Genomic DNA, 72,089 nt, shown 5'->3' with positions numbered 1-72,089 from the left:
AATCGACTCCCCACGACTGTAGAGGTTGGATGCCGCCCTAGGGAGTTGTGGAAAACATGGATAGATGTTCAGCCTCTCCACTCAACACTTCTGGAGGTGCAGGCCATAGGGCACTCCATGATCAGGGATGCTACTATCTAAGCAACATTGTAATATTGGCTTGGTCGGTGGCTCCCATGCTATTCTTTCCCCATTGTAATATTATTCATAATGCCATTTTTTATTTAACTAACTTCAACTTATACCTCTGTAGGTAACAATTTACAATAATTTTTCCATACCTAGCTACCTAATTTAGGCTAATGTGCCTTTTTATATTTTATTCATGTTTTATATAATTAAGTAATAATTCATCATAATTATTCCTGCCAATGTTTTCCCCCTGATCTTATGAATGCCTTTTCATCTCCATCTCCGGCATTGACTTTAATGTCCTTTACATGCTCTTGTCCAGTCTCCGCAACACCCCTGGATCTAAACTACTGTTGCTAGGCCAACGGTTACCATGGCAATTTGATGCTCGGAGAACTACAGCTGTCCAACTCCAGAGTTTGTATTAATTTGCCTAGATGTACACAGGAATGTACTCAATAAAGAAGCATTAACAGCTCAGCCTGCTGCTGAGTAAACTAGATATCTTCATCCACCTGTTTTTCTTTACCCGTCCAAGTCTCGTGCAGAATTCCCATTGCTTTAGCTAAACAACTTCCAGATTATTTTACAAATTACTATTGAGTCATGGGCCTCCGGAGACTGGCCTACATGAAGAAGGTCATATGCTAGTCTTTGGTCTATAACCTCTGTCAATCATCCAATGTAAGCTCTCTACTTGATGACTTTGGCTAGACCAGGCCATATGTGGCATGTTAATCTACGTCTAAACTGGAATCAATGGTCAGATTCCATTGGCCTATAAGAGAGAAGTGGCTCTTCTCCACTTTAATCTTTCCATTTTAGAAAGATGTGTCATCACGCATGGACCAAAATGAACCCAGTCTTGAATTTTTCTCTGCAATTTATTCAATTTGGAGAAGTTATCCTGTCGCATGACTGGAGTGATAGGTGCCGTATTCCCATTTCAACTAATATCGGTATACTTGTATTTGCCTCCTTTTTCTGATATGCTGCTCTTTCCATCCCATTGTTGACAGCTCCTTGTCTAGGGTACCGACCACCACTCTGCTCTAAAAGCAGTAGTCTGTCTGGTGAATATATTGTTATAGTACACATAGTTACATATATTATGCAGTATATATACACTAGGGGGGACATATATATAGGCGCAGATGGGACAAATCGGCGTCAAAATATTATCAAATGGTATTTTTGCGAATATTTTTTTTGCATCTGCCCCATCTACGCCACCTTCGCCAGTGGGGTGGAGGGGGGGGGGCGTTACGGGGGGTGCGGCTACACGCAGAGTAGGTGTGGCCTCTGCGTGCAGCTGCATTTATCATTTTTATGGTGAAAAAAATGATACTGAAACCTACGCCAGCTCTGAGCTGGGGTAGGTTTTAAAATGTTCACATGGACAGGCTCCGTGCGATCAGAATTTATGTAAAGGCAATGTGCCTCAACGTAAATCTCCAGAGCTGCGGGGACATTTGTAAGCCCAGTGTTTAAACAACACCGGACTACATAAATGTCCCCCTTTATCTCTATACATCTACATTATAGCTATATATACACCCACCAGGCTACTGCTTTTACAATAGAGTGGAGGTCGGTAACCTAGACAACATGCTGTCAACAATGAACACAGTAGAATATCAGAAGGCAGCAGGTTTTCTTAATCAATGCATTTGCAAATACATTTAAAGGAGAACTTTTTCCGGGACCAATTTATTAAGAACACTCAGGGAGGGGGAGGGTGAAAACAATAACACATCCACTTACCTCCCAGGCTCCAGTTCTGCCTCCCATATTCCACCTCTCAGACCTCCAGTGTCTGGCCACTTCCTGGTTTTGAGATGGTACTTGAGACATGACGTGGTTCCTGGATGGAGTTCTCCTGTAACTTGACAAGTCCTACAAGGTTAATTTGAAGAAAGGAATACCCCTTTAAAAAAGGGCTAAAACATTGCACTAGTCTAGTCTGGCATACTGTATATCTGTGTGTGATGATGTTGATGATGTTCTGCCTTCCACCCTAATGGATCAATAGTTGAACATTTCTTATTTGGACCCACTGGATGTATAACAAACTCCATACTCTACAAAGTTTCCATTGGTCTCCATATTGTCATCCTCATCTCAAGACATAGGTAATGCCCATATGGTCTGGAGAACATTGCCGAACCTGAACAGTTTGACAGCTCCGGTCAACACTACCTGTGTGTCAAGATGTGGACTCAGAAGTGCTGATCAGTGGGAACACCCTCGGGTGATGGGGCAGCTTATTGTAGTCCCATGAGGGTCATACATCAATCAGTGAGCCGGGGAGTGAAGAACTCTGCCAGGTGAAACTTCCACTTCTATCCAGCGATTGGGAGAGGTCTACAACTGATCAAAACTTTTGACATGTAAGCATAAGATGTCAAAAGTTTTTTTTTAAGTGACAATAGCTCTTTAATATTTCAACAATAAGAACATGAAAGCAATCACCCGATTGGCTAGACGATCTCGTAAGTCTGTTCTTTTTATTCTTCACTTTTCCAATTATCTGGCAGGAATATTCATTTCAACTTTCCCCAGGTGAGCTGCTTAGGATTTATTACTAATACACTTGGCTAATGTTGGTATTAATAATTGTAACAAGACATCTGAGCGTCGTCTCATGTTCGGCTTGCCTTACAGCCCATTTGCATTATCTATGACTTTTGACCCAGTTTTCATCGAGAAAGAGTTTTTAATGTAATTTCAGAGTCCAACTGTGATTTTTAACATGTTCATTAGCATTGGCTTTGAAAGTGAATTGCGTGCTAGCGAGTATCACTTACTTTTTTTTTTACAACTAACGCTCCCCTTTTCTGATGAGACGTTTACTGTGGCAATTAACACTTCTCAATCAGTTCTTATGGTATGCAAATGGAAAATTTTGATATTTCTAATAAATCTTTTTCTATTTTAAGGCCCAAGTGTCAACACAGCTCTGTGTCAATGACAGCTCTGACTAATCCTTAGTCTAGTATTATATGTAAAGTGTAAGCTCTTCAGCCCATCATTCGATTTAGTAAGGATAACTTTTTTTTTTTTTTTTAATAATAATAAAACTCTTTAAGCTGTGTGTAATCTCCTGGAAACAGATTCAATAATGAGAAGAAAAAAAAAATCAACATATCAAATTGCTATCGGTAATGGTAACCTATTTATCACATCGTCTCCCACACAAATATGCGTATAATAAAAGAACATCTGTTGCTGTTTTTTCTTTTTTTTTCAGTTAAAACCAATGTGATATAACAAAGTATTCTCACGGGAGGATTCGGTTTGATGAGGTCTATTGCTTTTACAGTATTCTGTTAGACTGTTTTCCCCCCAGAAATTTTTACTAAAAAGAAGAGATGAGCAAGCTTAATGAAATTAGATTCAGGTCTGAATTGTTAGAATTAAGCCACAGATTTGATTCTGTCTGAACAAATTTGATTTGAATCAAAAGTATATTTATTGCCCTTAGAGGTTATGTATGACATGGTTAACACCCTGAGGTTCCCTAGATTTTAGATGGACCAATAGTTATCCTTTATAGCATCACAGTAAGGTGCATGAAAGACAAGGTAGGAGCTGTGTGGTTGTATTCCCATATAGTAGTTAGGCTGTGCTTCTGTATGCACCTCCACTTAGTAGTTAGTCCCTCTCTGTGCCTCCGTACAGTAGTAAGGCGTCTCTGTGAAGGAAAGTTCCCAGTAGATAGCATCTTTATGTAGCAATCTTCACCCGTAGTTAGCCCTCCCTCTAGTACAGTGTATTCCCCATGTTGGTAATCCCCATGTAGGTAGCCCCCCAATATGGGAATCCCCCTGTAGGAAGTACCTGTGGTAGTTGCCCCCATCTCTATAAATAATATCCCCAATGTAGGTAATCCTTCGTAGGTATCCACCATATAGACATTCCTTCTGTAGGTACACTGACAAGCAAAAGAAAACAATGTTTGGAACTTTTGACTTTCAGACGCCATTTCTAACCATTTACTACAGCTTTGAACATGAGACCACCATAATTTTTATAAACAATCATCTTGGCTATCTCATACATATGTTTAACGATTAAGCATATGCTCAGTTATGTAGATTCTTATCCAGTCAATTTATTGTTACGGTTTTGTTCCTAAAAATGCTAAGTTAAAATTTTTATTATTTTGTTAGTATGTTGTAAATCTGCCTTTGGCTTTAAACACTGCCTTAATCCTTCTGGGCTGCCAAGAAAGCAGCCATGTTTTTCTAATCCTTTCTATCTTCTTTAATAAGAGCCAGAACAGAAAGATTCTGCAAGATGGGATCTTCAGTAATGATTAGTATAAAGGAGACCTGTCAAACTGTTCGGGCTCGACAACATTCTTAGAACTCCAATGCTCAGCATTTGAATAGCTCTGTTAGAAAAGTTACCTCCCAAGGGCTGGCAGGAAAACAGGACTTCCTAGGATGCCATCAAACTTCTGAAGCAGCAGGGGAATTAAATCCACAGTGTTAGGGTTTGGAGAACATTGCAGAACCCAAAAAGTTTTACTTGTTTGCTCAACACTAGTGATGGTGGCTCATAGCAAAGTGGTGACCATTGTAGGCAACCAGCAGGAAAAATAGTGGAAGGTAGATATGTGCCAAGCAAGTTATTGTGCTCTGTATGGAAGTTTCAGGGAGTTCAGGGTTGCCAGTCCGCTTGTACATCCCAGACTTTCCACATATCTGAATTGCAGGAGAACTACAATGTATGTGCCACAGAGGTCCTGGGACTCTGTGGGGGAAAGACAGCAGTTCGTGGTCAGTAACTATAGGTTACTGACATTTGCTATTTAGTATAGCTGCTGTGTGGCTAAAATGGGCTGTCTTTCTTGGAACGGCTGTAGCGTGGGTGGGAGGCCGTTCCCATATTCCGGTCCAGGCTTTACTGGGTTTTTTAAAAGCCTCTGACTTGGTGCATGAGGTATGGAGAGACAACCTGCTGAGAGTGTTTGATTGAGTTGATCCACAGTGAATCTGGCAGACAGGAGCTGGAGAGAGAAGCCCTGCAACAGAGCTGCTACAGACTTGCTGGTCTGAATAAGGACATAACTACACGGTGGTGTGTATATGCTTTCTGTTAATGTTCCTGAAAGTCAACTGCTTTGTGTTTGAAGCTAGAACGGCTGCTGTAAAAGCCTCATGCTGGACTATTTTTTTTCTGGTTTGTTACCAATAAACGTTTTTAGTTGCATCCAAAGCCTGCTTGTGCCTACCTCTGGTGACGCTAATTCCCACACATGGTGGAGGATGCGGGCATTTGGTTGCTAATGGTAACAACTGCATGATTTTGGTGAATTCAGTAATCAGCATATGTCCTGGGTAAAAGCTGCTGCAACTCTGCCAAGCCAGTCCCCTGCTATGGAGGAGCTCTGCAAGCAACTGGTGGAGGCCAATGCTGCCCAGAAAGAAACAAATCGTTTGTTGCTGGAACAAATTGCAGTCCTCAGGGACAATGTTTCTGCTCAGAGGACAGAGGACTTATCTGGGCTCATACAGGTGAAAAAGGCAGTGCAACGCGCCTTGCAAAAGATGACCCAGGACGATGATGTAGAGGCTTATCTGGCAGTTTTTGAGAGACTTGCTGAAAGAGAAAAACTCCCTGCTGCAGTATGGACTGAGGTTCTGGCACCTTACTTGATTGGGGAGCCTCAAAAAGCATACTTTGATTTGACTGCAGAGCAAGCCAAGGACTATGACCTCCTTAAAGCTGAGATTATGGCCCGGCTGGGAGTCACCTTAGCAGTTCGGGCTCGCAGAGTCCATGATTGGCGGTTTGAGAAACATAAGCCGCCTCGCTCTCAGTTGTTTGACCTGCTACACCTGGTGCGCAAGTGGCTACAACCAGAGTTTCTGGATCCCTCAGCAATTGTTGACCGGATCGTTATGGACCGCTACACAAGTGGACTTCCTAGAGACATTAATCGCTGGGTTTCCCAGGGAGACCCCAAGTCACTGGATGAGCTGATTTCCTTAGTGGAACGTTATACCACTGCAGAGACCTATCTGGGGCCTGAAGGTAAACTCCAACACTCCATGGGGCGCTCCGGGGATCGCTTTCAGAGGACAAATGCCAAAGCCTACTCGGCTGACCAGGAGAGCCGAGCCAGCCGACCAACTCAGGGTGGTACACCTAAAGGAGAAAGGTTTGTTGGCCCAGGAAAGGTACCCTCACCCTTTAAAGTCCCCTTGGGTAGCCGAGCAGAGGTACGTTGTTGGAGGTGTCAGCAACAGGGGCATATTGCAGCGCACTGTCCTCAGCAAGAGGAACCAATGGAGTGTGGTGCCACCCGTCGCCTTTCCATGTTTGCCCATCCTGCTTGCAGCGCTACACCCCTGCATGAACATGGCCCCCAAGAGAGCCAACTTTGGGTAAATGGGGTCAGTGTTGTCGCCCTGTTGGACTCTGGCAGTCTGGTCACCCTCTTAAGAGCTTCTATTCCCCATGTTCTGTTATCTCCAGAAAAACGGGTGGGGGTGGTTTGCATTCATGGGGACATTAAGCACTATCCTCTTGCCAAAGTGACTATAGAGACTGGCTGCGGGACACTAAACCATGAGGTGGGTGTGGTGAAAGACTTGCTACATCCTCTGGTTGTGGGCCGGGACTTTCCGTTATTCTGGGAACTCTGGTCTCAGCCCCAAGGTGTGTCTGAAAATGTCTTGTGTCCCCAATCTCTCAGTCCGATTCCCCTAGATGAAGATGTCCAAAGTGATGCAGTAGGGGTGACCCCTAATATACCGGACAATTTTCCCTTAGCAGTGTTGGCTGGGGATGAGGGTGAGATGTCTACTTCTGAGCAAAACGTTCCTGAACTAGAGGTATCACGAGAGAATTTTGGAACTGCTCAGTTGCGAGACCTCACCCTAAAAAATGCTTGGGAAAGTGTAACAGTACTAAATGAGGTTCCACAAGAGCCTGATGCTGAGAAAAGGTTTCCACACTTTTCTGTCCAAAATAATTTGTTGTATCGTGTCAATAAGGTACGGGAAGAATTAATAGAGCAATTGTTGGTGCCAGTGCCTTATAGGAGGATGGTACTAGAAATGGCACACAGTCATGTGCTAGGGGGTCACTTGGGGGCAGAAAAAACACAAGAGCGAGTCCTGCAAAGGTTTTATTGGCCAGGCTGTTATCAGGAGATTGTGAAGTTTTGTAGGTCCTGCCCAACGTGTCAATTAACTGCTCCTATGTCCCATTTCCGGAGCCCTTTAGTCCCCCTACCAATAATTGAAGTACCATTTGAGAGGATAGCGATGGATTTGGTAGGCCCATTGCTAAAGTCTGCCCGGGGTCACCAATATATTTTGGTAGTGTTGGACTATGCCACCAGGTACCCTGAGGCCATTCCCCTGAGAAATACCTCCTCAAAATGCATTGCCCGGGAGTTAGTTCACATTTTTTCTAGGACTGGCTTGCCAAAAGAAATTCTAACTGACCAAGGTACGCCTTTTATGTCCAGGGTGATGAAGGACTTATGTAAACTGCTGAAAATTAAACAGCTTAGAACCTCTGTTTATCATCCTCAAACAGACGGCTTAGTAGAGAGGTTCAATAAAACCTTGAAAGGAATGTTGAGAAAGGTAGTAGAAAAGGATGGGAGGGACTGGGATTGTCTGCTGCCATACCTCCTGTTCTCCATCCGGGAGGTCCCTCAGTCTTCCACGGGCTTCTCCCCATTTGAATTGATATATGGGAGACACCCCAGGGGTCTGCTAGATATTGCCAAAGAATCTTGGGAGAGTGAGGCTACCCCTTACAGAAGTGTGATAGATCATGTCACCCAAATGCAGGATCGCATCAGCAGTGTTATGCCCATTGTGAGGGAACACATGAAAAGGGCCCAGGAGTCCCAGAGCAGGATATATAATAGGGCAGCTAGGGTGAGACAATTTAACCCTGGTGATCGTGTACTGGTGCTTGTTCCCACAGTTGAGAGTAAGTTCCTAGCAAAGTGGCAGGGTCCTTATGAAGTGATGGAGAAGGTTGGAGAGGTAAATTATAAAATCCATCAGCCAGGGAAAAGAAAACCTATTCAACTGTACCACATAAACTTAATTAAACCTTGGCATGATAGAGAGTCCTTGGTAGTGTCCCTGACATCCCAACTTGACACTCACTCAGATATTGGGAAGGTTACCATTGGTGATGCCCTGTCCAAACCCCAAAAACAGGAAGCTTGGGAGTTACTACAGCGTAATAGGGATATGTTTACCGACCTTCCAGGTACTACAGATGTTGTTCAACATGAGGTAATTACCGACCCTGGGGTGAAAATACACGTTAAGCCATACCGAATTCCAGAGGCCCGGAGACAAGCTGTCTCTGATGAGGTAAAGCGCATGTTAGCCCTACAGGTTATTGAAGAGTCCAAAAGCGGTTGGTCTAGCCCCATTGTATTGGTCCCTAAGCCAAATGGGACCTGGCGATTCTGTAATGACTTCCGCAGACTAAACGAGGTCTCTAAGTGGGATTCCTACCCCATGCCCAGGGTGGATGAGTTAATCGAAAGGTTGGGGCCAGCCAGGTACATTACTACTCTCGACCTCACCAAAGGTTACTGGCAGATTCCCCTTTCAGAAGAGGCAAAGGAGAAAACTGCCTTCTCCACCCCAGAGGGGCTATTTCAGTATACTAGGATGCCGTTTGGTTTACAAGGGGCCCCAGCTACCTTTCAGAGAGCAATGGACAAGGTTTTGAAGCCTCATACCAGGTACGCAGCGGCCTATTTAGACGATATTGTGGTCTTTAGCAGTGACTGGGAATCCCATCTGAGCAAGGTACAGGCAGTACTTGATTCACTCAGGGAAGCTGGGTTTACTGCTAACCCTGAGAAGTGTGCTGTTGGCTTAGAGGAGGCTCGCTATTTGGGCTATATTGTTGGTAAGGGTACAATAAGGCCCCAAATAAACAAAGTAGAAGCGATTCAGAGTTGGCCCCAGCCTCTTACAAAAAAACAGGTAAGGGCGTTCCTAGGGATAGTGGGCTACTATCGTAGGTTTGTGCCAAATTTTGCCTCCATAGCTGCACCATTGACAGACCTAACAAAAGGGAAAAAGGCAATAATGATTCAGTGGTCCGAGGAGGCAGAAAAGTCGTTTCAGGCCCTGAAAAAAGCCCTCTGTAGTCAACCAGTGTTAGTGGCCCCTGATTTTACTAAAGAGTTTATTGTGCAGACTGATGCCTCAGAAGTGGGTTTGGGCGCAGTAATGTCACAGGAGGTAAATGGAGAGGAGCACCCCATTACATATCTGAGCAGGAAGCTCACTTCCTGCGAAAGGAATTATTCTATTGTAGAACGAGAATGTCTGGCCATAAAGTGGGCTCTGGAGTCCTTGCGGTACTATCTGGCTGGTAGGAAGGTCAGATTGGTGTCAGATCATGCTCCATTACAGTGGATGTATAGAAATAAAGGTAATAATGCCAGGGTGACAAGGTGGTTCTTGGCATTACAGGACTTTAAGTTTGTAGTAGAACACAGGGCAGGGAAAGATCATATAAATGCAGATGCCTTGTCAAGGGTCCATTGTCTGATGGGATCAAGTGCCCAGTCTCCTGGCCTTGGGCAGAGGGGGGGGATATGTAGGCAACCAGCAGGAAAAATAGTGGAAGGTAGATATGTGCCAAGCAGGTTATTGTGCTCTGTATGGAAGTTTCAGGGAGTTCAGGGTTGCCAGTCCGCTTGTACATCCCAGACTTTCCACATATCTGAATTGCAGCAGGAGAACTACAATGTATGTGCCACAGAGGTCCTGGGACTCTGTGGGGGAAAGACAGCAGTTCGTGGTCAGTAACTATAGGTTACTGACATTTGCTATTTAGTATAGCTGCTGTGTGTCTAAAATGGGCTGTCTTTCTTGGAACGGCTGTAGCGTGGGTGGGAGGCCGTTCCCATATTCCGGTCCAGGCTTTACTGGGTTTTTTAAAAGCCTCTGACTTGGTGCATGAGGTATGGAGAGACAACCTGCTGAGAGTGTTTGATTGAGTTGATCCACAGTGAATCTGGCAGACAGGAGCTGGAGAGAGAAGCCCTGCAACAGAGCTGCTACAGACTTGCTGGTCTGAATAAGGACATAACTACACGGTGGTGTGTATATGCTTTCTGTTAATGTTCCTGAAAGTCAACTGCTTTGTGTTTGAAGCTAGAACGGCTGCTGTAAAAGCCTCATGCTGGACTATTTTTTTTCTGGTTTGTTACCAATAAACGTTTTTAGTTGCATCCAAAGCCTGCTTGTGCCTACCTCTGGTGACGCTAATTCCCACACAATGTATGTATATGGTATATGGTCATTCTCACAAAATACGAGTTACGAATGGCCAGGTACTGTATGTTTATGAGTATGTTTAGGGTTATTGAGGTAGCTCACCTGAATGGGTTGTTACTGAAATACACAACCTACATCACCCATCATTCCTTTGTGGCCATGGCCAGTAGTTTTTGTTTCCCCAGTAACTAATAACTATCATTTCCTGTTATACGGATTATAAGACCCCAAGGAATCAAGAATGCGGATCTGAATGACACAATAGAGATTGTGAAATTACGCAGCTACGTAATATCTCCAAAATGTTCCTGTTTAAGTTAAAAAGACAACTTGTATTTTTGTAAAAAGGACAATTCTTCGTACAATCCCGAGTCCTGGGAGAACTACACAGGGGAACACTCCATTATTCTCAATAACATACTTGTGCAAAGTCTTTAGAAAATCTTTGATACGAGACAGAACATTTCCTAACGAACCCTTGTTTCACACGTAGTAATAGTGCGGCCGTATGTACGGATGTAATAGTGCGCCCGTATATTTGAGGGTTCGTGTGTATGCTGTGAAGTATAGGATATGCGGCTGCACAGTGCACACTATGTATGAATCTACGGCCCTATCGTAAACGGACCCGTAAAAAATGAACAAGACCATTATTTGCGGCTGAATATGCGGCCGAGGATTGACAGGCGGTCCGTACAAAGTACTTCAAAAATAGCCGGGAATGATGCCGAATGCCGATGCCTCTAATAGTTACTATATTAAATTAATCAAAGACATTTTATTTGTAATCAAGACACTTTCGTTGATCAATAATTTATTTCTAACGAATCCATCATTTTGCAATTAAATATACTGTTAAAAAAAATAGATATATAAATAAATGTATATTTATCTATATATTTATTTTTTGACATTATATTTAATTGCACAATGATGGATTCGTTAGAATTAAATTATTGACAAACGAAACTGAATTTATTTCCAAGAAAATGTGTTTTATTCATTAAATATTAATTAGTACAGGAAGCACTATAAGCCGGTAATTCATATTCCCGGTAATAGAGCTTTCTGTACTAATCATCACTTTACTTTAATGAAAACATCAAATGTTTCTTCTAATTATGTTATGACAATAACATTATTAGAAGAAACATTTAGAATTATATGTGCGCTCAGCTGATTGGCTGATCGGCTCAGCGCACGTATAATGAGCCGGTCCGCAGTACAGTGACTTCATTGTGCTGCGGACCAGCGAAGAGGACACATCGGGGTGAGTATAGAGCTCTCCCCACCCCCTCCCCAGCACTGCACCCCTCCCAGCAAGGAAGGGGGGGTCAGTTAACCCCTTCCTTGCTGGGATGGGTGCAGTCTGACATCAGTCTGGCCCCCCGGGGGTTAAGGGGGATGCAGTACATCCTCCCTTAACCCCTTGGGGGTCAGACTGTAAGCAGCGATCTGTAAAGATGCTGCATACTGTAAGGAGCACAACACCGCTCACAATGATGGGTGTTGTGCTCCTGTTTGTGTGTTTTTTGTGTGTTTCTCCCTTTTTGTTTTTCAGATATCGGTATCCTGGGGATTACGTCGGATTCCATGGACTACGTCGATGACCAGCGGTTGTTCTTTGAATTTTTTTTAATAAAATGGTCAATGAGGGTTGTGGGGGTGTTTTTATTTGAATAAAAAAATTTGTAAACTTGTGTCTTGTCTTTATTTCTTTACTTTATAGACTTAGTAGTGGAAGCCGTCTAATAGACGGAATCCATTACTAAGTTGGGGCCTAGTGTTAGCCGGTATAAAATGGCTAACACTAACCCCCCATTATTACCCCAGTACCCAATGCCACCAGGGGTACTGGGAAGAGCCGGGTGCCAGTGGTCCCGGAGCGTCAATATTGGCGCTCCTGGACCGGGCGGCAGCAGGCTGGTAAGATTTAGGCTGGGGAGGGCCTAAACCAATGGCTCTTCCCACCCTGGTGTTACCAGGCTGCTGTCGTTTGGTTTTTAACCCGGCTGGTTATAAAAATAGGGGGGACCCTATGCGTTTTTTTTTAATTATTTATTTATTTAAAAAAAAAACGCATAGGGTCCCCCCTATTTTGATAACCAGCCGGGTTAAAAACCAAACGACAGCAGCCTGGTAACACCAGGGTGGGAAGAGCCATTGGTTTAGGCCCTCCCCAGCCTAAATCTTACCAGCCTGCTGCCGCCCGGTCCAGGAGCGCCAATATTGACGCTCCGGGACCACTGGCACCCGGCTCTTCCCAGTACCCCTGGTGGCATTGGGTACTGGGGTAATAATGGGGGGTTAGTGTTAGCCATTTTATACCGGCTAACACTAGGCCCCAACTTAGTAATGGATTCCGTCTATTAGACGGCTTCCACTACTAAGTCTATAAAGTAAAGAAATAAAGACAAGACACAAGTTTACAAATTTTTTTATTCAAATAAAAACACCCCCACAACCCTCATTGACCATTTTATTAAAAAAAATTCAAAGAACAACCGCTGGTCATCGACGTAGTCCATGGAATCCGACGTAATCCCCAGGATACCGATATCTGAAAAACAAAAAGGGAGAAACACACAAAACACACAAACAGGAGCACAACACCCATCATTGTGAGCGGTGTTGTGCTCCTTACAGTATGCAGCATCTTTACAGATCGCTGCTTACAGTCTGACCCCCAAGGGGTTAAGGGAGGATGTACTGCATCCCCCTTAACCCCCGGGGGGCCAGACTGATGTCAGACTGCACCCATCCCAGCAAGGAAGGGGTTAAGTGACCCCCCTTCCTTGCTGGGAGGGGTGCAGTGCCGGGGAGGGGGTGGGGAGAGCTCTATACTCACCCCGATGTGTCCTCTTCGCTGGTCCGCAGCACAATGAAGTCACTGTGCTGCGGACCGGCTCATTATATGTGCGCTCAGCCGATCAGCCAATCAGCTGAGCGCACATATAATTCTAAATGTTTCTTCTAATAATGTTATTGTCATAACATAATTAGAAGAAACATTTGATGTTTTCATTAAAGTTAAGTGATGATTAGTACAGAATGCTCTATTGCCGGCATATGAATTACCGGCTTATAGTGCTTCCTGTACTAATTAATATTTAATGAATAAAACACATTTTCGTTTAAATAAATACAGTTTCTTTGTTCAATAATTTAATTCTAACGAATCCATCATTGTGCAATTAAATATACTGTCAAAAAATAAATATATATATAAATATACATTTATTTATATATATATTTATTTTAACAGTATATTTAATTGCAAAATGATGGAATCGTTTACATTTAATTATTGAACAATAAAAGGGACTTTATTAGACAGAAAATGTGTTTTATTAATTCAATATATTAACCATGAGAGACATCGGCTATAGTGCAGAGGATCGCAAACCCCGGTAATAGCGAGTCATGTAAACTGTGTTCCCTGCTTTCCCAGATGCATCCAGAGGTGTTTCCATCACTTTCTTAACATTTTATTTGTTATTTTTAGTTGAACCAGATTTCCAAGTAAATGACCGTATGTTTTGAGCCGCATGTCTATTTTTTCCCACGGCCGTAGTTTCACCCGCACATTTACAGCCGCATAAAAAATACAGCCGCACAGTTACAGCGTGTGAAACCAGCCTTCAGCTGCGTGTGATACAAATACAGTAGATCTTCTTATTAAAGCAATCATTTTAATGTAGCGCTTTGTAACATGAATAGGAGGCTGTAATCTCGAATCAGCTGTGTGATGTCTGCTTGGACTTGCGAAAAAATAAAGAGGGTAAAATATTTGATCGCATTTTTCTTCCTCTTGCTAGTGGGACCTTATTGTAGAAGATGTAGAAGAATTTAAAGGGCGCTGTGTAAAGTGATGTCTGCAAGGCTCTAATGGCGGCCATACACGGCTCCTTTAATTGCTCCTGATGAAAGCTCCTTGCAGGAAACGCGTTGAGCGAAGGAGAGCTGATAGTTCACAAGTGGTTAAACAAACAGGAAACATCTGAACCATCTTCTCTTGAAGGATCTCTATATCAGACACCCATCTTCTTTATTATGTATAGAGCCGTGGTTATGGCTTGTCACCTGCGGTTCTATTTATTCCTATGGAGCGAAGGAAAGAGATAAGTACACCGGAAAAGCGCTGTACTTGGCTCTTTTCGTCGACTCCATAGGAATGAATAGAGCTGAGGGTCACGTACTGTACCCTGTACTGTACTGTATAATTATGATACAGAAGCTAGGATCCGATACGGAGATCAGCGGGTCGTTTAGAGGTCGAAACCCCTGCGATCTCCTACTTTTCCCCTCTCCTGTCGATAAAGGAAAAGTTGATTTTCTTGAAATACCTCTTTAAATCTTATTGTTGTCTTACTTTGGGATGATATTTTGGGGGGTTTACAACCAATTACGAGTTTTCCATAAAGTTCTGGTCTCAAGATACAATGTTTTCAACCTACAACGATCATCCTGGAACCAATTACCAATTAATATTGTAACTTGAGGGACCACTGTATATTTATATATTCCGGATGATGCGGAGACTGGAATTTAATTGGGATATTTTTGTTTGTACATATCCGACTGCAGTTAATATTCTGTAAACTCCTCCCCTGGTTATTACTCTTGTCACCAACACTTGGTGAACTTTACTGCAAGACTATTACCGAATATATGGGATGTCCAGTAAAAGTTAATGTTCCCAAAGCTTTAATTTTCTTACTTATAATTTAGAATAAAACTGCACATTACATCCTTTTTAATACCCAAGACATTTCCTCCCTGGAAATAATCTGCTGTCAAAGTGCTGGAATAAAGAGCATACTCTTCTTTATTAATATCTACTTGCACCACTTTCATTCTGGAAAAGAAATGTCGAAGAATTCTATGAATCAGTTGTTAAATCGTATCATTATTTGATGACTCTATATGATGATATAGGATCTCGTATGCTTCCCATTGTATTTCTGTCTTCTTTCATATAGCGCCTTTAAAGGCTTCATATTATTGCAAATGCATATTTCAAAACACTTCCCTGCCAAACGGCACTTTTTTTCTTTCTATAAGTCTATCTGCAGGACGCTGATAATACATGTATAATGAGTAATAAACTTTACTGCACGGCTGTCAGATCTAGTCTTGTGTGTGCCGTTTAAGATCATAGCGGGGTAAGTCTTTTGTGAAAAGTACAACCACATATCATGAGCTTCCATTTGCTAGGGAATAATAGTAGAAGTCCATAAAAAAATCCAAACTTTTGAACTTAACTAAATTTTCCTAAACTAAGGAAGGAGCTAATCTATACTAAGCTCCCTCTGACAACGTGTTTCCTGGTAAGTCAGGATTCAGAAGACAGGGCCACATGTCGAACCTTACTTTGGTCTAAAGATTCCTTTTATAGTCATTATTGTTTGTCTGTGTGGCCAATGGTTGGAATTTGGCTGAGATGTATAACCAATAGGAGCTAGAGTATGTTCGTTTTTTGTAAGGCAAAGTAGTCCCCCTCCAGAATAAAGAAAACTGGCTCTCTAGTGTTGCCTATTGGAAGTAGCTACCAGGTAGCTAATATCAGACCCATTGAAGACCTTTTTTAACATATGAAGAAGGATAATTAGTCAAGCAAGCATACAGTATCTTCCTCAGGGAGGACAGCTTTTCTAGGGTTCATACTACAGATGATCGAGTGCTCATTACTGAAGTGGAGCATTTTTCAATACTCTAGTACTCGACTTCAGTAAAAAGCCCCTTTCAAATCAATGGGATACTTGAGCATTCAACTAGGTGCCCCTGTAGTTTCCCACCTCAGCCACTGATTGGCTGAGAGGAGACTCCATTCAGCTAATAAGCGTCTGAGATGGGACACCAGTGCAGCCATTGACCAGAGCCGTAAGTACAATTAACCCCCCCCCCCCCCATGGGTTTATGCATTTCCACAGCCTTAAAGCTTGTTGAAAGCAGCATAAGGTACTTGGTCTAGCTCTTACCCTCATAAGAACAAAACTAGGTACTAACTTGACTTTTGAAATTGGCCAAAGTGGTTAACATATCACCTTGAGGAGAGCACCAAGATGGTATGGTGAGTCCCATAGACCAAACAGTGCTCCCTAGGAAGTATTAAATGAGGCTTTCTAGTGTCATCTGGAGGTATCTTACCCGGAAGTCAGTGCCCAACCCTTAAAACATGTTTAGGGTTATCAGTAAAACCAGAATCTACTACAAAAGAAAGAGGACCTAGAAGCATAATTTACTGTAATACCCCAACTAGGCCACTGGATAACTGTAATACCCCAACTGGGCAAGTGGATAATCAACGCAGATTCTCCCAAACTACTGACAGTGGTAGAAAGTAGGCAATAATAAGGTAGATTTTTAGCAATAGGAATTACTAGGACCTTGGGGTTACAAGATTAGGTAAACAAAAAAGCCAAGAAGAACGAGAGCAAGGGACAGTAACTTTAGGAAGAGGTCCTCATGTTGGCTGGAGAAAAAATGTCTGGGACACTGAGAGGGTGCAGAGGTTAAGGAACATTAACAGGGCTCTTAATGCAGACACAAAACACTTTGGAATGGAAAGCCAGAGCCCACTATTTAGAACAGTTGTCTACAACTTATGTATCCCATAACCATTGTATTTACAGCCTTTAAAGCTCAGTTGTAGCCTCCAGCCATTAAAGCATTCATGAAGCTGTGATTTTTTTTTTACCAGCTGGGGATACCTGGTTTACAGAGAAACTCCCATAGTGTCAGAAGGTTGTGCAACCTAGCCAGGAAATAACTGCAAACCACATCCCACATCCCAAAACCTTTCCATGAAAATGGCAGCAAAATGTAATTTCTATGTGATGAGCAGCCTTACCTTAAGATCGTTACACACAAAAATCACTACCCCTAAATCCTCCTCTTCTGAAGTCTTCACTAACACAAAATGACCAATACAATACTTAGGGGATTTGTTTCTCCCCAATATGTTACCTTTGGAAACACTGAACTGCAGTTTTTTAGGGTTTTGACTACAGGTGAGCGAACCTCGAGCATGCTTGAGTCGATCCGAACCTGAACTTTCGGCATTTGATTAGTGGTGGCTGCTGAACTTGGATAAAGCCCTAAGGCTATGTGGAAATCATGGATATAGCCATTGGCTGCATCCATGTTTTCCAGACAACCTTAGAGCTTTATCCAAGTTTAGCAGCCCCAGTTAATCAAATACCGAACGTTCGGGTTCCGATCGACTCGAACCCGAACCTGGTTCGCTCATCTCTAGTTTTGACCACTTATCTTGTAAAACGAAACTACTTCCCCTACTACAATATCAACCATATTACACACAGACAAACCTTACCCACCAAACCTTCTCATATGTCACTTACAAACATGCCAAAAATAACAGGACCCAGAACAGACTCTTATGGTCACTGCTTTTAACCAGTCAACTTTTGTTTTCCTGTCTATTTTTATTTTTAATAATTTGTTTAACTTGATGATTTTGATGAATTATATAGGTTGGAAGGGATCAATATGTTATCATCATAGCTTCACTGCTCTAGGCTCCTGCCTCCAGGGTCAGCTCTACCTCTAGGATAAATGGAAACACAATATCAAAACTGTAGAAAATATACATTACGTCCAAATACAAAAGAGGAAAATGTATTTTAATGTAAATAACTGATAGGAAGAAAAATGAAAAGGTAACTTAAAAGTCGGATAAGTCACAATGAATCACTGAACATTGAAAGATAGCAAATTCCCCCGGACTAAAATATGCAAGAAGAATTTCTTTAATAGATAAGCTGTCCAATTAACTGAGTGCTTCATTCATTCTGCCGACTGTGAAAATGTCGGATTAGACACACTTTAAAGGAATAAAGAATATTTGTGTGTAAACATTTCCAATAGAAATCTATTTTTCTTCCCTCCAACTGTTCCATCTGGTCAGTTCTGCAGAGCATATCAGAGCTGGGAGAAAACATATGTGCTTCGTCAAGAATGAGTTTGAAGTTAACTTGTAAAAATAATTGACATTTTATTATCTTTAATAACATGATCTGACATTAATGGAGAGAGGGAAGTGATCTTCAAAAATTTTCATCTTTATTATCTTTAGAAGGCAAGCCTCGTTCATGCTTCAAGTGGCTCTTGGAAATTTTTTTCTAGACGTCAATGAATTACTTAAAATGCAACCCAAGGTTTGATTGCGCTTTGAGTTGTAAAGAAAATTTTTAAGTGTTGTGACACCAAGTGAAGACATGGCACAAACTCGGCATTTAAGATGAGATAATCAACACATTAAGGGGCTGTGAATTGTGACGAATTTCAAAAATATTTTCTTTTTGTGTCTTGTTATTCTATAAAGAGTCTTATTTTATTCAACATAATTTATGGATTTAATTTAATTAATGAAGTTGAGGTCTTAGGTCCTCTGTAGGGTAATGTCTAGTGATAAGCATGTTCGAGTCCGTCTGAACCCGGAAGTCTCAATATTTGATTACAGATGGCTGAAGAAGTTAGATGCAGCCCTAAGGCTGTCTGGAAAACATGGATACATCATATGAGTATGTTCACACTGAGCAAAAGTGGTGGAATTCCGCGGGGGACCTGTCCGCCGCAGAAAACCAGCCTGCCTCAGTCTCTCTATAAAAGAGGTTTGCGTGCCTCCACTTCTTCTGCTCTCTGCTTAAAGAATGTAAATTCTTTGAGCGGAGAACAATGGAAGCGGAGGTGCGCTAGCCCTCCCATAGACTGTGTGATGCTGAGACAGGTTGGATTCTGCGGCAGAGAGCTCCACCGCTGAATTCCACCACTTTTGCTCAGTGTGAATATACCCATATGTTATATCCATGTTTTCCAGGACTACCTAGTGCTGCATCTAACTTATTCAGCCACTGAAAATCAAATGCAGGGACTTCCAGGTTTGGACGGACTTGAGCATGCTTTAATAGTGCTCATCTCTACTCAACGTTACTGAACCTAGCCCACTGTTCCTGCCATCTTGGATGTTCTGTCCTTGTGGGCAAAACACTTGTGTTTTGAGAATTTCCTTAGTATTTCACAGGTGTAATTATAGTCAGTACATCAGATTACTCCTCAGTTGTTCTCTGTATGACATATCCTCAAATCATGCCCTGTAGAAGGACTTGAGTCGAGAAACACTGCTTTACACAGTTGGCTGACTAGATGAAGACGGTGGAGTTGGGTGACCAGATGAAGACTGTGGATTTGGCTGACTTAGAGTAAGGTATATGGGTAACTTTAGATCTAAAATTTCTCTGGTTGAACATGTTGGACACATCCTTTAACCCAGTGGGTGTTGTTTCACATCCTGGGACATAACCTTTAACCTGGTGGGTGTTGTTTCTCCTAGAGAAGACTGAGACTGGTGTAGGTTGTTATAGGCCAGAAAATAATTCCTGCAAATGACCACATGAAGTATGCAAATAACTCTGGTGGATCGACAAGTATAGGGTTATCTATTAGGTTAAACTGCCTTATGCATCATTGAAAACAGGTTGCGGATATATGTAGAATCTATATAACAAGCTGCATTGTTTTATTACTTTTGTAAAGCTATTAAATTGTAGCCTGAGCTGTAAATAGAATTATCCCAACTACTCCGTGCTGCCCCATCTCACAACTGTGCAGAGAGTGGAAGAATATTTGCACTTAGTTGTCAAAAAGTTTTTTGTTATGAGATGAAAATACAAATTTATCCATTGTCCGTGGTGGCTGGCATTGAGTGAAAATGAATTTCCAAACCTTTATACTTTTTTTTTTTACTGTAATGCTTTGAAAATCATAACTGGGACAACACTTGACTCCACACAGTATATAAACTAATATTTTACGGATACACTTGTATTGAAAATACCTTGACCCAACAGCTCAGATATACTCGCGTCAGTAACACAATTCACTGCAAAACTTGATGAAACTTTTCTTGCTTAAGTTTCAAGTGCATGTATTGAATCCTTTTTGTGATTCTCGTATGCTTTCAGCACTTTGATGAGGCGATTTCTCGCAAGGTGTTTGTGGTAAATATAGTGCTTGAACCGAACACCAAAATAACACTGTGACCTTGGAAGAAAAACACTAGACTGGATGCACAAATTGTTCTTCATCTGCTGTCATCCTTCGTATTCCTATATTTCTGTGCGCAGAGATCACTTCCTCCGTTGACTGTATGTCATTGCAAATTGGAATGTTTGTATCGGTAGAAACAGAATCTGAGCTACATATCCAACTATTACTTGAAGCAAAAGAAAATTACTGTGTATGCTCATATCAGAAAATAAAAGGGCAGTAGAAAGAGACTTTTTGAAGTTCAATTAAAATTAATGCTTTTGTATAGTCAAACACAGCATGGAGCCAACTCTCAGCCGTTGACGTCACGGTCCGGCCAAAACTAATCCAGGTTCTTTAAACCATACCCATGATGTCTTTTTTTGTTCTTGAACAAATTATCAAAGGAAGCTTGGAGAAGTGTTACTGAATAGAGCTCTGCTTATTTTTTAATCTACATTTTCATCAAGGTCGGACGTTTTTCTGTTTTGTGGCCGTCTTGCTTTCTATTGAACCTCATGGGTGTGTCTTCCAATTCCATAAGACACACCCATGACTTTTTTTCTCCTCATTCATTGGTTAATAACAGTGAGTGCTTTTTAACCTCTACATTGGCAGGTGTCAGCTGAAGTGATGCACTAGGTGCTTGGAACTGCTCCTGGTACACCAAAAGAGCTCATTTACATATAAGGTTTATGCAGCATTTATCAAGAACAGTATATTGGATTTAAATAAGAAAATTGCCATGGCAATTAAGATTCTGCATGTGTGACATTGATGATGTTGACGTGTAGCATAACGTTTCCCTGGCTTCAATGATCTTACTATAGTCTAATAGTGACTGCATTTGATGTATTTCGCTACTGTGTCCTATTTCTTTGAGACACAAAAATGTGGACAAGAACAGGATACATTCAGGAAATGAATGCAACATAGTTATTATTAAATTACATTTGTGGTGTCCTACCACAGGTGTTACGTTTATTTACACCCCTCACAAAAGTCTGTACTTATTGCTCTATTGTGGTGATGAAAGCAGTACTAAGTTTCGCCACTAGATGTCGCTGTATTATGTATATGTATTTGGAAGCCGCACAGCTGAAGGATTTAAAGGGATACTATTTTCTTGTTTGTCACCAGAATCTGTAGACCAGTAGGATTCTTGTTTTCTTCTCTCCTATCACCTCTCCTCTTATTTCTTCTGTTGCACTCTTCACCCACTCACAGCGCACCTTACATGCTGGGAGGAAGTAAGTTACACGAGTGGAGGAGGAGTAAAGGTCTGTTGGATGTTCTGGAGGAAGGACACAAGCCAGATAGCTCTCCACAGCGGTCTTATCCCGGCCCTGGCCCTCTGCCAGGTCCCGGAACACTCAGCATTCTGCTCATCCCAGGTAACAAGGTCTGGGGCCTGTGTCACCCTCTAGGAAGGTTCAGCCGAGTGTTGTGGGCATAAGGTGGTGTGAAGACTAAGCAAAGGTCAATAAACGGGCACAGGTGTTCTTCTTCTTCTAAGTATTCTAACTCATCTTCTACTCGGTTTCTACGTATCACTCAACTCTACTCTGTCAACATGACTATACCCTACACTGCATAAATATGTGCAAATAGTAAACCGGCTTAACTATACCCAAAAGACTCTGTGATTTATCGCAATCCACCTACAAAGCGCACACCGCAACCTTGGGACACTTCCCCTTTCTGTGAGTGGCTGTTCCACCACTCTGGCCATCTGTGATCACCTTATCCCAAGGGACCCAGTAGCAACCCAGCAGGAGACTGACCACAGGGGAAAAGGGTAAAACCAGCCTTATAAAATAAAAGCAGGCCTGCCATCACACCTGTGTGCCCTCCAGGCACTGGCGTCACGAGTTAACATCTCAAGGTCCGGCTATATCTCTGCCAACCACCACTGGAGTGGAGTCACACCTGACCACCTAGCAAGTGACCGGACGATCCTAGGGGGTACACAACACATTTAGCCCATCATAGTAAATGGGCACTTTGATCTATACATTGCCATTCCTTTTTTAGTTGGTAATGTTTAGCCCCATATAATACAGAACTATGTAAAGATGTATAGAACTACTACTACTACTACTACAACTGGTCTTTTTTGTCACTAAATAAAATGTGTCTATAACAAGGGGTTGGGGGCTTCATATATATAAAAAAAAAAATTGTGCCGCACAGCAGAATCTCTAAAGACAACTTTCAAAAGTTGGGAAGTATGGCAACTATTCAATTACAATTCATCATCCACCTGTCACACGATAGTGTATACACCATCTATATGTTATAGCAGCATCTGGATGGTCGGGGAGTATGGCACTGTGAAGAGTCTTTGTCTTGTGAGGACTCTGCACCTGCCGATCTGCTACCATATAAATGACTCACGTCTTTGTGACAAGCTGCCTTTGTTTTCACAGGTTATATTACGGTATATTGCAAGCTTGTCCTCCCCCCTTCGGGAATATTCTTTGTGTTATCAAGATCCCCTCAGATAAAAAGTTTTCATATACTATTTCCAGATGATTGAGGACATGTTAGAAATAATGATCTCCGTCCTTCTTCTAAGGCTCCGCAATAACTTGGAACCTGCCCTGCGTTATAGAAGGTGTTTGTATTAATAACGTTGGCCCTCAGTATTATTTCGGTAGATGGATAGGAAGCCTTATATGTAGTAGGCATTAAATTTGTAGTGTGCCATTTACTATGTACTTGGGGGTTAGAACTGACAAGTAAAAAGTAATAAATTATTGACCAAAAAAGACAAAAAGACCTTTGTTCAATTTCTGACCAATTGAAACAAACTATTGAAACCTAATATGGCAACAGATTGTAACTGTGTTGAAATATTTATGTTGTCTTCATTGTTTACATATTATTTATTATATATTTGTTTAAATATTCTTTATTATAAATTTAGTTGCCAGGGTTATAAGAAATAAAGTAGCTATCAGCAGGTTAGCTGAATCTAACCTGCTAATAGATCCCTATAGTGCCGGAGACACTGAGGAGGAAGGTATGTGTCTTATCTTCCTCCTCAGTGCTGATCCCAAGCTGAAAAACTCCGCCCGGAGCACCCTTAGGAGCACTGCTGCATCCTCCAGCCCACCCCCGCCATTGATTATCATTAGAAGGGGGGTGATGCAGCTGTGCTCCTAACTGTGCTCCGGAGGGAATTTGACATTCTCCAACTTTTGGCACTGTCACAACAGCTGTTTAACCCTTTCAAGGCCATGGGTCATTGATGCATCAATGCCAGGTGGTTTTTAGACATCAGCTCATGGGATCATATTGATCTCATTAGCTGATATCCATAGCTCTGCCCCCTCTCCTCTTTCCCCTGCCGCTGTTACAATCTTATAACAGCAGCAGGGGAGAGAGGGGAGGGGGCAGAGATCACGCGCGCTCCAGCCTTCCCTCCCTCTCGTTCCCCACGGCCTCCGTAGCTAGAAACCAGAAGCCTGAGGCTACTGGTTTCCATGGCTACCATTAGGGCTCTGTGATCACTTTGCAGAGACCCCGATGGTTACCGGAGAGAGAATTCTCCCTCTGTGAAGAGAGAATTCTCTGTCTGAAGCCCTATAGATACTGTAGTCGTGCTGACCGCAGTATCTATAGGGTTAACACTCAGCACCAGAGCGCGGCTCCGGTGCTGAGAGTTGCGCCAGGTCCTGGGCTATCACTGATAGCCGGAACCCACTGGGAATGACAAAGGCGCACCTTCGGCGCCTGTGTCATCTTGCATCGTAAATTAACATCGCTGCAGCATCGGGCATAGGCTGCAGCAATGTTAATTTACTGTGCAGTGGCAGGAGGGGGTTAATAAAACATTACTCTGTAATAGTCCCACTATTGTTCCTACAAATGTTTTGCTGTTTTACTTAGATTTGTTCGGATTCGATTCTGTAATTTTCGGCTCTGAGTCGCGAATAATCACGATTCTCTCGAAAAAACTCTTTGACTGATTTGCTTATCTCTACACACTACCCCTACAAACCTACACCAAAGTCCTCTGTGATTCACCGTGCTTATAACCTACTCCACCGTCCTGTACTGTACATGGATAATCATGATTAAGCTCAATCGGATGTTGAAGGTTTGGTTGAATTTTTTGTCCTTTTTCTTTAGTATCTTTGGGATACGCAATGCTCTGTTTGTACTGCATATCTCTGTATTATTCCGAAATGGCACTCAATGTGCGAATGCGAGCGCTGTGCCAAGGACAGATTTAACACTTCTACCTGTGTGCACACAATATCTATGTTTGATTAAAAAAAAAAAAAAACTACAGTACATAAAATGTTCATTGGCAGGACTGACTACACATATGGCAATTTAAATGAACAAGTCACTAAATGACTATTCCCTGGGCTGACTTGTGTCTGCTTGGGTATTGAGGATGTTCTGTTAATTAATTGCAATATTAAAAGATCATGTGGAAAAAATCCAAGTTGTGCTTTGTTTGATGTCTCTCTTCAACTGTCCATTAGATGATAATGTGCCTGACAGTGATAGAGGAAGCAGATATTACCGCTCGAACCGCTTAGCTGACCGCTCGTCTAGGTTTTAAGCATCTTCTCTAGTCACAACAGTACATCACGGCTTTCAAGCTATTTAAATGGCATTATGGCGCAGATTTGCACGAGTGAAACGGCTTTGTAGTTTATCAAACAAGAGAATAAGTAAAACAGATTGCTTGACGGTTGCCTGCATCTTAAGCCTGCCGAGTGCAGCTGGCTGTCCTGTGTGGCCTTTGAAATTATATGGAAATAAAAGTTCATTATTCATTGCCAGCAGATGCCAAGGAGTTTTTAGCTTTCTTAATGTAATATAATTGTTTTAATCATAAACTTTCTATCATGGTTATTTGCAGTTGTTATTTTGTTTTTGCTTAGCTTTCATTTTTATTTATTTTCTTGTTATTCGTTAAAAAGTCAAAAACTTCTTAATAAGCATTGAAGCTCCGGGTGACCAGACTAAACACAGAGGATCCTTTATGGAGAGATGAAGGCGTTATCCGTAAAGTTTGAGAACAGTAGAAAGATAAAGAAAGCGGCGTAATTGCTGTAAATCAGTCATGAGATGTGATCCCCTGCCTGGTGCTTTGACTATCAAGATAACTGCTGATTATGAGGAGAAGTGAAGACTAGGAAGAGCGGAAGACACGGTGAAAAGCATTGCGGACTATGAGGAGCATGGTGGACTTTAAACAGGACTGCAGGCTATGACGAATAATGGGGGCTATGAGGAGCACTGTGGACTATGAAAAGTACTGTAGAGTATGAAGAGCACTGCAGACTATGACGAATATTGTGTACTATGAAGAGAATTGTAGACTATAAAGAGCACTGTAGACTATGAAGAGCATTGTGGACTATGAAGAATAATGGGAGCTATGAAGAGCACTGTGGACTATGAAAAGTACTGTAGAGTATGAAGAGCACTGCAGACTATGAAGAATATTGTGTACTATGAAGAGACTTGTAGACTATAAAGAGCACTGTAGAATATGAAGAGAATTGTAGACTATAAAGAGCACTGTAGACTATGAAGAGCACTGTGGACTATGAAGAATAATGGGAGCTATGAAGAGCACTGTGGACTATGAAGAACACAATACCCACTGAAAAGTGATGCAGACCATGTAGAGTGCTGCAGAACTGTACAAAACACTAGAGACTATGAAGAGAACTGTGGACTATGAAGAACACTTTGGACTATAAAAAGCACCGTGGACTATTAAAAGCACTGTAGACTATGAAGAGCACTACGAGCTGTGAAGAATATTGTGGACTATGAAGAGTACTGTAGACTATGAAGAGCACTGTGAACTATGAAGAGCACTGTGGACTATATAGAGCACTGTAGACAATGAAGAGCACTGTGGACTATAAAAAGTACTGTGGACTATCAAGATCACTGTAGACTACAAACAGCACTGTAGGCTAAGAAGAGCATTGTAGACTATGCAGAGCACTGTGGACTATGAAGAATAATGTGGATGTTGAAAAGCACTGTGAACTATGAAGAGCATTGTGGACTATGAAGACTACTGTAGACTATAAAAAGCACTGTAGACTATGCAGAGCACTGTGCACGATGAAGAATAATGTGGACTATGAAGAGCACTGTGAACTATCAAGAGCATTGTAGACTATGAAGAGCATTGTGGACTATGAAGAATAATGTGGACAATGCAAAGCACTGTAGACTATGCAGAGCACTGTGCACGATGAAGAATAATGTGGACTATAAAGAGCACTGTGAACTATGAAGAGCATTGTGGACTATGAAGAATAATGTGGACGATGAAAAGCACTGTAGACTATGCAGAGCACTGGGCACTATGAAGAATAATGTGGACTATAAAGAGCACTGTGAACTATGAAGAATAATGTGGACGTGAAAAGCACTGTAGACTATGCAGAGCACTGTGCACTATGAAGAATAATGTGGACTATGAAGAGCATTGTGGACTATGAGGAACCCTATGGACTATGAAAATTATTGTGTACTATGAAGAGCATTGTAGACTAAGAAGAGCACTGTTGAATATTGTGTACTATGGACAGCACTGTTTACTATGAAGAACACTGTATAATGTGGGCTATAAGGAGCCCCTTGGGAGAGCGCTGTGGATGTTAAGGGATCCTGTGGACTAGAATTGTTATGGACTACAAAGAGTTCAAACAAAGAATAACCTAACAAAATGTGTGTGGTTAGATGATCCAGAACATATAATTATGGCACATGAAGATAAAACATAACCTTTAATCGTATTCAATACGAGTACTCTGGCTGGCGGGTGAAGCGTGCTACCACGCTCCTCATCTGCTTACACCTAGAGATTGCAGTTGGCCGTAAAACACCACAGGAGTGCAGATGATTGTGCATATACCCTAATATGAACAACTGCCATTGGCTCCTATAGTTTTCTAAGATAATACATCGACCATTGAAAAATATGGTGTGAATTATTTCCCATTAACTATTTATATTTGTTATGCAATGCTCTATACGCCTTCCAAAAATTCATTAAATATAAAAAATCATTGATGTCTTCTGATACATGTGGGCGGTCATGGTGGAATGGTTTCAAGAACATTACAAAATTCTCGGTAATAGTGTACTGGTGTGCCCTTTCTATTGTGTAACAAAATATGGAGGAAATAACTGTGTGTACACAACAGGTGCACTTTATACATAGTCTGTTATCGAATTACAACGTATTCCAAAAAAAAAAAAGATTATGTAAAGATTTAATTTCCAAAAAAGCATTTTATTGATGTATTTGTGTAAAAAAAAAAAAAAAAAAAAACATAATAATAATCTCTCGTCTGGGCCTTCTGCCCAAGTGAGACATCGGCAATCTGTTCTGTGATAGAAATGAGAGCATTGTGTCCAAAGGATTCTGTATCTTACTGTTGAAATTGGCTACAAGCTTCTTTACTGTACATACAATGATGTCAAAACAGTTAAAAAATAGCTTAAAGGGGTTTTCCAGGACTACTGAGATCTACTGTCTGTTTTTCCTACTGTGAACAGTGTTTCTCATAACTGTTGTACGTTCAGTTTGGTTCCTTGGGTTTCTCAAAGGATTATTTGGGATTTCTCAGTTGCCTATGTTTTAATTTTAGCGTTGAGCGAACATGCTTGGGGTGCTTGATCAAGCTTGATTCTTGATCAAGCACCTTGTGTTGCTCAGGTGAAGGTGGCCATACACCTTCAACACTGACAGACGAACGATCGTTTAGATGTCAGTTATATCTCTTGAACACCGCAGAAACCTACAATATTTTTCACTCTAATTTTTGTATTTTTCGTGCCTTAAAAATATGTTTAAACAAATTATACAAAAGTTAGAACCAAAAATGTAAGAGGTTTCTGCAAGACACATTAGAACTCCGGCAGTATGCTGGCAATTGCCAAAATACACAAATATTAGACCGAAAAATGGTTGTAAATTAACCAGGTACCCTCAGCTCGGCCAAGCAGAGAGCATCTGGTTCAATGCTTGAATCTCTGATAGATTTCAATGGGTTCCTTACTAGAGTCAAGCACTTGAGTTAAGTAACAAGCACTTGAACATTACTTATTTTGCATTAATGTCTTGCGAGAGTGTCTTCTCCAAAGAGTTGTGTCCCATATATTGTCTTAAAATTATCTTAAAATCTAGTTGAACATTTCTTCTAGTCCATAATTTTCTGCAGGAAGATGAAAGTGGAAAGGCTTTTATGGTAACAATTTCATTGTGCATGTCAACTGATCGTTGTCTGTGAACATGAGCTATTACATGAAACTGAAACAATTATTGTCTGGAACGTTCAATAGTCGACCAAGGACAGCAGTTATTTGTTTTATTTACTAGGATCCTTAGAGGTGGGTATAGGTCAGGTAGATAGCAAATGGTCAAACAAGAGATGCTAATACAATTACACTTTTGAAGATAACTCTAATAAAGAACCTTATTGCTCAGACACAGGAGAGAAATTGATGGGAAATTGCCATGTACAGTGGGTTATACTGAGCCTGTAAATCTAAAAGAATCATGGCACACAACAAAGTGACAACAGTGGGAAGCCCCTTTCTGCCAAAAAAAATAAAATAAAAAAAGATGTATGGAATACGGGAGAGATGAGCATGCCATGTAGCGGACGGGAACGATGACATCCATACTTTTGGCTGACCATGAAAACTCAAAGATCCAACTATCCCATATTTCATATTTCCATGGCCAAGACTCAAGATCTGTCTTTAGAAATACGCCATGGTTTATAGGAGTCGCAGGGAACGGTTTGTATGATTTACTTCGTACAAACAAATTCTAATAACTTTTACTGATGTGAAAATTTTCCTAATAAAGAAATTTCCAAGTGTATTGATAAAAGCCCAAGTGTTAATGGTGTTAAAGAGTAAAAGCAAGAAATCGGTCATTATTTATAAGTGAAGGGAATGTTTACAAGATTAAATAAAGCTGCATGATTAATGTTCAGCCCACACTCATTTATCAAACACATTTGCAGAATAAACTGCACCAAGGATATGTCACAAGTTTGGAAACTATCCATAGACCAATTAAGAATCACGAAGAGCTTTGGAGGGGACCTTCATTACCTGACTAACAAACCAAAAAACGCAAACTTTTTCTTACTTAGACTTATTCCCAAACCTTCTGTGTTAACAGATTTGAATTTTTCTTCTAGTTCTTACATGGATTTGCTATTTAACTTCTAATGAACCTAATAAAATGGAGTAAAGAGTTGTCTTATGGGCCCACATCGGTATACCCCATTAGATGTGATAGAGATAGTCTCTCTCTTGGGACTTCTCCATATGTACAAGAATAGATATTGATATTTCCATGCATTACATGAGCCTCCTGTCAAGAGGCTCAGTCCCACCCAGTGTCCTTGCCTACTTGCCGCTTCCTGTCCTAGGCGGCAGTGGGCACCTGGGAGACAGTCCCTGGCCTGAATATATGCAACAAAAAAATAAGGCAAGGCGTACAAACACAATAAGAATGATCTGGGTCATAACAATCAGGCAGCAAAGTACACAATTGGAGAACCGAACACAAATCATAGTCAAAGAGAATAGCAAAAGGATAAGGAATAAACACAGCGGGGTCAGAAGCACAAGGAAATAGCAAAGGTAAAGCAGCAGACAGGAGACTAGCAAGGTAGATCAATAACTGGCAATAGAGTAAGCATCATCAAAAGAGACTGTCCCAGCCTCTATTGGACTGGGCTCCTGGTTCCAAACAGAATTACCTATGGGCCAGAACTGGCAGCAGTGTTAACTCCAAGATTGTCAGAGCACACAGCAAGTGGGTGGGGCTGAAAACCCAGACAGAAACAGGCCAGTGTTCAGACTGGGCTATGAACACTGCCCAATGAACACAAAACCAAGAGTTGAAGGGTGCACCAAGCTCCACAAAGATACAGTCCTGACACATGCTTTACGAATGACTGGCATAAAAGTCTACCTTTCACCTGCATGAATTCAATGGATATAGGCCTGATGATGTCATAGTGAATCTATATTGATGTATTGTCACATGGCAGGCATTTGATTATAGGATAAACGATGTAATACCAGGAATGATTCTAGCTTTTCTGCTGCCTGAGGAGAAAACTAAAGGGGTCCTACCCCCTGCATGAGTTTAATATATAATATCTATATGATAGCCATACAGTTGCCAAAGAATTTCTGCATTTCCAGCATGCCACATTGAGTAAACAGTACAAAACAAGAGAAAGGAGGAGTAGGCAGTATGTTACCTTTCAGGGAATCAATCAGCTAGCTGAGGTGAGATGCTCATCTTTCCTCATGGCAGATATAGCTTTGTCTGAAATCTGATATTGAAGAATTTTCCCAGGAGTTTATAATTCGCTTTGAAGCGTGTGAAAATGCACGGAGAGATGATATTAAAGGGATATATTGGGTTGAAAAATGTGTTGGTACTGCTGGAAACCATAGAAGAACCCATATATGTACTATCGGTTTACCAGCTGCACGGATTTCAGAAGTTTTTCTTTTAGGCTATGTTCACACTACGTATATGTCCGGCCGCATATTTTTGCAGGCCGGACATATACGTGTAAAACTCCGGCCGGGATTTACGCAAGTTGCGGCCGGCTGCGTACGGTCCGCGAACTTACGCCCGTAATCTACGTACGCTTCCCAAGCGGCGTACGTAGCGATTTGACAGCGGTCTTTTACTTGGATATCTTCGGCTAGCCCCGGACACCCCACAGAACCTTTTGGATCGGCAAATCAAAGTGTAAAAATGAAGAAATCACCACTCTGTACGGGACCGCATGTTACGCTACGGGCGTAAGTTACAGCATTTCCGTCCTGAAACAATGGTCTGGTTCATTTTTTATTACGCCGCATACAATCCGGGCGTAAGTTCTTACGTAGTGTGAACTGTGCAGCCGTAGATCCTATACTTTCCATTGTACGTAAATCTCTGGCCGCTTATTCACGGAGCGCGCTACTGCCGGAAACTTACGTCGTGTGAACATAGCCTTTGACTGGAAAATCTCAAAATACTGGTGTTTTTTGACAGCTACCTTTCCTGGTTTGAGCCACTTGATTTTTTTGCTGAATTTCTAGTTAGGGATTGTGTTAGGGCCCTATAACACAGGATGAATATCATGCAGTAAATCATTATAACGTTTGAATTTAATCGATAATCGTCCTGTGTTATTGCAGGCAACAATCGAGAAATCGTCCGTCTGTAGTTCGGCATTTGTAAACGAGTAAACCATTGTAATAATGATCGTTGTAACCATCGTAACTACAGACTACCGTTCTGCGTAATATGGTGAACGATTTCAGGCTAACGATAAACAATCTTATTTGTGATTGTTTATCGTTAGTTGATAGTCCTTAATCATTAAAAATCGATTCGTCTAATAGGACCCTTACTGCTGTGGGCTTGAGCTTTCCAAACAGTTAAAGAACCCGCTGAGAATACTTATAAGGTGTCCTTATGCTGCGTTTACATGGAATGATAATCGTTCAAATTTTCGCAATAACGATCGCATTTGAGCGATAATCGTTCCATGTAAACACGGCAAACGATCAAGCGACGAGCGAGAAATCATTCATTTTGATCTTTCAACATGTTCTCAAATCGTCGTTCGCTAAAAATTCGCAGATGGCTTCGTGTAAACAGTCTTTCAAAGATTCCCCCTATGTGTGTGATGGGCTTAAGTGATCTTAAAAACGATTGCAATAACGATTTTTCATACGAATTTTCTAAACGATTTATTCGTCTAAACGCTGATCGTTATAAAAACCGATTTGTTGCTTCAAAATCGTTAAACGATCATTTGGGCGAATTATCGCTTTGTGTAAACGCACTTTGGAATGAGTTGGTGTTATACAAATAAAATCTTTATTATTAGTCTACAATATGAATTATTTAGAATATTGTGGCAAATGTATCCAAAGGTTATTACAGGTCATTCCTGCAGGGCATACAGCAGATGATATGTACTGGAAGACTTGAGTTTTTTTTTTTTTTTTTTTTTTGTAAAAAGAAGTAATATACAACTCTATATAACTTTCTGGCACCAGTTAGATTTTAAAGAAGAAAAATCACCACAGTTCCTCTTTAGGTTTTACTTTTTTTTTTTTCTTACTGTATTGTGAAAAATTATATATATATATATATATATATATATATATATATATATTTATATATATATATATATATATATATATATATATATATATATATATATATGATTAGGTACGGATGATGGATAAATTCTATTTCTCCATTCAATACATTGTAGCAGAGAATGTACAGACATTTGTATGTTCACAAACATAATGGAGACAAATAGTCTTACAGTGAGCAGTAACATATGGAAGACTGAGACATAAGCACAACGTTACAATTGTTACTTGAAGCGTCCCAGGGGAACCTCAGGTCACCTATTCAGGAGATTGTTACAATGGAGAACTCCTTCTGTGCTAATATAGCTGGCGACTAGATACTCTGTATGCAATACATCAATAGTGCAGACAAAGTATTCAGGAACCTGAACATTAATCCGAATCCAGCACATACACTATGGGGGACATTTAGCCAGGGCTTTGTGCCTATTTTTCGGTGAATAAGTGTTGGTTGCGCCCATTTTTGCTGTTATTGGTAATTACGAACCAGTTTTCAATGTGCAAAAAATTATTGTATGAAACTTTTTTTTATAAGCTGCCTGTTTTGTGCATTCATTCACCTAAATACTTGCATTATTCATCATTTGTGCCTTATATATTATATGCGCAAAATTTTAAAAATTAACACCTACTGGCGTAGGCCTATGTCTGGTCCGGAACAGCTAAATACATGTCAATTGTTTCTTGCTGTGCGCAATTTTTAGGCTGTGTACATTTTTTTTTTTTCAGGACGTTTGCCATTTTTTAAAAAGTCACCAAGGACAAGAAGAAATACAAATAGCTAAAACTACATAGAAAAATCAGATCTATTATGGCGCGTTTATCTGACAGATTTTTAAAGCCAAAGCCAGGAACAGACTATAAACAGAAAGAGGTCATAAAGGAAAGACTGAGATTTCTCCTCTTTTCAAACCCATTCCTGGCTTTGTTTTAAAAAATCTGTCAGATAAATCTCTCTCTGTAAACACACCATTAGACTCAACAATAAATTCTCTCCCATGACTTTTAACCCTTTGAGGACCAGGCCCAAAATGACCTAGTGGACCGTGCAAATTTTGATCTTAGTGTTTTCGTTTTCCCCTCCTCCCTTTCTAAGAGCTCTAGCACTTTCAGTTTTCTATCTACAAGCCATGTAAGTGCTTGTTTTTTACAGGAATAGTTGTACTGTGTAATGGCGTCTTTCATTCTACCATAACATGTATGACGGAATCCCAAATATATTATTTATGAAGATATAAATTTGTGAAATCGTAAAAGAGAATGCAATATGGTAACGTTTGGGGGGTTCCTGTGTCTACGTAATGCACTATATGGTAAAAGCGACATGATACTATTACTCTACAGGTCAGTCCGAACACAACCATATGCAGGTTACACAGATTCTCTAATGTTATATAATTTTTTTATGAAATCCTTTTTTTTGGCAATTAATTATAAATAAAATGGGCCTATTGTGACGCTTATAACAGTTTTATTTTTTCACCTACGGGGCTGTATGGGGTGTAATTTTTTCCGCTATGATCTTTAGTTTTTATTAATACCTTATTTGTGAAGATCGGACGTTTTGATCACTTTTTATTATTTTTTTTTATATATAATGTAACATTAAATCGGTAATCCGCGCATTTATTCCCCTATTTTCATGTACGCCGTTCTCCGTTCGCAATGACGCTTGTAATATTTTAATAGACTGGACAATTACGCACGCTACAGTATATTATATGTTTATTTGTTTATTTATTTTTATATGTTTTATTTATATAATGGGAAAGGGGGGTGATTTCAACTTTTATTGGGGGAGGGGTTTTGGGGTAGTGTGGGGTAGGCATAGCATTGATCAGTGTTATCGGCGATCTGCTCATTGAGCCTGCCTGTGCAGGCTCAGTGTAGCAGATCGCCGATCGGACCGACCGGAGGAAGGTGAGAGACCTCCGGCGGTCCGTTTTACCGATCGGGACCCCCGCAGTGTGACTCGGTAAGTGACAGGGGACTCTCCTTGTCACTTACACTTAAACGACGCGGTTGCGCCGTGATAGCGGCGTTTAAGGGGTTAATGACACGCGGCAGCGCGATCGCTGCAGTGTGTCATTACCGGTGAGGTCCCGGCTGCTGATTGCAGCCGGCCCCCACCTGCTATGAAGCGCGCTCCGCTCCGGAGCACGCTTCATAGCGGGAGAACCACCCAGGACGTACAGTTACGCCCTAGGTCATCTGGGGACAGACTTCCATGGTGTAACTATACGCCCTGGGTCATCTAAGGGTTAAAAGTTCCTATAGGTATTGTTTTTAAAAGGATGTGCCATAAGAAATCCCCCTAATTATTCAAATGATACATAACCTTCTGATTTCTTTAAGTATTTTTGGTGTTTTTTTAATGTTTTCATTTTTTTTCATTTCCATTTGAAAATATTCCTGAAATCTAGCAATTATCATTTTGGTGGCTGAGCCTAGTAAGAATGTTAGGTAGGGACAGAAGGTGGGTGAGCCCTGCACTGGCATCCACCCCGCCGTCCCTGCCTGCTTACCACTATCTGCCCTAGTCGGCGGCGGGTAACTAAGTGAGATGAGTGTAACACAGAGGCGAAGACAGAACAGACAAACGCAATAAACTCAGAGTCGTGTAGCTGGGTTAGAAACTATCGGTCAAAGATGTACAAAATCAGGAGGCAGGGAGAATCGTTAGGAAGTCAAGCAAAAGTCAGAGTAACCAGGGAATATGTTACCAGGATACAAATGCTAGCTTAGTGACACTTAGGAATAAGGCGCTATCGCAGGAAAGAAGGATAATGAGAGGTATTGTTTTATGGAGACTGGAGTACTAGTCCCAGGAAGTGATTGATGACTGAGACTCCATCCCCAGCACACAATAGAGCTGACTGGTGGTGCCGGCCGCCAGTCAGCACACAATCATCCCTAACAGCTGTGCCGTCCAGCCTGGAGGCGGTGAAGTCCCGGCCGGGGAAAACAGTATCTATGGACGCCACCGTTGTGCCCCTAGTTACCAGAGACACTGTTGACGTTTCCCTCAGGCTGGCCGTGCGCTCCGCTGGCACTAGTGTCACATGGTACATTGTATAATAAGCAAATAAAAAAACATTATAGTCACAAAACCATGTTCAATTAAAAAATATTGGACAATAAAACAAATTAGTCTGTCCAGTCTGACACAGTGCTCTCTGCTGCCACCTCTGTCTATGTCAGGAACTGTTCAGAGCAGGAGAGTTTTTTGTTTTTTAATGGGGATTGTTACTGCTCTGGACAGTTCCTGACATGGACAGAGGTGGCAGCAGAGAAAACTGTGTCAGACTGGAAAGAATACATCACTTCCTGCAGATCATACATCAGATGATTTGAAAACATTTTTTTCCTCTCTATCTTGAAATGCTGTTAACAGAGCAGAGCAAAAGTTTAGGCAATATGGCTGCCCCATAGTAGTGTACAGAAATAATAATAAAAAAAATGTTAATTTGTAAATAAAATGTCCAAATAGGGTATTGAAAAAGCCAGATGGCCCCTTTATGCATCGGAATCTCTCTCTATAATCTCGTCCATTACATTCTATTAACAAATCATTCCACGATACAGTAGATCAATAGGAATTCAGCCTTCTCCCATCCCGTTATGTGTTTTATGCCCGGCTACCATAATCCAGCATCCTGAAAACAAACTAATTAGGCCGCTGATTTACGCCGCCGCCCCGGATTCCCAATCTTCTCTTAATTACGGTTTAAATTATTATTTAGCAATACTTGATTTTATAAGTTAACTGTTCTCAACAGACAGAGAAAGAGCAAGACGTAGATTTACACGGCTCCCAAATGGGCCGGCAGAAATCACTGGACGTATTTTTAACTAGCTGGAAAGGTTATAGGATCTTAGAGGAAATACTCGAGGGAGGAGAATGACAGTACTTACACAAATTATCTCACAAGCAAAATGGCAGAGACGGCAGAGAGGATCAGTTTTTTAAGATAGGAACATAAAACCAAGCCGAGATGCGATTTGCCTATTATTAATCCCGACCAAGTGGTTTGTAGAACCAACTCAAGATGATATTGCTCCGCTGTCTCCCCCAACCTCATTGTTTCATCTCGGCTACAGATTTATTTCGTAATGTCCATAAAATGCTAATTAAAGCTCTTAATTCAAGAGTAAAATATGAGAAAAATCTATATTAAGGGCTCCTTTTATTGAAATGCAAATCTTACAGCAATTTTTTTTTCGGTGCTTTTAAATGGTCACATTTTAACCTTCACAAATTGTACAAGTGCAAATGAAATTCCGCACCAACGATGAGAACTTTTTAGGCTGCCGAAAAAAAAAAATCTTTCTATTTACATAGAAATGCTTTTGTATAATGGGGGTAGGGATTATAATTCTTACTTTTTCTCTGTTTCTATGCATGCTATTGCCAGTCTCCATTGATGTTGGATAGTGGTTGAACACTGGAAGTTTCCTGTACATTCTGAGACAGGATTTGGGGAGCCTACGGCCCTTCAGCTGTGGCAAAATTAAAATTCACATCATGAAACCAAATAACAAAAAGACGTATAGGAATAAAAAATATGTCTCCACCAGGTTAGGTTAGCAGTTTCACAACAGTCGGGAGTGGTACGAAGGACAGCATCTGCTCTTTAAAGTGCCACGTTAGTTATCGTGCAAATTGGCACAATAAAGAATATGGCACTTTGAAGAGGAGATGCTGTCCTTCGCTTGCTTTTCGGAATAAAAATATATGATATTTTATTGAACTTTACTCTGAAAAAAACCCATTAAAAAGATGACATGCCATTGACATATAATAATTGGAGCCTGGTACAAACAGGTTGGGGTAGCAGTGGAGGAGAAGGAACCCCAGCCATACCTAATGCACATTTCGCATGTGATGGCTTCTACCCGGGAAACCATTTGAAGGCTTGTTTATAAAATATTTGTATTAGTTGTTGTTGTTGTTTGGACCTGATGAAGAGGATAATTCTTTCTCAAAAGACGTTGTGCACAAATAAAAGTGTAACTGCATCTGGATAGACTATAGACTAATAGACCCACCCTTGAGACTATACACCCCTTCTTTGTGGCATATGCCAGCTACATCCCCCGTGTACCTGATGGATGGGTGGGGGGAGACAGGGCCTCCTATGCACCTGGTGTAAATCAGGCAAAAATCTACACCTGCTCTGAGAAGATGTAGATTTTTAGGCAATGCCTGCACCAGACGTAGGGCCGGCCGGCTGTACTAAGAGGCGTACACCTCTTTGCAAATCTAGCCAGGGAAAAGGGGTCGGGCTTTATTTAAGACTGATGTTTGAGTCTTGGTAAATGTCACCTTATGTTTCTAATCCTGGATCTATAGGTGGGATCTATAAGCTATGTAGGTGCTGCGGCTGATTGCAATACCACTAATTCGATACCAGTAGCTATGCCAAAGGCAACATATTTTCGATAAAGCCACCATTGTTAACGAATAAGGGACCTCTCGAAAGGACATTTTAACAGAACAGAATACGAATATTAATTTGGGCCCTGAGACCCTTAATCTCCCCGTAACAAAATAAAGGGTATAGTAGTATATGTTGGCTGTATCCCATTGGCCAGTAGTCTTGGCATGAGCTGCTCTGGGGTCTGTTCAATGTACTGTATGAGCTGCTTTTAGTGTCTGAGAGCCCAGAATGGGCAGCTGCCAACTGAGTCTACAATAGGAATGATATAAATGATTAAGAATATTTATAGTAAATGCAGGTTATTGCATATTGTACTATTTTCATTAAAGGAGTAGTTCACCAAAATTTCTTTTAAATAGGAGTAAATTAAAAATCTTTGGCGCTTTCTGATTTTGAAAAAAAAAAATTGATGAACAACCACTTTAAATAAACTAAATGATTTAATACATAGGCATTGACCTATTGGAGGCTTACGGGAAATGTTTTTTTTTTTTTTCTCCTTGCCCATTCATAAAGGACTGGGAAATCATGTAATCTCTGGCTTAATGAAAACATATGGTAGTATTTAACACATTCAGCCAACTATTCCCAAAGGTATAAACAGGGGTCACAGTTGTGACATAGACAAAGAGTTAAAAACTTCAATAATGGCCATTCACATTATTTCTAACTACTCTTTCGAGAAGAGCTGGTCTCACTCTAATAACGTAGACCCCGATGAACAACCAGGTCCATCAAATGAAATGCAAAAATGTAAGGCATCTAACATATGACCTTGATGCCGTCTGGTGAACAATTTGCTTTCTTCGCTTCTAGCTACATAGGGGATCTTCCATTATGATACTTGAAGGAGGAATGTCTTGACCAAGTCTTTGCCGGGATCAGTAGAGTGGTATGGAAATGAGCAGTTTACCTCGTACTTGCTGTCGTGGCATCCAATCATTAGATAAGTGTATATCGCACCTCCTTTCATGCTTGGATACACTTTGCAAAATTGTCTCTTCGAAGCAGGAAATGTTTGCTCAGGGCCTGTGCACATGGCTGATAATTCATTCCATATTCCCCCTCTGTCAGCAATGTGCTCCTTGGGAGATGTCGCCTATCCCCAGCTATTAAATACAGATTAGAGAGGAGATCCAGATTTTTAATACCATTTGCATTTGGTTTATTGATAACAGGATTACATGGCTAGAACGATGGTTTTGTCTGGGACTTTTTGCACCTCGTATCACGGCACACTTAATAGTCACTCGTCAACTGGTTGGACGGATTAGTCATTCAGCTCTAAAAATGTTATTAAAATCTTATGAAACTGGATAATCTACTCTATTGTGGTCACCATGCCCCCGGGCCATCAGTTGTCATCACCAAGGGAAGTCATGACCTGTGCAGGGGATATGGAGCATTACATGGCAGCCATTCAAATCATTGGTCATCTATGTAATTTGTCCTCCAGGATGGGAGCCACTATAGCTGTTCAGATTTCTTTTCTGGCATTAAGAAGTAGGTCACAAGTGGGGTACCATACTACAATCAGGGAATATAGTCAGAGGATATCATGGTAAAATTACCTTTTCAAGGAAAATGCCCCTTTATGATTGGGCGGGTGGAGGAGGAAAAAAAGATATTAAGAGATGAAGATGAAGAAAAAAAAATTACTCATTACTCGAGGGGAAAAAGAAGTCTTGGTCACTAGGTGTCTCCCTTCTTCTCAGTCTGCTTTCTGCAACCTGTTGTCAGGGAAAATTTGTCTCTAGTAACGGCTAGATCAGGACTAAACACAGGAAGTGGAGGACAGGATTTACAATGTGCTATGTACAGGAACTATGGGTGGCGTACCTGCCATTGGTGAACCTGTCTGCCTGTGGAAGATATTCCTAACTGGTCCTCAATAAAGGTAAATACAGGCTTCTTTTTCATTTGTGTGAACCAGATGCTGCTGTTTCTTTCAATTCTGCCCCCAAAGCACATTGCTAAGCAAGAGCACCAATAATTCCTTCCCCCGCAGTCCATCTAGTACATTAAAGGGGAACTATCAAATCTAACCTGATAGCTCCCTATTACACAGAAGATGCCAAGGAGGAAGGTATGCCTCTTACCTTTCTCCTTGGTGCCATTCTGGTTGCAGTTAGTAGTTTGCTCCACTGCCTGGTAAGACCATTAAGAGCACTCCCCGCCCCCATAGCGCCGATCCAGCCTTTTTCTGGCTGGCCAGTCCATTGATTATAATAAGAGAGGGGCGGGCCTTCCAGGGGCGGATGGCCGCTATAGGAGTGGGCAATGCTCCTAACAGGTGCCCCATTGCTCCTAACGGTCTTACGATCGTGAAGCAAACTACTAACTGCAACCAGAACAACACAGAGGAGAAAGGTAAGAGACATATCTTCCTCCTCGGCGTCTCCTGCAATAGGGAGGCTATCAGCAGGTTAGATCTGTCTAACTTGCTGATAGTTTTCCCTTTTAAGTAAATCTCAAATCTCAAAGTAAAGCTCAATAACAGCAGTGAGAGCCATAGAATCACTTTTCTGCTGTATAGTAATATAAGCAGCATACAAAAATATTTTTCTTACTAGTCCACTCTCACTAAGGCCCCTAAAGATCCCATATGAGGAGTCACATGATAGAGGCAACCAATACTAGAGTCTGCATTAGGGCCCAGGAGCTTCAGGTTACCCTCCTGTCTAATATATATCGGCAGCAGCTTAAGGAGCGATTGAGATCAGATCAAATAAAACGGTATTACTCCTGTTCACCATCCAATATTAATATATACATTGAGGCTTTTTTGTTATTTATGTCTTCAAGTTCTAGCCCGGTCTTGAGATATTGCAGGTCCGCGAGTAATAGCATCAGATTTTGGCACGCGGATAGTAAAGCAAACAGCGGCCAAACAGATAGAGAGGCAAAGTGCCATTCCTTTAGACACGCATTGTAGAAAAGCAGCCAGGAACACACAAATACAAGAGGTTTTATTATTTTTATTAACAGCTGAATTCCCATTTAGGGAAATCAAAAATCGAGTCTGGTCTAAATGTTTATTTCATTGAGTAACGTAGAACTATAGAGCGAATTCCTGCCGTGCCATCAGGAACAGAGACTACGGCATGAAGGAAACCCAACTGGCTTTTATTGAGATCCATTAAGGGGTCTCTAAACCTATTACATGAGATGTCTTTTTTCATGAATGAAATATTAGAAAAGTTTTATACAGAATATAAACTTTATAAACAGCTGCATTCTCTATGAGTCTATGGTAAAGGGATCTTTACTATACTGTTTTACCTGATAGTTCTCAAAGGGAAACTATAATCCTCAGTATGTTGGTCTCACCTCCAGGAATCCTACCAATTGGCACAATTGAGGGGGCCTACAGCTCTCCTGGTGGTTGAGTCTGGTACTGCAACTTACACTAACTGGGATTGAATAAGATGAGCTAAAGTACTTCGGACAGCCCTGTAAAGCTGTTTTCTGGGACTTCATGACCAACAGCCTACCCTAAGGATAGGTCATCAATATTTGATAGTTGGGGTGCTAATGATGGAGGTTTTGCTACTGGTGCGAGGTTTTGCTAGAATTGGCTGTCATATTAGCTTCAAATATACCTGCTGGTTCATATTTGGCCCTATACCCTCTGAGCCAGGTAAAGATCAGCCAGCCAATGGAGTGTGAGTTGTTTTTAAATTTTTACTTTCCAGGCTTTGTAATGGAGCCATCTAATAGTGTTAGGGCCCTATTCTTTCTGTGTAATTAAAGGCAACGATCGGAAAATCTTTGTATGTCATTTAGATCTGAACCTAAAATTATCGCTAATCGTTCTCGTTCGCTAATCGTTCGCTGTAATTCCACATTCATTCGTTCAAGTTCCGCATTTAATCACTAATCGTTCAGTTTAATTGCACATTGTTCATTCTTTTGCTGGGATCAGAAGCACTAAACGATCGTAGTAACAATCGCAACTAACGACCATCGTTCTGTGTAATATGGTTAACAATTTCAGGTTAACGATAAACAATCTCGTTTGTGATAGTTTATCGTTAGTCGTTAATCGTTAAAAATCGCTCTGTGTAATAGGACCCTAAGCCAGTAAAACTACTATCTTTAACTTCTTCATTATTACCCCAGTGACCACCACCCCAAGGGTACCGGGAAGAGCCTAATATCCTGAGGTCTGGGGTTGCTGCAAGCTGGTGTTTCATGGGTAGAAAGGGTTGAAAGCCATGGCTATTCCCACCACGGTAACACTAGGAGGCTGCTGCCTGGTTTTTATCTGGCTGGTTAGGAAAAATGAAGTGGGCCACGTGTCCCTTTAAATCAATATAAGAAAATGCGAAAAAGTCAGATTTGACAATAAGAAAAAGTTATGAGTTTAACCAATCACTCACACTCTTACTTAAAGTGACACTGTCACCTCCTTTTTGCATTCTGACTTCTCTACACAGGTGTAAAGAGTAAATTTAGCGTTTTTCATACCTTATTTTATATCATACGTCACGGTGCTTGTTTAAGTAAAAAGTGCCCTTTTATCAACTGCAGATTGTATTGGTGGGCGGGGGCCTAGCGGCATTAGCACCACTTAGCCCCACCCACAACGCCACAGTTGCCCCCACCCCCTTGCCAGCCATTGGAGCAGGCTGGCCGAAAGGTCTAGACCCCACCCCCTTTATGTCGGACAACCAATGAACGTCAAGGGGCGGGGCCAACGGTGCCGTTATGGGCGGGGTTAAGTGACACTAATGTTGCGAGGTCACGCCCACTTAATACAATCTCCAGTTGATAAAATGACACTTTTTACTTGAACAGGCACCATGACGTATGATATGAAATAAGGTATGAAAAACGCTAAATTTACCCTTTACACCTGTGTAGAGATGTCAGAATGCACAAAGGGAGTGACAGTGTCACTTTAAGTGCATGTGCGTACTTTGGTTTCGAAAACGTGAGCCCATACCTGTTTAATGGTGTTTTATCTATCGAAGTTGAGCAGATACCCCGGCTATTGTATCATAAGAGTACCGAATATACTACACCCCCTCTGCTTTTTTTCCCTTCCCCATCTTCCCCTTTCTACATGATTATTACTTTTTATACTGCTTTACATGTATACTTGTATGTACGGCTCAACTGTTGTACTTTTCACTATGTCTCGTGAAATGTTTTTTATGTACGTTATAAAAATTCACACACGAAAATTCACACACACACAAAAAAATAAGCCGTCCTCCAGCATCCCTGACTTACTGTTTTGTAAGTGGAGCAGCTCAATAAGTATAGAAGGACTGGAGTCCATGTTCCTTTACTAGAATTCCCGAAGCCAATCACGAAATTTGTAAATTTCAGAACAAATCTAATTTGTTCTGAAACCGCTTGCACATCACTGCCTGGCACTCCTGACAATCAGCCTGCAATGCCTGAATGTAAACAGTGAACCACGATCCCAAACACAAAGTCTTGGTAAACCATTTAAATTTTGTTGAGCTCAAACAACCAACAATCGAACATTAAAGGGGTACTCCAGTGATTTTTTTTTTAAATTTATGTATTGTTTCCAGTCTGACACAGTGCTCCCTGCTGCCACCTCTGTCCATGTCCGGAACTGTCCAGAGCAGTAGCAATCTCCATAGAAAACCTCTTCTGCTCTGGACAGTTCCTGACATGGACAGAGGTGGCAGCAGAGAGTACTGTGTCAGACTGAAAAGAATATCCCACTTCCTGCAGGACAAAAAACAGCTGATAAGTACTGGAAGACTGGAGATTTTTTAATAGAAGTAAATTACAAATCTATATAATGTTCTGACACCGGAGGATTTAAAAAAAAAAAATCCCCTTTAATTGTCTATTCTCAAGTTAAGACACTGGGTAATGATGGGAATGAAAGTTTTGCCAAAGCTGGAACACCTTAAAGAGTACCTGTCATCAAAAATAACTTTTGACATGTCATCGGACCTGTCAAAAGTTATTGATCGCAGCAAGTCTCTCTGCTGAGAGACAGTAGTCAATACTCATAGTCGGGGGATCCACTCTCTGGCCGACCACAAATTCTGACAATGTAGTCTCATAAACTTATGTTGTTGGAATAAGCCATTATGGAGATATGTCTGGGAAATGAATGACACTATATCTCCTGATCACAGCTGGTCTCAGCAGTGAAACCCTCTGCGATTGACATCGCTGATAACATGTCAAAGGTCATTTTAATGACAGGTACTCTTTAAAGGCAGGGCCTATATACTTTGGAAGTCCTTAGAGAAGCACTTTAGCGCTCATCTTGGCAGCATAGTGGTTTTATTAAGCATTTGAAGTCATAGTTGAGCTGAAATTCTAAGTAATATTATATTTAAAAATTTGCAGTTTAGTCTCCTAGAAACTTTGTTAGATGAACTAATACATATTTCACGTCTTAATGTTCTTCCTTCCCGTTCCCCATGCATTGGGTAGTTAATATATGTACCCTTGCCATTTTGCTTTGAACTTCATAACCCACAAAACTTGATACATGATCCAGTACTTATTTTTAATGAATAAAGAATACTTGCCTTATGTAGTCATGTTTAATTAATAGAGCTAGGAGCTCCGGCTCGACTCCGCTTCATCAGTACCGAGACTTTGAGGTAATTTTACATCCATGGAGAAGCCATTACTTATCTATAATTAAGCTCTGGTCAAACAAATAAAATGTTGATAAAACCAAATTAATGAAGGAAAATAAAGGGCGCTCAGTCGCCTGTAATTTCTGATAATTTGCAAATTCCTGAAAATATCATCACCCCCCCCCCCCTCAATATATCAAAGAAGAGAATCCCATAGAGTATGGGAGAGACCAATAACTGCACTGTAGCTGAATAACTCTGCACATATTAGACAAACATGGCCATTTTATATCCTAGAAATAGCGCCACACCTGTCCACAGGTTGTGTGTAGTATTTAGGGATGAGCGAACCGGCCGAGGTCCGCGATCGTATGAACCTGAACTATCGGCTTCTGATTCTCGATGTCTGCCCGCTCCGTGGAGAGAGTGGATACAGCCTGAGGACCGCCTAGAAAGCTGGGATACAACCTATGGCTATGGCTGTATCCTAGTTTTCCAGGCGGTTGTATACACCCTCTCCACGGAGTGGGCAGACAGCGGGAATCAGAAGCCGAGAGTTCAGGTCCATACGAACCCGATCCTCGGCCGGTTCGCTCATCCCTACTAGTATTGCAGTTCATTAAAGAATTGGTGGACACAACTCATGGGCAGGTGTGGTGCTGCTTATAGTCCTGAAAGTTTATATATCTTTTCAGAATTTTCTTTTATATCTCTTGCTCTAATTTATTCTGCAGGTTGTCACATATTAGGTTGCCTGGCACCATTGGTCTTCCAATATGAGTGACCACCGACATCAGCAAATTGATGTAGTACAAATTAAATGGCATCCAAATGCTCACCCCCCCCCCCCCACACACACACACACTCACACAAAAACAAACAAACAAACAAACAAAAACTGAATTTTTGGGGATTCATTTTGCGCAAATCAGAAATAGCAGCAAGGACTCCAGTCAAAGATAGCTGTCCCTGCTATAATTAGAAACAATAAAGTACAGTTTTGCAGAGGGAAAACCTGTTTTCCTACTAACGTATCCTTGTGCCCCAGAAAGTGATTGCCCACTCAGCCAAGCTGTGATGTTGCAGTTAGGAGAGCAAGGTATCTGGTTTCCAGCTGAAGATGACATCCCGCGGCTGTTAACGGGACCCCAGAGCAGGGTAACACAGGCACAGAATGGGTAAGTTTACTTGCTTATTATCTTCCCATATCCACTACCTCCCTGTCTTTTTTTCCAGTTTGTTGGCACTTCCTCTTTAAATCAACTGGTGTCAGAAAGTTTTACAGATTTGTAATTTACTTCTATTTGAAAATGTCAAGCCTTCCAGTACTTATCAGCTGCTGTTTGTCCTACAGGAAATGGTGTATTCCTTCCAGTCTGACACAGTGCTCTCTGCTGCCACCTCTGTCCATGTCAGGAACTGTCCAGAGCAGGAGAGGTTTTCTATGGGGATTTACTACTGCTCTGGACAGTTCCTGACATGAACAGAGGTGGCAGCAGAGAGCACTTTGTCAGACTGGAGAGAATACACCATTTCCTGCAGAACATACAGCAGCTGAGTTAGTACTGGAAGACTTGAGATTTTTGATCAAAAGTAAATTACAAATCTGTATAACTTTCTGACATCAGTTGTTTTGAAAACATGTTTTTCCCCCCTTTGAAGTACCCCTTTAATGTCAAATGAAAAGAATTTGCTACAAAGTGATCTAAGCTTATCATAATTCCTAAAATCCCTAAAATTCCTAGAATAATGGAGCGCAAACCTAAGCAGCATTTAAGTAGTTTTAGGTAACATTTACAATGAGGACATCTGAGGACAGGTATCATAACGAGGATAGGAAAGGTGGGGGGAGAGGAGGGGGATGCAGCTGCCTTTGGTCTGTTACCCTATGTAGGCTTCCATTGTTGTTCCCAGACTCCATCCTCCTTTTCAAGGTCTTTTCTTTTTTTGTAAAACCTCAGAAAACGTTGTGCTTTAGTGAAGCCATTAGCTTTTTATATGGAAATAACCGGCATTTCTAAATGGTTTCGGTCCTTCCGTATCGCTAAATGTTTGGTAATTATACTCCCACATTCTTTCCTAAATATAACTGACATTAGGTCAACATAAAAAATATTGTTCTTTATTTCGAATGGCCCCATTATCTGAGCATTGTGTGGCTGTGCGGATGGAAGCTATTTACCTGAATGGTTGGTCGGCATTAATGTGTTCACAAAATGTGCTGAAGAATTCGCAGCCCCTCTCACACATCACGGTGCAATCTGCTGATTAAGGGCGGAATCTGCAGGAAACAGCTCCAACACTTTATGTGAAACCATGGGAGTCGAGTGGAATCTGAACGCAGCGGCATGATCAAATTAGAAAGGGGAAAACATTTTACATTATCTTATGTCCCTCAATTTTCTCTACTGTCGAATAATATGCTGTTCATTATAGAGCTTACTAGTACAGCAGGTTTATCTGTGTTCCTCTAAGTCAGGGATGAGGAACCTTCAGCTGTCCAGGCATGATGGGAATTGAAGTTTTGCAACAGTTGGAGGGCCAAAAGGTTCCCCATGCCTGCTCTAAGTTCCAGAGTAATAACATTCTTAGCTCTTCTACATCTATATACATGTAAAATAACTGCATACGTAACTTCACACCCATACCTGACACTTAAAGGGGAACTCCACATAAGGAAAACAGTTTTTCTATTAAAAGTACATTAAAATTTACATAGATGTGTCTATATAATGTATTACCATATCTGTGCATTTCTGCCACACTGGTAGCTTTTAGAAATCCAGGAAGTGAAGAAAACTGGCCTCTGTGCCCATCCACATTGTCTCCTGCACCTTCTGCTCTCCCACCTTAGGAGACAAATATTCCATGCCTCTGTCTGACATTGTGTGTGTTTGCAGAGCACAGGCTGATGATGCAGACAGGGGGCAGGGCGTGATGTCACAGGAGGCTTGGCTGGATCCCCCAATCCCCTGAGTGATTGACCATCTCTGACCAGCCAGAAGCAGTTGCTGCAACTTCACTGATTGTGCAAAAATCTGCAGTGAAATTAGGGCTATGTTCACACATGTTGGAATTTCATTGCAGTACTGCAGTATCTGCCAAAAAATGATGCAGTAATACAATTAAATGATGCTAAACGGTGCAGAGCAGGCACTGCCAATCCCACCTGGACAAAAAACAAGGCCCATGTAAGATAATGTAAGATCCTTTTTGTGGGGCTCAAATTCAAAGATAAAAGATGCTTGATCATAATATATACCTGGAGATGAAAAGAAAAAAAAAGTAAAATTAAATACAAAAAGTTTTATGCTAGAGGCACAATGGAATGATAAAGTACTGCAAATAATTAAGTAACACAGCCTAGATTTGGGCGGGGAATGGGCAGGGTGGAGGACTGTGATGAACAGCTGTGGGAAAAGTAATGCATCCTGAAATTGCCCTTTAATCTTCAAAAACGTGATATTTCATGTGATCTAATGTTCATTGTTCGATCTGGAATTGATCCAAGGATACATCCCCATTGTTTTAGGATCAACCTCCCCCCCACCTTACCCGAGAACAATCACTAACTACTGTACAGGAGCATTGTTCTTGCCTTGCTCTGGATCCACACCGCAGGAGAATACCTTCATTGTTTTCGACCTTGATCAGTTATATTATTACAATTTCTACAAAAGACAGTAGAATGTGTGCAGCAAGGACAATGGTAATTGCTATTTTTCCCAGAATGCTTTATCACCCCCCCCTTCCCTTCCTCTCGGATCCACCAAGAAAAAAGGAAGAAAACAAGATAACAAAGTGCTTGATTATCTTCCAGGAGCGGAGACTTTGTTATCCTTCGGCCTTTCACATAAGCGAATGCATTAGGAGTTGGCAGTCGGTAAGTTTCAGGTCTAGCTGTATGTTAATTGGATGTATATTACCTCTTTATGCGGTTGTGTTCATGGTGACACGGATGTGGATTACGGCCTCCTATGGAGTCCCTTCTGGTCTGTTGCATTAGAAGCCGCTTCCTATAGAAAACCTTGTTATTTCTTCTCTGTGACATTAAATGTTCACAAAATAACAAGCTAAGGATGAGAATAGCGGCGTATACCCAAGGTGACGCATCCGGTGCCCCTGACTGCAGAAGCTGGACCATCCAGTCCCTTTATTGCCTATAATAATAGTATGTTCAATGTTTAGCGCTAACTCGCTTATCGTTTTCCATCATTTATACTTAACCCTTTATTCCTGCATTTATTCTGTATTCTAATGAGTAGACTAAGGACTTTTTCCACCATGCATCTACCTACAGTAACAAAGATTTAAAGGGAAATAAAAAATATATTTTTTTTATTTGACTGATCATTGTTCTTGTTTTCTAATCTTTTTCTGTTCTCCGATAATTTTTTCTTTTATTTAATTGTTTGCAGTTTAACATGGGGGGCCGCCATCTTGCCTGAGCTGTTTTACACGTTACAGCAAGTATCATAGATCGTAGGCTAAAATACACAGGACCCGTCCCATTCAAATGAATGAGGCAGCAGCCATTGTGTGCAACTGTTATCTATATACTGGTGTCACCTGTTACTGTCCTTCTGTCTGTGTTATCTCTATACTGTTGTAAGCAGTCACTGTACTCCTCTCTGTGTTTTGTACATACTGGTGTCACCTGTCACTGTACTCCTGTCTGTGTTATCTATATACTGGTGTCACCTGTCACTGTACTCCTGTCTGTGTTATTTACATACTGGTGTCACCTGTCACTGGAATCCTGTCTGTTTTATCTGTTTACTGGTGTCACCTGTCACTGTACTCCTGTCTGTGTTATATGTATACTGGTGTCACCTGTCACTGTACTCCTGTCTGTGTTATCTATATACTGGTGTCACCTGTCACTGTACTCCTGTCTGTGTTATCTATATACAGGTGTCACCTGTCATTATACTCCTGTCTGTGTTATCTATATACTGGTGTCACCTGTCACTGTACTCCTGTCTGTGTTATCTATATACTGGTGTCACCTGTCACTGTACTCCTGTCTGTGTTATCTATATACTGATGTAGTCTGTCACTGTACTCCTGTCTGTGTTATCTATATACTGGTGTCACCTGTCACTGTACTCCTGTCTGTGTTTTGTATATACTGGTGTCACCTGTCACTGTACTCCTGTCTGTGTTATTTATATACTGGTGTCACCTGTCACTGTACTCCTCTCTGTGTTTTGTATATACTCGTGTCACCTGTCACTGTACTCCTGTCTGTGTTATTTATATACTGGTGTCACCTGTCACTGTGCTCCTGTCTGCGTTATCTATATACTGGTGTCACCTGTCACTGTACTCCTGTCTGTGTTATCTATATACTGGTGTCACTGTATTCCTGTCTGTGTTATCTACATACTGGTGTCACCTGTCACTGTACTCCTGTCTATGTTATCTATATACTGGTGTCACCTGTCACTTTGCTCCTGTCTGTGTTATCTATATACTGATATAATCTGTCACTGTACTCCCGTCTATGTTATCTATATACTGGTGTCACCTGTCATTATACTCCTGTCTGTGTTATCTACTGTATATACTGATGTAATCTGTCAATGTACTCCTTTCTGTGTTATCTGTACTGTATACTGGTGTCACCTGTTACTTTACTTAGGTCTGTGTTATCTATATACCGATGTAATCTGTCATTGTACTCCTGTCTGTGTTATCTATATACTGGTGTCACCTGTCACTGTCCTCCTGTCTGTTTTATCTATATACGGGTATTACCTGTCACTGTATTCCTGTGTATTATCTATATACTGGTGTCACCTGTCACTGTACTCCTGTTTGTGTTATCTATATACTGGTGCCACGGTCACTGGACTCCTGTCTGTGTTAGTTATATACTGGTATTACCTGTCACTGTACTCCTGTCTGTGTTATCTATATACTGGTGTCACCTGTCACTGTACTCCTACCTGTGTTATCTATATACTGGTGTCACCGGTCACTGGACTCCTGCCTATGTTATCTGTATACTGGTGTCACCTGTCACTGTACTCCTGTCTGTGTTATCTATATACTGCTATTACCTGTCACTATATTCCTACCTGTGTTATCTATATACTGCTATTACCTGTCAGTTTACTCCTGTCTGTGTTATCTATATACTGGTGTCACCTGTCACTATACTCCTACCTGTGTTATCTATTTACTGGTGACAGCTGTCACTGTACTCCTGTGATGATAAGGAGGACACTGCTGGGAAATGATCTGCACAGAACAGGAAGACTAAGCTTAGTTTTAGGTCTAGTGTCCAAAATAGAAACGGCAAGATTAATTTTAAAATACAGATGAAGATAAAAAATATGGGAAAAAAACACCAACTCTTCAAAAATATCTTTAACATAAAAACTTAATTTAAACAACAGACTATTTTCTGATCACACATTCCCTTTAAGACTGAAAATAAACCTGTCGCTTTAAAATGCAGGTCTGAAGTGCTATCAATGTAACACAGTTCTTGGGGAAATGACACACACATTATCTTTCATTCAGAGGTCTGTGGCTGCAACCTGCTATTGGATACTGGTTCAGGTTTCAGTAAAGTGCCAAAGAGGAGTGGCCCAGTCAGTTCAGAGCTCTGGGTCACGCCTCTTTGGCACTTTGCTGTGAACGAAAACAGCCAAATGATAGGTAACTGGTATGCTTGTTTTACTAGAATTATATAACATTGCTAGCGTTTTGGTCCCTCATGTCAAGGTGACAGGTTCACTTTAAGTCTTAAAGGGAATGTGTTATCAGAAAATGATCTATTGTTTAAATTAAGCTTTTATATTAAACATTCTTTGGTGATTTATGAAGAACTATGTAACGTTGTTGGTACTTTAGTCCTGCATTTCGAGGTGACAGGTTCACTTTAAGTAAGGGACACAGCTAGAGAGGTCTCTGCCAAATTTATTAGAAGAAGCTCGTCTTTTAATATTTTTTTTGCATCTGGCAGTCAGGAAATGAAATCTCCGCCTGCTATTACTTTACATAGATAATAATGCACATTACATTACATCCTTGTATTATTTTATTTTTATCTTATTATTTTTATTTTTGGTTTTGAAAAAGAAATATAATGAAATGGGATGAACAGGAGAATGGAGAAGAATAACAAAAATCGAAAAAAAAATTACAAATCATATGTAGAAATGGGAACTAATAAAGAGATATGGACATGTTATTTATCAGGGTAAGCTGCTGCATAGTGATGGTGGCCTGGGGTTAGCCCTGTTGCTTTGCAGTGCTAGAGTCCATGCACATAAATAACTAGTGGCAGGACAGTCATTCTTCTGACAACTATCCCAACCGATCCTCCTATACCAGTGATGGACAACCTTTTGAGCTTGGTGTGTCAACATTCAGCGAAAAATAAGTATAACTTGAATGGTGTGTCACTTTGAGAAAAAGACACCACATTTATAGTTTAAATAACAAAACTATGTAGTTGTAATATATAACTGTACTTAATAAACCCAAAAAATAACTATTGTGTGAAGTAAACTACAAACCACACACTCACACACTACCCCACCTGACCCAATCCCTCCCCATACACTACCCTACCTGACCCTTCCATACACACACTACCCCACCTGACCCCCATCCCTCCCCATACACTACCCTATCTGACCCTTCCACACACACTACCCCACCTGACCCCCATCCCTCCCCATACACTACCCTACCTGACCCTTCCATACACACACTACCCCACCTGACCCCCATCCCTCCCCATACACTACCCTATCTGACCCTTCCACACACACTACCCCACCTGACCCCCATCCCTCCCCATACACTACCCTATCTGACCCTTCCACACACACACTACCCCACCTGACCCCCATCCCTCCCCATACACTACCCTATCTGATGCTTACACACACACACACACACATACCTGACCCCCTTCCCTCCCCATACACTACCCCACCTGACCCTTACACACACACATATACACACTATCCCACCTAACCACCATCCCCACACACACTACCCCACCCGACCTCCTTGTGGTGTGAGCCCCCGTTGATGTTGTCTCAGAGGATTGGTCAATCACTTGCTAGATGGTGAAGTGTGACTCCACTCCTATGGTGGATGACCGAGATCCAGCCGGACCTTGGGGTGTTACTTTGTGACGCCAGTACCGGGTAGGCATACAGGTGTGATGGCACGCCTGCTTTTATTTTACAAGGCTGGTTGCTACGGGGTCCCTTGGGATAGTGTGATCACGAATGGCCAGAGTGGTGTAGTGACCCTCCGGGACTATCCGAACCACCACCCACAGAAAGGGAAAGTCTCTTTAACTTTAAATTGTTTTGCTAAGCATATACATGCTTGAGGCAAGGTTACGCGATTATGAGGTTTCTCTTGACAAAGCACTTGATAATACACTTGACAATACTTCCAGACAAATACTTGACAATACAGCAACTGAATCTGCAGTAGGAATATAGTGTAGGATACAGTCACCCGTTACATCGGGTGGGGAATACATGGTGGGGCCGCATATTTTTCTGTATGCGGCTGAATGGCTGCCGTGTGTCAGGGACTATGCATTCTTAGTTTGGTTGACCCTGCATATTTTGTGAGCAAAGAGAGAGGAGAAAGCTGCTGCTAGACCCCACTAATGGCAACTTATCTCCAACAGAACAAAATAATCAGGCAGTTGAAAATCCAATACTGCCAATCCTTCCCTCCCCCAACATTATTTGTAAGGGCCCCGGAGAAGTCAGGAGGTCACTAGAAATGAGCAAACTAAATGTTACGAATGGAGATTTGTCACAAACTTTGCAAAAAGCTTTGTTCTGTAGCCAACCAAACTTTTTGCAAAGTTTGTAACATGTTCCTAAAGATGGCGGCTGTACAATCTGTACAATTTGTATAATCTGTATAGTCAATCTGTACTTACCTCTTTAATCGAGTTACAAATTTAGATTTCAATACTTGAGCGCTATACTCAAGTAAGGAGCCCCATTGAAAACAATACGAGAATCGATTCAGAGCAGAGGGTACCTGGTTAAAATGAAAGTGACAATCTGTCTTAACTTAACCCTCTGGGGGCCAGACTGTGTTCTGTTAATGGGGAGGGAAGCAGGGAAATTACACTTACTGTTTTCTCTCTAATTATCGTTGCTCAACTAATCAGTGGCTGAGGCGGGGAATAGCTCAGCCAATCAGAGGCTGCAGTCCCTCCTCAGCCCCTGATTGGCTGAGCGGCGACAGTAAAGATGGATAGAAGACTGTAGGGTAAGTATACTTTTCCCGCCCCCTCATACCTTTTATGATCGGACCTTCTGGATCTGCTTTGTAATCTTCTGCTGATCCTGAAGGTTATCATCCGATAATGCATTACAGTATGACAGCATCTCCATATCATTGACCTAACCTTCTGGATTAGAAGAGGATCTTGCTGCTGATGCGGAAGGTACACTCTAAGGGCCTGTTCACACTATGGAATCTGTGTGGATAACCTCCAGTGGATTACCCACACACACATACGCTCCCGTTTGAAGATCTGGCCATCCCATAGGCTCCATTCTTTTTAGGCTTTTTAGGCTTCTCTGCAGCCTTTCAACAAGTTTTTTTTTTTTTTTTTTACCGAGCAGCATGCAGTACTTGTTTGAGTATCGAGTACTTTTCAGTAGGCCGGTACTGGAGCGAGTACTATAAGTGTGCTTGCTCATCTCTTTGGTGGCTAATTAATACGTTTTAAGGCTGGGTTCACACTATGTATATTTGAGGCTGTATTTGTGAGGCTGTATAGCAACCAAAACCAGGAGTGGATTGAAAACACAGAAAGGCTCTGTTCACATAATGTTGTAATTGAGTGGATGGCCATCATTTAATGGCAAATATTTGCTGTTATTTTAAAACAACGGCTGTGGTATTGAAATAATGGCCGTTATTTACTGTTATATGGCGGCCATCCACTCAATTTCAACATTGTGTGAACAGATCCTTTCTGTGTTTTCAATCCACTCCTGGTTTTGGTTGCTATGAGGACCTGACATGAGGACCAAATACAGCCTCAAATATACATAGTGTGAACCCAGCCGGGCATTTATCCTGTACTTTGGGCCCTTTAAGAATAATAATAACCAAAGTAGTGAAATTTAATTATAAAAATCCTCCTGTAGATTCGATTTTCACACATTACAAACTTCTCGCACGTTAATATCTTGTCCTCAGAGTAGAATTAGATTCTCTTGGAGTCGCTAATATCTCCGGAGTTCTCTGCCACCTACTTAACTAGACTCTAGGTTACGGTAAACCTGAGGCCTGTGGCACGTACGTGACATACGAAGAGCAGAACATTTCTTCCTCTAACGTGATAATGATATATATTAGATTTATTCTTTTTAACTTTATTATCTGTAAATCACATTTTATGCCGAGATGTCTTTATTCCATACACCTTTAAGTGTGGAATTTTTTTGCAAAATGAAAAAGTTTGCAATTAGCTGAGGACATGAGACATGGCACCACTTCTCTTCTTTGTTCATGTCAAAGCCTATTTCTGTCTTCTATGCAATGTTTCCCTGTTCCCTTCCTCTCATTACACAGGGAGCACAGAACATAAGATCTTTCTTATAGTTTCCTTTTTCTCCCTCATCTTGCAGGTTTTTACTCTGTGATGTTAAATACTTTTGTACCAAAAAAGACAATAATGGTTATTGGAGTGATACCTTTTTTGTTGCAGGTCCCCATACATTTCATACTAAGGTTAACCAAACCTACCAATGGTGGTGGGCTTGGCTGTCAGTATAAAGTGTATGGCAGCCTCCCACGTCATCACTTGTAGGTGTAAATAGGGGTTGCGCGTAATGAAATTAGACTGACCAACTCCTTTGTTCTAAAAGAGATAAGTCTGCACTCATACGTCCGTGATATATAGTTCATAAGCTGACTGTATATCAAGGACTGAACTCTTGATCTCTTATGGAACCCCCGGCATCATAATTTATTATGATGTCTGAAGCTCCGGAAGTTTGTGCTATTGTATTGACACAGCCGTAACAGTTCAGCGTCAAAGAAATTTAGCTTTTACAGAGCTCCTGGCATCATAATAAATTATGATGCCGAGAGTTCCATAAGAGTTCAAGAGATCAGTCCATGATATACAGTCAACTTATGCACCTTATATCATGGATGTGGAAATGCAGCCTAAGCTTCTGAGAGAGGTGCCTGGTTGCAGCTTACCCCTTCCCATAGGGGACACATGAGCATTTGGCCAATGACGAATGTTCATGTGTATGGGGTGGGTGGGAAAGATAACTTTAAGCAGAACAATCATTTGGCTGATAGTTATTGGCACTTTCCGCTTGGGATCACCCATTCTCTCAGTGGTGTATGTAACCTGCCAAAGAGAGAAAGCTGAAAACTTTTTTTCAAATATCGTATTGGAAATTTCTTTCAAAAAAGTTAGTTAATATGGTAGTCCAGGTGTAGTGTTAAAAAAAGAAAAAAACAAACAAACTATTGTATATTAACTTTGGTTAAAGTGTCCCTGTCATTTGAAAAAAACTTTAGACATGTCAAGACAGATCGATCATTAGAGTAAGTCGGGAGGAATACATGCCATGGCTGAGCACTTCTTGCTGGCTTTGATCTCTGTCTCGCTGCAGGAAATGGGCTCCATAGACTTTCTACGGCTCCCCTTTCTATGACTCTTAGCCGCATGCTTCTCCCAGCTTGTTCTAGCAATCTGTAGGACTCTGAAGTGCTGATAGAGATACCCTTGAAATAGTGTCAGGGAATCAGGTATCTTGTTCTAGTCCTGTGTAGGTCATCTCCTGCGACAAGTAAGATGGGTCAGTGAGTCGGGGCTTGAGCCAGGTGCAACTTCCAGCTCTGCCTAACAGTTGGAAGTCTCCGACCGACCAAAACTTTTGACGTGTCTCTGTGAAATGTCAATTTTTTATTTATTTTTTTTTTCAAATGACAGGGACACTTTAAAGAGAAGGACCTATCAAGGTCACAAAAGTTTCCTTTATTTTTTTTCATGACGATATGATAACACTTTATCTGGATCACTGCATAAGTAAATGTATCAAAACAGCATCAGCAACTGATATATTCCCACCAGAGAACAGCAGAAAATAGAATTAAGGGGTAATAAATAAAGTCTTACTGACAACAATCGTAAATTTAAGAAAAGTTGTTATGTACAAAATGTTCCAGATCTTCACTCTGGTGCTGCTTCGGGAGGCAGCAAACAGCCTTTTATATTGTGTATATTGTGTTGGCTGAACTCCGTATTAAACCCATTTACATATTTACACAAGTATATGACCTCCCAGCACAGGATTGCAGTATAGCTGGACATTAGTGTCAGAGGCAAAAGTCTACAGAAGACAACCACGTAGTAGCTGGTTTTGGAGTTGATCATTAAGGGTTATTCTCATCTGCCAAATGTTCAGTTTAGCCCTACTGCTTCCTGGTTCAGAATGAGGCTGAGGGGGGAGTGGTGCCAAGATTTAGATGCTCAGCCTTGCTGTATCTCCAAATGAGCTTACACATGTCTCCAGGGACAATCCAAGCTCTGGAGACGTGTTTAACCTAAGTGGGACACTGTGAAAGGGAGGGAAACTGTACTTACCTCTCTTTGAGGTCCTGACCACCTGGCTGTATCTCCCAATGAGCTTACACATGTCTCCAGGGACAATTTAAACTCTGGAGACGTGTTTAACCTAAGTGGGACACTGTGGAAGGGAGGGAAACTATACTTACCTCTCTTTCAGGTCCTGACCACCTTGCTGTATCTCCCAATGAGCTTACATATGTTTCCAGGGACAATTCAAGCCCTGAAGATGTGTGTGACCTAAGTGGCACACTGTGGAGGGGAGAAAAACCATACTTACCTCTCTTTGAGGTCCCGACCACCTTGCTGTATCTCCCAATGAGCTTACACATGTCTCGAGGGACAATTCAAGCCCTGGAGACGTGTATGACCTAAGAGGGACACTGTGAAGGGGAGAAAAACTATACTTCTAAACTAAACTATACCTCTCTTTGAGGTCCCAACCACCTGACTGGTGTCTCAGCCCTACCACCTCTCTCATACCTTTGAGTGGGGTCGAGAACTTAAAAAACAAGCTGGCATCTATACAATGAGTGAGTGTAGTAGTTACATATTAAAGTTTTAAAAAAAGACTCATGTCCATCAAGTTCAACCCAGGGAGAAGCGAAGATGTGACAAGATCTTCCCAAGATTGCCCCATGACAGCAGTCTATGCAGAGCATTGCAATCTACAGATTGTACAAAGGTAGTCCCAATGTTTCCAGTAAGGCATCAACTGTTGCCCTCTTGACCGCCCAGTTGACCGTGTATGAACTTCTTAACATATTGGCAACAAGAAAAAATAGCAACAATATCTAGAAACAAATAAGAACAACCCGAATATTAAGGTCCTCCTTAAGTTAAACTAAAGTTTCCCCTTCACCATGTCTTCTATTCTGTCATTGTATTAGAGACATTTACCATGGGAAACTTTAAAGAATCCTGGTAAGTAATTACCAAAGCAGTGACACCGATATACATAAAATTCAGCTTATGTAGATTTTATTTTCACACATTGCAAATTTACTTTCTAACCTGTTAATGTTTTGTCCTCAAAGTACTTTAAGAATCAGTTTCTCCTGAAGTTGCTAATATCTCTGGAGTACACTTCTGCCCACTTAACTATCCGCCAGGTTGTGATAAACCTGAGACCAATGGTATCTACGTGACACGGGAAGAGCACAACATTGTTTTCCCTAATGTAATCATGTGCAATATATTTTAGAAGTTATTGATATTATGTTTCAGAGTATTTTCTGTTATTAGGAGATGTTCTAACTCTGTGCACAGTCGAAAGCAGTTTTTTCTATAGCACAAAAAATTGTGTATATATATAGCTGAAGACATGAGACACAGCACTTATTCTCCTCTATGTGCATGTGAAAAGACTCTTCTTTTTTGTTATGAAACCCAACTCCATTCCTCCCTTTTCTTGTGATACTTGTTTTTTTAGATGGTCTTAGATCAGGGATGGGGAACCTTGGGCCCAAGGTTCCCTACCCCTGTCTTAGAGAACCCCCCCCCCCCCCCCGCTAAAATGGTCTTCTGACATAAAGTCCTTCCTAGACTGCTCAATTTCAAGATGCCACCATTAGCCATTATGGAGAGTGGAAGTGGGACAATACCTCCACTTTCCTTCATTGGGTCCCCAACGTGTGAATCTAGTTGTTTGCAACTTAAAACCTCACATGAAAGTGTCAGTGTCGTACACCATTTATTGGATGAATTTGTAGTTTATAGCACGACAAGACACCAACACTTCCAGCAGGGCTGGAAGACATGGGAATATGGCAGAACTCTCCTTTACTCTTAGCGCTGCCTCCACACTTGAGCCATTACTGCTTTCCGCAGATTTCCCTCTCTACTGCTAGCCATACATGTGTGTGATTTGGGCATCATAAGGCAACAGTAGCTCCATTGCTGGATATATTAAGGGTATTTTAAGTGACTTCACTACCATTACTCTGGCCCTGAGCAGTAAGGTCCCCTCTGTTCTAGACCTTTTGGTAGTGGGCCAATTTGTTTATAATCACAGGTCATTGTTTCCTGTTCTGACCTTTAGTTTGTGTACTGTTGTGAAAGTACTCTGCCTACCCTGACCTCTGCCTATCTGGCTATGATTCCATCTGCTTCTATGGTCCATGACTTAAGGAGAACTCTAGCCACAACTAAAAATCTCATGCAAGTAGGGGGTGGGGGGAACATAATAAATAATGCTATCCATGCCTAACAGCGCTACATCACCTCACCCAGACACTCACCGGCCTCCTTTGTGTCTGCTCAACTTGTCAGTGACTAAAGTAGGACATGGTTGCAGTTACTGACTGTCTGAGTGGGTATTTTTCCCTGGATCATGACATAACAGGAAGCCAGGAGAAAATGAAGTCCGGTAGCTGTCAGAAAGCTATTTCCGCGTTGTTGCTGCTGGGTGGCACAGGGATAAGTAAGTATACAATTTGTAATATTTTCCCCACATCGGATTGTTAGTTGTGGCTAGAGTTCACCTTTAGGCTATGTTCACACTACGTAAAACCACGGCCGTAGTTCTCGCCGCAGTACGGCCGTAGTTTTGCGGGGTGGAAGCATAGCCTATCTTCAATGGGATCCCGGCCGGAGTGTCCACACATTGTATACGCTCCGTCCGGGATCTGTGCGGCGCCAGAAAAAACGGACAGGTCAGTTTTCTGCGGCCGGAATTCAGTGAATTCCGGCCGCAAAAGGACCTGTCAGTTCACGCAGTGAAGCGAGCGGCTCCGGCCGCTTGCTTCACTCTGTGCTATGGGAAGCTCTGATGCAGGCACACGCTGATGCGCCCGCTTCAGAGCTCCGTGGATAGAAAGATCACCCGGCCTGTACTTAAGTACCCCGGCCGGGGTCAAGGAATGGCTGGATGTTCACGTAATGTGACTCAATTTGTGCAGTCCATGCTAGTAATGGCGACTTCTCTTGAGGGAGATGACCTTGGCATTCTTTGTGGGAAGGTTAACTGTGAAGAACTCAAAATCCCTTAGACTTCATTCTTGGTTTAGCCCATTAGAGACCAGGTGGGTCCACACCATTTCCTTCAGGTCTCTCATAATTCATCTCAGATTCATGGTAATCTAAGCAAATATCTGGGGTAGACATATTTGTTAACCTGAGGATGGGGTTACAAATAACTTCTAAAACCAGCTGGTGGAATGGTTGTCATCATCAGAGTGGAGATTTCTTGTCATATTTTGGGAATTGTTGTGGTTTAAGAAGGTTCAATAGAATTTTTACAGGGTTTTATTACTTCAGCTAAGTTTAAAAGGGTCGCATCAGTTTATTTTTTTAGATAATGTAATAACATTTTATCTGGATCACTGCATAAGGAAATGTATCAAACCGGCATCAGCAAGTGATGTATTCCCACCAGAGAACAGCAGGAAATAGAGTAAAGGGTAATAAATAAAGTTCCAATGACAACAATCGTAAATTGAAAAAAGTTATAATGTACATAATCTTCTCTATGTGCTTCTTCGGGAGGCTGCAAACACTGTTGTTGTCTGCTGTACCAGGAATTACATATTGTGTTTGTTGGACTTTGTGTGAAATCCATTATGTATGAAAAAAGTATAAGAAATGATCTCCTAGAACAGGACCGCAATAGAACTGCAAAGGAAGAGGACGTTAGTGCCAGAGAAAGACTATAGAGTCAATAACTTTCCATTTCCAATAAAATACTAGACCTCGTAGACATGCCCTCTATCGGTGCACTGAGAAGAAAGGTGGCCTTACACATTAGACTTGTGTTGGGCGAACCCACTGCTCATGGCAGATTCAGCAGTCAGTCTATGTTGTATGGGGATTCCCGGTCAAACACCAAAAGATGATGCCAGTAGTGATGGAAAATCAGGGGTGACCTTTTTGTTAAGAAAGAGATAAGCCGCAGCAAGAGTGCTCTTGCTCTGACCAGTGTTGGGCTGGTCCACCAAAGGACCGGAAGATCCTCCAGTGGGCTCCCACCATTAGAACCTGCACAAACTCTGACTAACATGTTGTTTCTCACTGGTTCTTCATTTGTGGGCTTTCAGGATAATTTTCTCTGGTGGGCCCCAGATACCCCAGTCCGACAATAGCTGTAATTACCCCTCACATCGCCATAGAGAACAAAGGCCATGCTGAACGTTGCTGTGTAGGGTCAGGGAGGGGGTGGGTGGGTGACATGACTGACGGCCGGCCTGACGATCGTTTGGCTGTCAATCATTGAACCTGTATAGGGGCCTTAATAATACAATTAAAAGTTTGTATGCAATTGTTGTGTATAGATGAACAATGGCAGTCACCAAGATCCAAGGAGCCCCAGGGCAACACTGGACGTAAGCAAGCAAGGGCATAGATAGAGATTCATGGGTCCTGATGCAAAACATTGTCTTGGGCCACTCCATCTATTGTCTTATAGATACAGTATGCTGATTAAAAAAAAAAAGTAGGGCGCTAAGAACGGCTTCTGCTGACTCATGTACCTATGTAGTCCTCTGCTGTAGCCATTGCTTTTTTCTATATTCAAATACTAAATCTATTCACCCATGGAAATAGAAGAGCTGTCCCTGGAGGTGGAAATTGAGCTGGGAAAGAAACTTTGGAAGTACATTTTAATTCATTTTCCAAACTACATTCATATTATGTGATTTTAAATTTTTTTTTTTTTTCATTTGACCTAATGAAAAACCCAAAGGCCTATGTGTAATTATAAATATTTCCTTGACTTTTTTTTTTTGATGAATTTTAGATACACAGAAGGGAATCGATTAATAAAGTACAATCACGCAACATTATGTTTTATTGACTCAGCATAAACCACACAACCAGAAGCTTCACACAACTTATTTCCTGGCTAAGAATAAATTACAAAAGTTTTTCTTCAAACATTTTGCTCTAAATATTACGAACCATAAAAAAAAAAAAATCCAGTCGCACAAACATCAGTAGTTAACTAGAATTAGATTTGCGTGAGTTTATATCGGTCAGCATTCTTATTAAATAGAGGTAATTGAAGTAACTTTGCTAGTGGGGTGTATCAGGTTCGTCTCTAATTGTATAATGACATTGATTAGAGTGGAGCCGTGCCAAAACCTGTTCAATTAAATACGAGACAGAGGCATGAATCCATAAATTGGGGGAAAATACAAATATAGACGAAACATGAGTTGGAATAAGTTTTCTGAGGACATGATCTTTTTGATGAGTGCAAATCCCACTGGCACCAAAACTGATTCATTGGATGAAGTCAGCCGCCTTGTGCTCTGTATCTCTTACAGTAAATAAAATTATATGAGATTAGTTATAACTCTTTTTTCTCAACATACACTTAAAAAAATTAAAGAGCCCTTAAAAATTTTCAAAGGATCACGGTCTGGGTGTTTCTGTACATACACTGCATGGCTTCCTGCTCAGTTACATTCAAGACAAATTCAATGTACAGGAGCAGGACTCCTGTCTTTAATAGAAGTCCCTGCTCCTGCACCCAAAGCAAATGACCAAAAATGTGGTCAACTGACATGTTTCTAGCAATAGCTTTTTAGTAGCTCCACCTTTGATTCCTTATTTCAAGGGGTTCTAAAGTTGTTTGAACTTTATCTCCCCCTTTGTCCCACCTCTCCATGACCTAAATTGCAGCTTTGCTTTTTAAGATTGTCTGCTCTGTATAAACATGATCCCGCCCAGGAGGAGCAGTTCTTAAAGGGGAATTATCAGCATGTTAAAAAAATCAAACCTGCTGACAGCCACTTATAGTGCCAGGGATACTGAGAAGAAAGGTATGAGTGTTACCCTTCTCCTCTGCACCTTGCATGCTGTTAGTTGGATTAATCTTTTCTCCGGTGCACTTTTAGGAGCACTTCTGCGTCATCTAGCCAGCCCGCTCATTTCATTGTCATTAGAAGGAGAGGGCAGATGACGCCGCAGTGCTCCTAACAGTGCACCGGAGTGAAGATTACTCTGGCTAACTGTGCAGGACCAGTGCTGAGGGGGAAGGTAACACACATACCTTCCTCTTCAATGTCCCCCGCACTATAGGGGGCTATCGGCAGGTTAAGTGCACTTCTGTTCTAAGGAAACATGTCAACCTTGTGCTAAATTTCATTAAAGTACCATTTTATCTTCCCAAAATATTGGAGTCCGTGTTGGTCTTGAGTTGCAGTGCTGGATATACAGTACTGTACCTACTTTTTTTTTTTTTTTACCTATCTCACTCATGTTACGGGCCCTCACTGAGGAAGCATCCCGTCTGATGATACAACTAGCTTAGCAACCGCTGTTACCTCTACTCCAGCTGGATATCTAAATAAATCACGTACACTCCATTGGGTGATAAGCTACAAGCCCAAGGGGCTTTAAGGTGAGCGCATTACCTTCTTCTACTCTATCCACCATACCCTCTGGTATCACACGAGGTGCCGGTGCCTTGTTTTTTTTGCTCTTTTCCTTTAGTAAACGATTATCGGGCAGAGTAATAGGCTCAGTAAATGAGCACTGATCTACCAGATCGCGCTCGCTTACAGTATTCATTGGGCCCCTATCGGCCCGTGTAATAGGACCCTTACAGTATATGGATAGTCCTCCCCTCCCCCCTTCTTCTCCTCTTTTCTTTACATTTTTTTTTCTTTTTATCTCTTTTCTGCTTTTTTATGTATAAGATGTATGGTTTCGGCTAGGGCCCTTAATGTCCCCACTAAAAGGGTTGATTTATTTACTATTTCTTTACATTTTTTGATGTGGTTAAGACTGTATGCATAGGGCTAGGTACTTTGGGCAGGTTTCTTTCACTTTGTCAACTAAATGTTAGTACAGTTGAAGAAAACAACACAAGGGCTCTCAAAGATAAAGTGGCAAGAAATGTCCTATGATTCGAAGCACCCCCACTATTAGGTGATTCACTTTTTCCTGATCAAAAATGTTCTCTCTAAACATCTTCCTATACATTTGTTCTGCTATAATAAGTCCAGGTTCATAATTGCTAGCTATGCAAAAATATATTGTAGACGCATTTGTCAGCCTTCCATGCATATATGTATTTGTTTGGAACCACCACCCCATTTCACATCGGAAAGTCCGGGTCATCCGAGGAATCTGAGCAGACAGGAGCCTCAATAAAACATTGTACACATAAATAAATGATCATCGCGTCTCTCCTCAGACGGACACACTTCATGCTTATCAATCTAAAACTTTTAATGCTAAGAAAAGTTTATAAAATGTCAATTCTTATAGTGCATTCATTTCATGTAGTTGTTATCACTTACTTCTGCTTTATAACATAGTCATTATATACTGGAACTCGCTGTTTTATCTCCCGGGGCTGAGATGCACAGAATTTTATATATATATATATATATATATATATATATATATATATATATATATATATATATATATATTCCCGGTGAGGTTGAACCTTCTGTACTGTATGTAATATATTATAAAGTTCTCAAAACTTTATGCAGGCCCGCTTCTGCCATGAGGCTGAATTATGCCTCAGCCAACAGATTCTGCAGTCCGGGAGGGAGCAACATAATCTTACCCACTGCTAACTTAACTTAAATGACAGAAGGCACTGCCCAGATTGTCAGCCGCTCACCTCTTTCTCCACCATCCACGCTCCCTGCCATCCCTACGTCCCGTCGGACTTGGTCCGGGATGTCACCTGGTAGTGCTCATTACCTGCCTCCACTCTGTGCTTTCTTGAATACCTGGGGTGGGTAGGGGTCACATCGGGGTGGGAGGGGGGCGATCAGGCAGTTAACTTGTTGGGGGGGGGTGATATTGGCCAGGGCGAGTGGGTGTTTGAGGTTTCATGATGGGGCGGCCTCAAGTAGCAAAAAACCTAGAATTGACCCTGATTTTATGATACAGAACTCCAAATTTCCTGCACTTTCTAGAATCCTATGTTTTTATTCTAATATATCTTGTTTGCGCTCAAAAAAAATCTAAAATGAATTTATGAAGCTTTTTTAGACAAGACTATCCAAATTTTTTGTTGGTAATTAGATCGAAAGTGCCCCAGAATTCTTTTTTAGCTAAATTTATTAACTGCGCAATTTTTTAAAAAGTCGCATATATTGGCGCATCGCTACGTCTGCTCCGAACCTGGTGAATTTATAAGACTAATTAAAAGACCATTATTTTTAAGACACATTTACTATGCTATTAGACAATTTATATAAATTTGACTAAACACATTAGCTTGGAAATTATGCCAAAACATCTTTGACAAAATCGTGTTTTTAGATTTGTTAGTGAATATCCCCCTATGTCTTTGTCAGTGAACTATTGCAAAGAGTTCCAAAGTCATTTTGGCTATACATTCCCTTTAATTCTATGTCTCTGTATGGTTTCGGAGTTCTGTTTGGAGCACATGGATCTCCGATGCTATAAAGATTTTTTAGAAAATTACAGAACAAAAAATTTGAACCTGTAAAAATACAAATATTACTACGTTTATTTATATAATTACAGCAAGAAACATATATTGAGAATCTTTTAGGTACAAAAAAAGTTTAGCAAATCCAGTTAGCTGGGGTTCCATTTTTTATTTTTTTTTTTTTTTTACGGCAAAATGACTATATTTTCTGCTATGAAAGCCATTTTGCTTTGCATTAAATGTAATGTATTTGGGTAATCGGATCTGCTCTTTCCTGTTTGAACTGAGCTCAACATGCGAGGAATTCGAGCCATATTAACGCTATTTACAATGAAAACGTATGTGAAGAATGCTGGATATAAAATCAGACAGTTTCCAGAATTATGGCTTTCATTTTAAATCAGAATAATTCTTTTAACTAACTCTTCACTAAGAAAAACCTCGGCAGTCGACGTTATTAAGTGGTTAGCTATTTGGCTGACTTAATAGGAAATGTTAATATATTACATCAGGCAAATGAATGATGTGAGTAGAGATTTGATTAGGCAGAAAAAGATTTGGCTCAGTGTACGGCTTTCTCCAGAGACACTGGGAATGTCTGTCCCTGGAAAGCCGAGGTTGACTGTTTATTAAGTTTATTATTAGTTTTTTTTTTTGTTTTTTTTTTTACTTTCTATTGTACTTCTTGTTAATTGAACAAACATTAGGAACTCAATGTTGGCTGCATACACAATGAAAACAATGCTAACCTCCAAAATAAAAGTCCTCAGCTGTGAGGAAGTCTTTACCTTTACTACAATTTTCTAATGTAAAAAATGTAGCATTTTTAAAGACAGAATGCATCAAAAATAGGCAACCTGTGTCTCCACGGTAACAGACTACAAACTCTGTGAAGTCTGATCTGCAATCATAATTAGAGATGTGCAAACTTTACAAAAGTTCAGTTTGGCAGGTTCGCCTAACTTAAATTCTAGTGACAGCCAGCTCAGCCAATTACTGGTCGCGGTGCTGTCCAGTCTCACTCAGTGATTGGCTGACTGGGATTTTGGCAACTGCAGGGACTGGAGACCCAGAGGAGGACACTGGGGGAGTGTAGACAAGTGAGAAAACTTTTTTTTTTAGTTTCAAACTTTGGTTCGGAACTAATCTTGTTTCAGGAATTTCGGTTGGCTCATATCTAGTCAAAGTCCCTATGATTTGTTTGCTATCAAGTTTATATTGAACCCAATCTTCACATCAGGAGTAGTGAGACTGTAAATGTCTGATGCCCTGGGAGTTTAAGGAGCAGTTTGGTGGATTTCTAAAATCTGGCAGCCGGCAGGGATGAAATTGATTACAAGTACTAGCTTACCTCTCCTTGTGCCTTCTGTGAGTGACGGGACCGTGCGCCGGACCCCTGCCAGAAGGCATTTTTCTCCAAGTTGTAATGATGTCACCACTCGGGGGAAAAGACCTGTCCCTGCTGATGGACTTACCGCTCAGCCAATCAGTGACTGGAGCAGTGTCCCGCCCCAGTCACTGACTGGCTGAGCGGCCATTCCATTAGCCGGGTCATGACATTTCAGCTCCGAAGATCGTAGAGCCCAATGTGGGCACCTAGGGAGGTAAGTTAGTACTTGTAATCAATTCCCCCCCTTTCTCCTGCTGGCTGCCGGATTTTATAATCCGCTGGACCTCTCATTTAAGAGGAGTCATTGATGGAGCTCACTGGACGTTAAACGGTTGCCAGAGCATTTGTCTTCATGGATATCGAGTTCACACTACTGTAGAGTTATTCCAGGTTTTGGATGTGGTGTTGAGGTATGTGGTATCAATGGCTGAGTTTGTAAAATGCCTTAGCCACTGATTGGCTTAAAGGGGTACTTAAGTAAAAAATATATTTTTTCCCAAATGAACTGGTTTTTAGACAGCTATACAGATTTGTAAGTTACTTTTATTTAAAAATCTACAGTCACCAGTTGATTTAAAAGAAAAAAAAAAACAACCCCTTCAACACTTTGCCTTAGGTACCAAAAGGGTTGGTTTTTTTTTCCATTTTTTTTGTGTGGGACTTTTCCTTTCATACATGGACATTCTAAATTGGCGTTGAGTAACACATCCTTGGTGGCTGATAACAGATCATCTCAGGACGGTAATGGGTTACTTTTGTGATGAGCATTGGAGCATTGATTTTTCTCTATAATTCATCTGATTCTTGCTGACAGGAATACACGGTTACTGTGTCTTGCTCTGTAATTAGAGACTCGGAAAATATCCATGATATCCACCTCAGCTCGGGTCGATTTGCATGACCACTGAACCTCCGTAATGATCTTCTGAAATTTGTTTTACAATTGAAGCCAATTGACTTTGTCATGAATTGGTGCGCGGATTCTCCAAGGAATTATAGGTTTTCATTAACATGTGTCATAAAAGACAAATTATCCAGAAGCCTGTTCCAATTAGATGGCAGCGACGCGCGTTCTGCTTCTTTTGTACACAAATGTTCTGACACCACAAATCCAGGTCACTTTACAGAAGTTTTGTCGAGTTCTGTCTTCTTTTGCAGCCTGACCCGTGTCACCCTTACTGTTCCTGTTGTTTCGACTTCCTGGAGCAACTTGTTCTGAGACAAAGTGAATCAAAAAATACAAAACAAACAGGAGAAACTCTAATCGATGATGTAAGACAACTCCGAACGCTGTTAACTGGTGTCTATGGAAGTCATCGTCTAGAGTTGTCTCATAAGTTTTCTTTATTTAGGAAATGCTTTTTTCCTTAAAGGGGTACTCCGATTTTTTTTCCTTTAAAATCAACTGGTGTCAGAAAGTTACAGTACTCATCAGCTGCTGTATCAGCTGCCGCCCTGGTGAAGCATGGTCTGCCTCCATGGTACAGCTCATACCAGCACCCTCACCCAACCAGCTGGGAAAGGTGAACCCAGAATGCATCACCCCTCCCAACAACAGCTGGTCTACTCCGGCCCCCCACACCAACCACCCCCAGACTGGTAAACAGGTATAAAAATGCTCTATTTTCACCTATACCGGCCCTGGCATTCGTTCTTCCAGGTCCAATGCGCAGAAGCGGCGCCAATCATTAGGGAGCCAGAAGAACTGGGACAATGAAGTAACATTGTGGGCTTTGTTGGGCTGGCTGAGTATATGTGAATTGGGTGAATTGAGGCGGGTGTCTGTCTAGGGGAGATTGGTGAATGTGGGTTAATGCATTTCCAGACGCTGACTGAGGAGAAAGGGTGGGGCCTACAGGATTTATGAAGCCCCATGGTGTTTTTTTTTTTTAACTATGGGCGCCTGTAAACACTAGCTACGCCTGGCTGTTGGGAATGAGTTGGTTTGTCACAAACTGGTTTTACCCCATATTTTCCCATAAATTCACATTTGTCTGAATCTGAATTATTGAGTATTTCACTTTGGTTGAGTTGTTTACAGGCACACCTATACACAGCAGTGGGAGACTATTTGCACCTTTAATAGCTGACATCAGGTAAGCGGGAATGATGAATGCTTTGTACCCGGCCAAGTGAATATTAAATAGGCACTTTTATTTGGCATAGATGAATTGCAAAAGCAAATGTGAGAAATATATCTTTGTAATATATCTTTTCAGACAAAAATGTTTCCTTATCAAGCATGTCAAACCCCTCCCCCCATTTAAATTCTCTGAAAAATGAGCTTTATTAACTTAATGATTGTCGGCCTTACTTGGCCGATTACTGGCAATGATCAGCCAACATGAACAATATCAGCTGATTATGGTCTTTCAAAATGTTACAAACGGTCAGCGATGGTCTGCTCCATGCATAGCAAAGAGTTGCCCCTCCTGCTCCTCCATGCTTCCTGTCTGTGCTTGTAATAACACAGGCAGAAAGCAGGGAATGAAGGGGAAGGGAGCACTGAACTGAAAGTTCATGGCTTGCTTCCCCTGAAACATTGTGCGGTGTAATACGGCCTTTAGTCCCATTCTGTATGGAACCTCTCAGGAATCATGTTACATGCAAGGGGGATCTAATGAGTGGGGAGGAGGGGGAGTGCCTGGGTATACAGGTTATTGTAACTCGGTAAACAAGCAAGATTTCATAATCCGAGCCCCCTGTGTCACCATCCCGATACTGTACTGGATAGGAAGCCCTCTAATTTTAACTCACTGCAACCTGATCAACTCTACCAGTGATCTGACACCTTCTGGCTCTCCTCTAGTGCTTGTCCATGTAAGGGTTCATGTAGAACTGCAAAGATCCTCCTGTGGAAGCGAGCAGCTAGTCTTATCTCCCTACTGCCGGAGGGCTGAGGATACGGGGGACAGCCCGCTCAGCCAATCACTGGCCGAGATGGGGCAGCACCACATCCAATCATTGGCTGAGCCTGCTGTCATCCCAAGAAAGGGGAGACAAGATTGTCTTGGCCTGAACCCAAACATGTCATAGGAGGACACTGGGGGAGCACGGAAAGGTAAGAATAGGCTGTTTGCTATTTTCTTACCATGGACACCAATATTAAAACTTGTGTTGCAGCAGAATACTCCTATAATTTATTGGACCAGGTCATATTATAGGACTGCAAAATTAGGACCATGTACAGTACTTCCTTTATTACTTTTCTTTCCAGGCTCAACTAATGCTAACTAACATATTGGAGTCATTTCTTAGCATTGGCCTGAGATGTGTAATGAATATTTAGAAACTTGGTTCAAAGGGCAAGTCGCAAATAACTTTCCCAAAAGAACTTTTTCTTTGAAGAAGTTTATTTCCATAGTGTCACTGCATAGTTTACTAACAAACTCTTTTCAAGCGGAGGAACATCACATCCAGAGGAGAACATCAATAATCTTCACTGAGGAGCCACCGAGAGGGACACACGTCCGAATGTGGTTAAATTTCTCGGAGCAAAGAGCTCCTGCCTTTCAATCATCCATGAATTACATCTAAAGCCCAAACCAGAGAACTGCTTGATTAGCAATTCCCTAACATGTCAAGACTTACCTTGTACCATGATAGAGAATGAGAAAGATGACATTTCCAGAATGTTTTCAAAGTCCAGTATCAAAGAAATACTCAAAAAAGGGTGAAGGAAGTATGTTCTAAAAAGAAGCCGCGCAACAGCCATATATAATGAAAAATGCTTTATTTAAGGGGAACTATCAGCAGATTAGACAAATCTAACCTCCTGATAGCCCCCTATTGCACACATGGTGCCAAGGAGGAAGATATGTGTCTTACCTTGCTTCTCTGTGCTGTTCCCATGCTGTTAGCAGTGTATTCCTCGGTCAGGAGCACCCTTAGGAGCATTGCCACGCCCCCAGAGTGCAGGCTGGCCCACTCCTTCTAATGGAGCAGACGGGATAGATAGGTGCTCTGGGGGTGGGGCAGCACAGGAACATTGGTGAGGAGCAAGATAAGAGACATACTTTCCTCCTTGGTGCCCCATGCGCAATAGGGGGCTAGCAGCAGGTTAGATTTGTCTAACCTGCTGATAGTTCCCCTTTAATGCATAGATATATCACAACAAGTCCCTACCAAGGAATAAAAAACAAAAATAGTATATACCATGTAAGCATAGACAAGGGTGATAGAGTGCAATGTGCAACAACAATAAAGTCGGAAACACAAAATGAAAAGTAGAAAGAGTAGAAAAATTGCATTTTGTTATCGCAACTCAAGTAACACAGCGCAATTGTTGTACATTTCATTTTGTCTGCCTGGACTGTTTTTGAAGGATTATTGGAATAAAAAATGTGTGTTTTACTTGCATCTAAACTTGAGTACCGTGTCTCCTACTATAGAGTATTAAGGGATTGAGGAATCCCCATTTACTGGCACCGAAACCAATAAAGGAGAGTGCAGTACGTTTTTTTCCTACATAGAAGTGCAACGAAAGAACCAACAGTAGTACTATTAAGTGATGGTCGCAGACACTAGACTCTACGCGTTTCTTGGGACTTCTCTTAATATAGAGGGTCCAGTGGTCTGCTGCCATCACTCCGCTGAATTGGTGATCCAATCCAGTTTCACTCAACGCTAGTCGTTACATTATTGCATATTGAGTACATTCCATATATTGGAATACGTAGCTGGATCTTGGAGGCTGAGTTCTCATACTTGGCCCCTGGTGGTTATATTTGATTACCAGGGACCTGGTCCATTGGTATAGCAGTGACAGATGATTGGGCAGGGGGGTATTATTTAGTTTTTTTTGTTGTGAGCCAGCCTGAGCCCTTTAAAAATCCTTTCAAAATCTCTTTAACACCACTCACTACTGAGGAACTCCCCATCAGATGTTATGTCCTGGATAAAAATTGCAGCTGCAAAAATGACTTCTTTCTGCTATACTAGGCGCTTGTGATCAGTGACTGTGGGGTCAGTGTTTCCATGAATAGTGACTGTCAAAAGTAAAATGCAAATATTATATCCATTCTAAATAC

Source organism: Dendropsophus ebraccatus, chromosome 8 (assembly GCF_027789765.1).
Source record: "Dendropsophus ebraccatus isolate aDenEbr1 chromosome 8, aDenEbr1.pat, whole genome shotgun sequence".
In the NCBI taxonomy this organism is placed as follows: domain Eukaryota; kingdom Metazoa; phylum Chordata; class Amphibia; order Anura; family Hylidae; genus Dendropsophus; species Dendropsophus ebraccatus.
The sequence above is the reverse complement of the archived record's forward strand: the minus strand, read 5'-3'. Positions refer to the sequence as shown.